Here is a 72,089-nt window from a genome sequence, read left to right as displayed (position 1 = left end):
TGTCATGGTCCGGATCGGGGTCCCTTTAAATTTAGCTTGTTTATGTTACGATCCGGACCGTTGATTCCCTGTTTTCCCGTGTCCCTGGACTTTGGATATTAGAGGCAATTAACGCTCGGCTGAACCGGTAGTTTATAGTCTCCGGCTTTCAGCCGTTTGGCGCGGGAGCGTTTGCAAAGTCACCAAGGTACGGCGTGCCAATGTCATCTGGCCAGCGCAAGCCTCGTCTCCGCCCGAAGCGAGTGCCGGTAATTCACCTCCCCTCACCGGAGCAATCCTGTCAAGTTACCCCGCTAAAGCGAGCCTGCAAAGTTTCCTCACCGAGGTGGGTCCTCATTTAATTCACCGGAGGGAATCAAGAACCACTGTCTACTGTTCCCGGGCCGAGTTGAGAGCTCGCCTCTACCCGGAGGCTCCAAGTCAAGTCCTGGCTCCGGCAGCATTCTAACACCAAGTCAAGTCCTGTCCCTGGTGGCATTCAAGCACCAAGTCAAGTCCTGGCCCTGGCGGCTTCCCAGTTCTGAGTCAAGTCCTGACCCTGGTGGTCTGTGATTCCTGTCCTACCCCCTTGTCTGAATCCCTTCTCTGCCCCCTCGCCTCTAGCCCTCGTCTGCAGCCCCCGCCTGCACCCGGTTTAGTTCCATCACCGGAGTTAGATAGGTACTGTCTGGTGTTCATTCGTGTTGGTCTTGTCTTGTCTTGTCCTCGCCTCCGTGAGGTAAGTCAGGCCGTCTTGTCGTTGCTCTGTGGGGGGGTCATGTCTTGTCTTGTCTGGTCCTCGCCTCCGTGGGGGTAAGTCTGGCTGTCTTGCCGTTGCCCCACGGGGGGTCATGTCTTGTCATGTCTTGTCCTCGCCTCCGTGGGGTAAGTCAGGCCATCTTGCCATTGCCCTGCGGGGGGTCATGTTCTGTCTTGTCTTGTCCTCGCCTTCGTGGGGTAAGTCAGGCCGTCTTGCCGTTGCCCCACGGAGGGTCATGAGTCCCGGCCCTATGTCCTGTACCCAAGGAGGGGTCCCGGCTCTCTGTTCTGTGTGCGACCATGGTTCCACGTACCTACTCTCCCGAGACCGAGGCTCTGTGTTCCCATGTTCCTCCTCTCCCTAGCCCATGTCATGTCCATGCCTGGTTCTGGGGTCCAAGCCCGAGGCAAGACCCAGGTACTGGGTCCTTGCCCAATCTCTGGCTCGGAGTCCATACCCTAGCCTCTTCATGTCTCCTCTAGTTCTGGGATCCAATTCCGAGTCCTAGCCTAGTCGTAGTCCTGAGTCCTTGTCCAGTTCGCTACTCCTGCTCCTGCCTTGCTCTCCTGGTATCGAACAATAAACTAAATCTAAGTAACCTCACAAGATGTGTCTTGCATTTGATCCACCCTTGCTCCCAATGCCCCCGCCATTGTGACACGCATGTATCTACTCTACCTACATACCTCTATAAGATCCAGGATGGGTTATGTGAGCCACACAGGGAGGACATTAATAAAATGACTGATTGTATCACAGACTATATCAAGTTCTATGAAAACGCCATCTTGCCAGCCAGGACTGTACGCTGCTTCCCCAACAACAAGCCCTGGATCACCAGAGACCTGAAAGAACTTTTGAATAAGAAGAAGAAAGCCTTCAGGTTTGGAGATAGACAAATACTGAGGTGAGTACAGAGTGAGCAGAGGGTGAGGCTGAGGGAGTGCAAACAATCCCACAAGAGGAAGCTGAATAGCATAAGGGGCACACACAAAATGCTAGAGGAACTTAGCAGGCCAGGCAGCATCTATGGAAAAGAGTATAGTCACCATTTCAGGCCGAAACCCTTCAGCAGGACTGGAGAAAAATAGAGATGCATAAGGGACAGGTGGTTGGGCATGAAGCAGATCACTGGCTTTAAGGTTAAGGAAAGGAAGATCGATGGCTGCCTGGATAGGGCCAACAAATTGAACTTGTTTTTCAACAGGTTCAGCACAAGACCTCCTGCTGTCCTCTCTCCCACTTGCCCAGACCACATAGCCTCCCTGTCCCTGAAGCCGTCTCCCTCCCCTCTGCTGAGTGTTTGTGTTCTAAACCCCTCAAACTTGGAGGATCCCGGCTCCATGGGGAGGACCACCCTCCCCTGCTTGACTGTGACTGCAGATCAGGTTAGGAGACAGCTGGAGTGACTACATCAAGGCAGGGCCACTGACCCAGGTAGTATCATCCCCAGGGTACTGAAGCTTGTGTGAGCCAGCTGTCTGGTATTTTGCAGCACCTTTACGATCTGAGTCTGAGTTGGAAAAGATACCGGTGCTATGGAAGACTTCCTGCTTGGTTCCTGTATCTAAGAAGGCAATTCCATCGACACTTAATGACTACAGACCAATTGCCCTCACATGTCATGTGATGAAGGTGCCAGAGAGGCAGGTTTACCTTGGACCACAGGTGAGATTTTCATTGGACCCTCTACAGTTTGCCTACCAACCTCATGTGGCAGTGGATGATGCCATCATCTACCTGTTGCAGAGAGCTCTCTCCCACCTGGATGATGCTGGTGGCATCGTGAGAATCACATTTTTTGACTGCTCTGTAGCCTTTAATACAATCCAGCCACTTCTTCTGAGCGAGAAGCTGCAATGGTTGGACGTAGACAAATCCACTGTCTCCTGGATTACTGACTAACTGACTGATAGGCCCCTGTTTGTACGGCTGGGTAGTTCTCTGACTGAGGTGGTGGTGAGTGGCACTGGAGCCCCACAAGGTACTGTCCTGTCCTGTCTCCATATCTGTTCACACTGTACACCTCAGACTTTCAGTACAACTCTGAGTCTTGCCATTTGCAGAAGTTCTCTGATGACTCTGCAGTGGTTGTGTATATCAGAGATGAGCAGGAAGCGGTGAACAGAGGACTGGGGGACAAGTTTGTGGAGTGGTGCAGGGGGAATCAGCTGCTCCTGAATGTGGCCAAACCAAGGAGATGGTGACTGATTTTAGGAGGAAGAGGACTGTGACAGGTCCTGTATATATTCCAGGAGAAGAGGTTGCAGTGGTGGAGGAGTACAAATACTTGGGTATCCACCTCGACAACAAACGACTGGAAAACCAACACCAAGGCTGTTTACAAGAAGGGGATGAGCAGACTCTATTTTCTAAGGAAGCTGAAATCCTTCAATGCGTGCAGCAGGATGTTGGAGATCTTTTACCAGTCTATTGTAGCGAGTGCAGTCTTCTTCGCTGCTTTATGTTGGGGGAGCAGCATCAGTGCTGATGATGCAAAAAGACTAAATAAACTCATCAGAAAGGCTGGATCTGTCCTTGGCTACAGTCCAGGTTCTTCTGAGTTAATGGTGGAGAGGAGGTCATTAGACAAACTATTATTCTTTATGGACAATTTGGCACATCCTCTCCATGACCTACTGAATACACGTCGGAGTACCCCTTTGAACACACTCATTCAGTGGAGCTGTCACAAGGATTGTTACAGAAAATCTTTTCTACCAAATGCAATAAGCATATACAACAGTTCATCTCTGTGCAACCGGAGGACACACATCTAGTCTCTGCTTTATTATTTCAAACATTATTATTGCACATTGATTGAATTGACTTGAATTGACTTTATTTCTTACATCCTTCACATACATGAGGAGTAAAAATCTTTATGTTACATCTCTGTCTAAATTTGCAATTTGCAATTTATAGTAATTTATAATAAATAAATAGTATGTACAACAGGACAGTTGATATAACATAGGAATACAATCGCATCAGCATGAACCAATCAGTCTGATGGCCTGGTGGAAGAAGCTGTCCCCAGAGCTTGCTGGTCCTGTCTTTAATACTGTGGAACCATTTCCCAGATGGTAGCAGCTGGAACAGATGGTAGTTGGGGTGACTCAGGTCCCCAATGATCTTTCGGGCTCTTTTTACACACCTGTCTTTGTACGTGTCCTGAATAGTGGGAAGTTCACATCTACAGATGTGCTGGGCTGTCTGTACCACTCTCTGCAGAGTCCTGTGATTGAGGGAAGTACAGTTCCCATACCAGGCAGTGATGCAGTCAGTCAGGATGCTCTCAGTTGTGCCCCTGTACATTATTGTGTATATTATTATTCTGTATTACTACTTAAATCTACACACTGCTAACAGTGTTTTAAATGTTGCTGCTGTAACAAAAGAATTTTGCACTCGGGATCAATAAAGTACTTACTATTATTATTATTATCAACTCCTTCATTCTCCTGTACTCTGGCGAATATAATCCTACCTATCAACATTTCCCCAGAACTCAAGTCCTCAAAAGCAGGAAATGCAAATGGAACAGAGGGATTGAAACCAGTTCTGGCACACAGGAAAAGAGAATGATATACTTGAAGAATTTAGTATTGAGTCCTACAAGCTGTGAGCTGTCTAGACAAACAATGAGGCAGGATGAAGTTAGCTGTGCGTAGGCTTGGCTGAAAGGTCTGTTTTATATGCTGTATGGTTCCATTATGAATAAGGGATGTGATGTTGAGGCTCTATAAGGCACTGGTAAGACCTCACTTGGAGTACTGTGGGCAGCTTTGGGCTCCTTATTTAAGAAAGGATGTGCTGACGTTGGAGAGGGTACAGAGAAGATTCACTAGAATGATTCTGGGAATGAGAGGGTTAACATATGAGGAACGTTTGTCCGCTCTTGGACTGTATTCCTTGGAGTTTAGAAGAATAAAGGGGGACCGCATAGAAACATTTCGAATAGTGAAAGGCATGATGTGGCAAAATTGGTTCCCATGGTGGGGGAGTCTAGTACGAGAGCACATGACTTAAGGATTGAAGGGCACCCATTCAGAACAGAGATGCAAAGAAATTTTTAGCCAGAGGGTGGTGAATCTATGGAATTTGTTGCCACGGGTGGCAGTGGAGGCCAAGTCATTGAGTGTATTTAAGGCAGAGATTGATAGGTATCTGAGTAGCCAGGGCATCAAAGGTTATGGTGAGAAGGCTGGGGAGTGGGACTAAATGGGAGAATGGATCAGCTCATGATAAAATGGCGGAGCAGACTCGATGGGCCGAATGGCTGACTTCTGCTCCTTTGTCTTATGATCTTATGGTCTTATAATTCTGTTTATGCAAAGTTGCATGCTCACCCTTTCAAAAGCCAATTAATTGGAAGTCTATTTTCTATGGTAGCATTTCTGTTAGTATAACAATTTACAGTGCCAGTGATTGAGATTCAATTCATGCCACAGCCTGTGAGGGATTTGTATATTCTGCCTGTCTGCATGTGCGTTTTCTCCAGGTGCTCCAGTTTCCCCCCACATTCCAAAGATGTATCAGTTAAGGTTAGTAATTGTGGGCGTGCGGTGTTGGTACCAAAAGCATCGTGACACTTGTGGGTTTTGCTAGCTCCACCCTTGGACTGCATTAGTCAAGATGCAAATTACATATGTTTTGACATAATTTGTGACAAGTAAAGCTAATCTAAATTTTTAATCTAATCTCTCCTATAGTAGATTGCTTTGATAACTATTGAATGATGACATCCTTTGATTACATTCTCCTTTGCATGTGGCAATATACTCTGCCTATCCACGCAATCAGACTGTGTCAGCATTTCACAGAGCCACATCGGATCACCTCTCAGACATTCTGATCCAGAGAAATGCAGACCAGTCTGTTCAGATGTTACTTACTGGATACACATGACTACAAGTGCTAAAATCTGGATGAATTTGACTTGGAATTGGTTTATTGCTGTCACATATGCTGAGATATAGTGAATTTTGCATACTGTTCATACATATCAATTTATCACACAATGCATCAACTTAGAATAAGGTAAAGCAATAACAATGTAGAATAAATTGTAACAGCTACAGAGAAAGTGCAGTGCAGGAAGACAATGAAGAACAAAATCATAACAAGGTAGATTCTGAGCTCAAGAGCCAATATACCTTACTTGGAAACTATTTAAGTCTTACAGCAGTAGGATAGAAGCTGTACTTGAACCTCTATCCCTGTTATGTTTTCTAAGGCTGCCACATGTGCTATCCTCTGCCACATGGGAAGCTGCAGAAGAGAGAACATTTGCGGTGAGTGAGCCTCTTTGATTATACTGGCCGGCTTTACTGAGGCACAAGAAGTATATACAGAGATCATAGAGAACAGGCTATTTTCAATGATGTTCTAGGCTTCGTTCATAATTCTGTGGTTTCTTGTGGTCACATGCAGAGCAGGGTCTGGCAGCATTTGTAGAGGGAAGTGGACAGTTGATGCTTAGGGTTGAGACACTTCATCTATACTGAAAGAATAGAAGATAGTAGCAGTATTAAGAGGTGAGGGGAAAAGGTGGAGTAAGAGGCCATACTCCATGTTCTACCAGAATTTGACTTCCCAAAGATCATTATACCATAAGACCATAAGATATAGGAGCAGAATTAGGCCATCTGGCCCATCGAGTCTGCTCCGCCATTCAATCATGGCTGATCCTTTGTTTCCCTCCTTCTCAATCCCATCTCCCCCTAACCTTTGATACCATGTGCAATCAAGAACCTATAAACCTCTACCTTAAATACTCCCAACGACCTGTCCTCCACAGCTGCATGTGGCAACAAACTCACCACCTTTTGGCTAAAGAATTTTCTCCGTGTCTCTGTTTTGAAAGGACGCCCCTCTATCCTGAGGCTGTTGCCTCTTGTCCTAGACTCTCCCACCATGGGAAACATCCTTTCCTCATCTACTCTATCTAGGCCTTTCAACTTCCAAAAGGTTTCAATGAAATCCCCCCTCATCCTTCCGTGTTCCAGCTGTCACGTGACCAGCAACAATGAATATATAATTGTCAAATTTTATAAACAAACATAAACATTTATTAAACTCTGCTTAACAATAGCGAAAAGTATTCAAACGACTAACTTAACTGGAAGTTAACTGCTATACGGCAACTCTGGAACAGTTCTTAAAATGGTAAATTCAAAAACAGTCCTTAAAGTGGTAAATTCGAATGTCCAAGTGATTTACACAGTCAATTAGGAGAGACTTCTCTGGAAACGGATTTCTTCGAAGACGTGACGTTATTTCTGATTCTCTAAAGGATTCACGATGAAGGAAATAAAACAGCTTAAAGGAACTGACCTTTTTCTGGCGAGTGAACACTGCACAAACTTCCCTGATCTTGCAGCAGTTATCTCAGATGCAGGTCACTATTTCTGAATGAAGATTCCATAAGGTGGATCCGCCGAATGATGTAAACTTTACTCGATCCTTCGGGTTCCCATACTTTAGTAAGGTCTTCACTCTCTAATACCAGACTCACAATAGAAAGTAAAACTCCACTTTAAAACGAAACTGTGTCTTGAGATGAATACGCAGCATAATGGAGTAACTGTCGAATTAACTGACGAACTAAACTGAAACTGCGTAACAACAGGGGTTTTCCGTTAGATACCTGTTGAGAGCATGTCATCACGTGACCTCACACTGGCGGGAAAATTACATCACCCCACCATCAGAAGACCAGTACATCAGGCTCACAAGATACTCAATTACATCATGGTCATAGGACAGTCACAAGATACCCACGAAGTATGTAACACAGTGACTACAGACCCAGAGCCATCAAAAGTTCCTCGTATGATAACCCTTTCATTCCCAGAATCATCCTTGTGAACCTCCTCTGGAATCTCTCCAATGCCAGCACATCTTTTCTAAGGTGAGGGGCCTAAAACTGTTCACAATACTCAAGGTGAGGCCTCACTAGTGCCTTACAAAACCTCGGCATCACATCCCTGCTCATGTATTCTACGCCTCTTGAAATGAATGTTAACATGGCATTTGCCTTTCTCACCACCAGCTCAACTTGCAAGTTAATCTCCAGGGTGTTCTTCACGAGGACTCCCAGGACCCTCTGCATCTCAGATTCCTGGATCTTTTCCCCATTTAGAAAATAGTCCACACATTTATTTCTACTACCAAAGTGCATGACCATGCATTTTCCAACATTGTATTTCATTTGCCACTTTCTTGCTTATTCTCTTAATCTGTCTAAATCCTTCTGCATTCTATGTGTTTCCTCAAAACTGTCTGCCCCTCCACTACTCTTTGTATCATCTGCAAACTTGGCAACAAAGCCACCTATTCCATCAGCTGAATCCTTTATATATAGCATAAAAAAGTGGTCCCACCACTGACCTGCGGAACACCAGCCAACTAGAAAAGGATCTTTTTATTCCCACTCGCTGCCTCCTACCAATCAGCCAATACTCTAACCATGTTAGTAACTTTCCTGTAATACCATGGGCTCTTAACCTGGTAAGCAGCCTCATGTGTGTCACCTTGTCAAAGTCCTTCTGAAAGTCTAAATATACAACATCAACTGCATCCCCTTTATCTATCCTACTTGTAATCTCCTCAAAGAATTCCAACAGGTTTGTCAGGAAGGATTTTCCCTGAAGGAAAGCATACTGACTTTGTAGTCCTGTGTCACCAAGTACTCCATCACCTCATCCTTAACAATTGTCTCTAACATCTTTCCAACCACTTAGGTCAGACTAACTGGTCTATAATTTTGTTTCTGCTGTCTTCCTTCTTTCTTAAAGAGTGGAGTGACATTTGCAATTTTCCAGTCCTCTGACACCATGCCAGAGTCGAATGATTTTTGAAAGATCATTTCTAATGCCACCACAATCTCTACCGCTACCTCTTTCAGAACCATAGGTTGCAGTTCCTCTGGTCCGGGTGATTTATGTACCTTCAGGTCTTTCAGTTTCTTGAGCACCTTCTCTCTTGTATTAGTAACTGCACACATTTCTCTTCCTTCACACACAACAGCATCTGGCACACTGCTGTTACCCCACACATGTCTGGATTAAAATCCATCTCCTGTCCTTTCCATGCTATCAACAAAATTATTGATTAGATCGCCTATATTCTCACCTATCCGTTATATAAATTATAAGCAATAAAGGTCCCAGCATCAATTCCTGTGGTATACTACTTGCTACAGATTTCCTTTCAAATAAGCACCATAACCTTTGGCCTCTAAGTTAATTTTGGATCCACACACAAAGCACTGGAGGAACGCAGTGGGTCAGGCAGCATCTGTAGAGGGAAATGGCCAGCTAATATTTCAGGCTGAGTTCCTTTATATAGACTGAAAAACAGAAGGGTGATAGCCAGTATAAAGAGGGAGAGAGAAAGGGTCAAACACAGCAATATTACTAGTCAATGAGCAAATGTGATCAAGCCATACAGTATGGAAACATGCCCTTCGGCACATTGAGTTCACATCCCCAACCAGCCACTATCCCATTTTATTCTCCCCACATTCTCACCAAACCCACCCCCTCTCCCCACACCAGATTCCACCACGCGCTCATACACTAACGGCAAATCACAGTGGCCAATTATGCTACCAATTCGCATGCCTTTGAAATGTGGAAAGAAATCAAACCACACAGAGGAAATCCATGTGATCACAAGGAGAATCTGCAAACTCCACACAAACTTTGTCCGAGGCTAGGTCTTTAGCGCTGTGGGGCAGAAGCTCTGTGAGCTGTGCTGTAGGAATCTGAACTAAAGCCTCTGGTTTTGACACCAGGCAGGCAGGAATGAAAGCTGAGCATGCAAGTTTATTGATCACGCCATGTTACTGGAAATGGGACAAGGAGATGGGCAAAGGGGATTGAAAGACAAAGTGAGTAGGCTAAACTGTGGCAATCATTCAAGTATTTTCAAAATACTGATGGACTGGAAACTGGAAGCAGGGGAATTAAGCCTTCATGTACTTAGTTTTTTCTTATTGTTGGTATTGCTATTTGTATTAGTTAGCTATTGTCATATGTACCAAGATACATTGAAAAACCTGTCTCGCATACTGTTAATACAGATCAAATTATACATTGTGATAAAACAATAATAATGAAGAATAAAGTGTAAAAGGTGCAGTGCAGGTAACTGATACGGTGCAAGATCATAACGCAGTAGACTGTGAGGCCAAGAGTCTATCTTATCATAGAAGAGAACCAAAAAAGGGTCTGATAACAGTGAGATCAAAGCTGCCCTGAGCCTGGAGTCAGCTTCTATCCCACTGTTATCTAAAATACAGTGAAAACCTTGTCTTGCATACCGTAATACAAGCTAAAACAATAACAACCTGCAGAGACAGTGCAGTGCAGGTAGAAAATAAAGGTGCATGCAATCCAAGCCATGCAGTTTGGTGAGTTAATTAGCCACTGTATGTTGCTAGTCTGTGGGTAAACATAGAACATTACAGTACCGTCCAGGCCCTTCAACCCATAGTGTTGAGCCAACCTCTTAGCTACTCTAAGACCAATTCTAACACTTCACTCCCAAACAGCCCTCCATTTTTCTTTCAACTAGGTGCCTATCTAAGGGTCTCTTAAATGACCCTAATGCATCTGTCTCCACCACCACACCCAGCAGTGTGTTTCGCATGCTTACCACTCTCTATGTAAAAATCTATGTCTGACATCCCTCTTATACTTTTCTCCAATCACTTTAAAGTTATAACCTCTCATATTAGCAGTTTCCACCCTGTTGAAAAGGTGCTGGCTGTTCACTCAATCCATACCTCCTATCATTTAATACACCTCTAAATCTCTTTTGTTCCAAAGAGAAAATCTGTAGCTCACTCAACTCTTTCTCATAAGGCGTGCTCTCTAATACAGGCAGCATCCTGGTAAACCTCCTCTGCACCCTCTTAACTGTTCCACATCCTTCCTATAATGAGGCAACCAGAACAGAACATAATATTCCAAGTGTGGTCTAACCAGAGTTTTACAGAGCTGCAACTTTACCTCATGGCTCTTGAACTCATCTCCTGTACAATAAAGTCCAACACATTGAGGGATCTAGGATATGGACCCCACCATGCCTCTGTTCCTCTTCATTGCTAAGGATCATGCCATTAACCCTGTATTCTGCCTTCAAGTCCAAACTTCCAAGCTGTATCACTTCACACTTTCCCAGATTGAACTCCATCTGCCACTTCTCAGCTCAGCTCTGCATTCCGCTAATGTCCTGTTGTAATTTGCAACAACCTTCTACATGATCACAAGTGAGTGGTGGAAACTGGGAGAAGATGATTGGAGTGTGCGGAAAATGAAATGGGATTAGTGTCAATGGGTGCCTAATGTTTGTATAATTGATTCATTATTGTCTAATGTACAGTGAAAAAAAATTATTTTGCATGCCATCTATGCAGATCATTTCAAAAAAGTATTTATCAAGGTACTAAAAGAAGTAAAAACAATAACAAAATGCAGAATCAAAGTGTTACAGTTAGAAAGTACAGCGCAGAAAGACAGTAAGGTGCGAGGTCATAACAAGGTAGATAGCGAGGTCCAAAGTTAGTCGTGGTTTGCGATGACTGACATGAAATTGATGGGCCGGTCCCAATAAATGACAATCATGGGTTAAAAGTTAGTTTTAAACCAGAAATTACTATAGTTTTATGCAGGTTCATTTGTTAATTGTAAGTATTTGTATTGTTCTGTACTGCTGCAGCTGCTGCTAAATGCTAATTTTATTGCATTTACCTGTGTAAATAAGAATAAACATCCCATAGGCACACATATTTACATACACACAGTGGCCATCTTATTAGGTACACCTGGTCATTAATGCAAATATCTGATCAGACAATCCTGTGACAGCAACTCAATGCATAAAAGCATGCAGACCTGGTCAAGATGTTCAGTTGTGCAGACCAAATATCAGAATGGGGAAGAAATATAATCTAAGTGACTTTGACCATGGAATGATTGTTGGTGTCAGACAGGGTGGCTGGAGTATCTCAGAAATGGCTTATCTCTTGGGATTTTCAAGCACAAAAGTCTCTGGACTTTACAGAGAATGGTGCAAAAACCAAAAACTATATAGTGAATGGCAGCTGTGTGAGCAAAATGCCTTGTTAATGGGAGAAATCAAAGGAGAATGGCCAGACTCGTTCAAGCTGACAGGAAGGAGACAGTAACTCAAATAACTATGCATTACAATGGTACCTAATAAAGTGGCTACTGAGTGTGTGTGTGGGTGCCCAAGCAGGAACATAAAAGATTTTAATCGATATGGAGTTGCACTGCTGGTCAGCCATTCAGGTACTTTTCCCTGGCTCGGTTAAGCAGCCAGGACAATCGAAGACCCCCCTCACCCTGAACGTTATCTCTTCTCCCTCTCCCATCAGACAGAAGGTACAAAAGACTGAAAGCACGAATCACCAGATCTACCTCACTGTTAAAAGACCTAGTACATTAATATGAAGTCTTGGCCTTGTCATGACCATACACCTTGCCTGTACTGATTTTCTCTGTAACTGTAAAAATTTATTCTGCATTCAGTTACTCTATTCCCATATATAGCCTTGTTGTACTGATGTGATGAAATGATCTGTGTGGGTGGCAAGAGGAGAAGATGGTGGCGCGATGCAGCTCACAGCGGCCACTCTGGTGGTGATGTCTGTTATTTGTCAAGTAGGATGCCGTGCACAATCCTGTTTTGATGGAGATGGACGTGAGAGCACGGAGGAACATCTGGTGAAACTTCTGAAATGCCTGCCTTTGCTGTTGCTGCTACTGTGTGGTCCAGAATCTCCGGAGGGGAAGGCCCCGAGTCCTCGGCTTTGCTTATTGCTCGGCTGCTGGGGTGGCGTCGAAGTGCTCGGCAGAGAAAGGTGCTCAGTGCTCGGTGTCGGACGGCTAGTCGGAGGCTCGAAGTTTTCGCACGGACTCAGAGTCCGCTGCAGTGGGGTGCTTCCAATGGTGCTGCATCAGCAAGCTTGCGGCGCTTGGAGGTTCATGGCAGGGACAGTTTCTCCCTTCTACCGTCTGCGTGAGATGATGAGGCTATCGGGACTTTGAGACTTTTTTTTACCATGCCCATGGTCTGCTCTTTATCAAATTACGGTATTACTTTGCACTGTTGTAACCATATGTTATAATTATGTGGTTTTGTCAGTTTTAGTCTTGGTTTCTCCTGTGTTTTCTTGTGATATCATTCTGGAGGAACGTTGTATCATTTTTTTAATGCATGCATTTCTAAATGACAATAAACGAGGACTGGGTGTCCTCATAATCTAATCTAATCTAATCTAATGTAAAATACAGTTTTTCACTGTACTTCAGTACATATGACACTAATAAACCATTTGATGTATATTTGGAGTGCAAGAGGTTGTGGCCTTTATTTGATTACCTGAAAAGGCTGCTCCTGGGGCTCTGGCTGCAGTTCAATCTCCTGCCCCAATCTCCTGATCTTCAATCACCCAGTGTGGAACAGGGGTGAGTCACTTGGGTGATCACCTGATGAGCTTGCAACTGAGCCTGGCCAAGGTGGCAATTCACAAGTCCAGGTGGTGGGCAGTCAAGGGTTCTTCTCTTCTTGCGTTACATCTGTGGGAGAAGGAGTACACAATATCTATGGGTGCAGCTAGGGATCTCCAGGACCAGTGGGCACTACAGGGGCTGGTGTGTGTTCTGGATAGAAAGGTCTGTTTTATAAGTTGAAATGGTAAATAATGTGGATTGAGGAATATTGGGGCGTAGCAACTCACAGAACATAACACAGGGCCAGGCCCTTCAGCCCATAATGTTGTACCGAACCAAGTAAGTTAGTCATCAAGTGGCCAACTAAACTAATGCCCTCTGCCTACACAATGTCCATATCCTCCCATATTTCTCACATTTATGTGTATCTAAATGTCTCTTAAAAGTCTCTAATGCTTCCTCCTCTGCCATCCACCACTATCTGGGCAAAAAGCTTGCCTCTCACACCTCCTTTGAACTTACCCCCTCTCACCTTAACCCTGAGAAAAAGATACTGTCTACTCAATCAATGCCTCTAATAATCTAATAAACACCTGTCAGATCTCCCCTCAGCCTCCGACAGTACAGAGAAAACAACCCAAGATTGCTTAACCTCTCGTTATACAACATGCCTCCTAATCCAGGCAGTAAAGATTCTCTGCACCCTCTCCAAAGCCTTGACATCCTTCCTATTATGGCATAACCAGAACTATATGCAATAATCCAGATGCAGCCTAACTAGAGTTTTATTAAGCTGCGATATACCTTGCAGACTTTTAAACTCAATGCCTCACCTAAGCATTGCCACATGCCTTCTTATCCACACTATCAGCTTATGTAGCCACTCTTAGGGAGCTATGAACTTGGACCCCAAGATCCCTCTGCTCTTCAATGCTATTAAAGGTCTTACCCTTAACAGTGCATTGTCTCTTCAAATTTGACCTACCAAGGTACAAGACTTTTCACTTGGCTGGGTTAAACCAAGGAGGAGGAGAAGATGGCGGCGCGACGCAGATTGCATGGCCACTCCGGTGAATGATATCTGTAATCTGTCAAGTAGGGTGCCATGCACAATCCTGATTTGATGGAGACAGACATGAGAGAATGGAGGAACATCTGGAGAAACTTCTGAAATGCCTTTTTCGCTGCCGCTGTTACTGTGTGATCCAGAATCTCTGGAGGGGAAGGCCCCGAATCCTCGACTTTGCTTGTTGCTTGGCGACCGGGATGGGGTCGAGGCACTCGGCAGAGATGGTGCTTGGTGCTCGGTGTAGGGGGGCTGGTCGGAGGCTCGAAGCTTTCGGACAGACTCAGGGTCAGCTGTGGTCGGGTGCTTCCAATGCATCAACAGTTGTCGGTGCCTGGAGGTTTATGGCAGACAGAGTTTCTCCCTTCTGCCGCCTGCTATCAGGGACCATCGGAAGTCGATCAGAACTTTGAGACATTTTTTTTGTCGTTCCCATGGTCTGCTCTTTGTCAAATTATGGTATTGCTTTGCACTGCTGTAACTATATGTTATAATTATGTGGTCTTGTAGGTGTTAGTCTTTGGTTTGTCCTTTTTTTTGTGATATCACCCTGTAGGAACATTGTATCATTTCTTAATGCATGCATTTCTAAATGACAATAAACAAGGACTGAGAGTTCTCATGATTTAATCTAATCTAGTCTAAACTACATCTGCCATTTCTCCACTCATGTTTGCAACTGATCAATATCCTGTTGTATACTTTGCCAGTTATCTACACTATCCACAACACCACCAATCGTTGTACCATCTGCAAACTTACTAACCCAATCATCTATATATTCATCATTTATGTACGTCACAAACAGCAGAGGTCCCAGTACAGACCCCTGCAGAGCACCACTAAACACAAACCTCCAGCCAGAATAAGCCCCTTCAACCATTATCCTCCGTCTTCTGTGGGCAAGCCATTTCTGAGTCCAAACAGCCAAATTCACTATGCGTATGCATCTGATTTCCCATTCATCTTAATCTTCTGGATAAGCGTTCCTCATCAAATGCCTTACTAATACCTACGTAGACAGCATACACAGTTCTATCTTCAACAATCACTCTCGTTATCTCATCAAAAAACTCAATCAAGTTAATAAGACACAATTTGCCCTGCATAAACCTATGCTGGCTCTCCCTAATTAGATGTTGCAAGAATGGAACATGAGGAGCTGAAACTGAAGTTAACCATAATACTTAAGAATAGGAATTCAATTAGTTTTCTAATGAAATGTGATAAATAGAAAGGCAATTGTTTGTAGACCTTTAAATAGGGCCTAACACTAGATCTAATTAGTTAGAGAAAGTGGAGTAATAAAAGTTATTCTATGATTCTAACTAAAAAGGATTTTAGTTTTCGTTTGATATTTGAGATTTGAAATTTAAACAGAATGTAGGAATTTTGAATTGTTCTTACTCATGTAAATATTTCATATATATTTCTATTTTTTTTAAACAAACTTATTTCCAGAAGTGTTTTCTATTCGCTGCCTCCTTCCGCTATCTAGAGGTTCTGATGGCCCACTAGCATCTAGTGTAGGACTATATAATTTGATTTTCTCATGAAGAGTATGGTGACCAATCACATGAGATAAGACAAGCACCACACAGGTGTTACATGTGTTCTAGTGCCTATGACTCTTGTCGCACAAGTTCCATCCGGCTAGACAGAATTCATTCAACCTACCAGAGAAATTCAACCCATTATCCTCCCCCTCCTTCTCTGCCACAAACACCAACTTGCCTTCTCCCCTTCTCATTTCTGATGAATAATCCCAAGCCTGAATCATTAACTGTGTCTGACTTGGAGTTTTTCTGGCATTTTCTGTTTTTTTTAAGTTTGAGATTCACACCAACCATGATACTTACAAGCTGGTCCCATTTGCTTGATTTGGCCCCTATCTCTCTAATCCCTTCCTATCCCTGTAGGTGTCGAAATGTCCTTTAGATGTTGTTATTTTTCCTGTTACAATCACTTCCTCTGTTGTGTTGCTGAACATTAAAAAGGAAACAAATACAAAAAAAAGGAAATGAACAAAATTGCTGTTCAGCAGCACCAGGACAGTGCCATACATATAAATTACAATAAGAAATAGATTTAAAAAAACAAATAAATAGTGCCAAAAGAGAATAAAATCGTGAGGTAGTGTTCATTGGTTTATGGATCATTCGGAAATCTGATGGCAGAGGGGAAGAGCTGTTTCTAAAACATTGAGTGGGGGTTCTTAAGGCTCCTGTACCTCCATCTTTTTGGTAATATTGACAGGGTGGCCAAATCTCAACATGTACCCCAAGTGCAGCCTCAACAATGACTTGTACAACTGCAACATCCTGTCCCATCTCCAATACATTTATGCTCTAATGAAAACCAACATGCTAAGTGCTTTTTTCACCTCCCTGTCCATTGGCGTGCTGCTTCAATGAGCAATGCACTTGTGCTCCCCAGGTCCCTAGAGTGGTCTCAAATCATGTTTGAGATTAAATGAAAGCACTGGGAATGTTATGTTTAGAGCTAATGTGACAAGTCCTTTTGGTCCTGAGCCAGGACAGTTTTAGGTGTGTAGCATATAGAACAAAACACTCTTTTATGTGCAGGTTAGGTGATATCATCACATTATTGCTGACAAAGAAAAGCAGACTCAGGCACTCCCCAATACGAAGCGCCTTCAGGACATGCCTTGGTAACAATAAGGGATTCTTCCAAATGCAGAATTCTGCACTTAAAAGGACTTGGCAGGCTGGATTTGGGGAGGTTGTTTCTCACGACTGGGGGCTAGTCATGAAGAGTATCGGGATTGGGGAAAAGGAGTAAACTATGCAGCACTGAATTGTGGAGATATTTCTTCCCTCAACGTCCAATGACACCAAATTGCTGAATACATTCAAGGTCAGACAGTTTTCTAGAACCAAAAGACAGCAAGGACTACATGTAGAGGTCAGGAATGTGCTAATACACTCGAAGATTAGTCATGCACATATTGAACAGCTTGTTAATGCACCTATAGCATTTTCTGTTATTAAACAGAAGAGGTTCTGCAGATGCTGCAAATCCTGAGCAACACACACACACACAAAATGCTGGAGAGATTTGGCAAGTCAGGCAATATCTACGAAGATGATAAACAGTCGCCATTTCAGGCCAAGGCATCAACTGTTTATTCTTCCCTATACATGCTGCCTAATTTGCTGAGTGCCTCAAACATCTTCTGCTTCTGTATTTTTACGTTGCAATGTGACTTATGACCCGACTCAGCTGAATGGCACAGCAGATACAGAATTGGTAACAAGGATGACATATTGGTGTTGCTGGTCGGACTGCTCCCACATAGTACCAGTGAACCGGGTTCAAACCTACCCACCTCCAGTATGGCGTTTGCAGATATGGCACTCCAAGTGTGTGAGAATAAAAGGGTGGTTAATGGTCAGTGTGGAATGAATAACCTGTCTCTGTGTTGTATCTCTTTATGAAAAGACTATTCTTTCTCTCCTCATAACTGGAACATTCTACCCCAGGATATCTACTGGTAAATTTCCTCTGCATTCTGTCCAGTCATACCCTTCCTATAGTGTGGTGACCAGAACTAAGCCAGCTGTGGTCTAACCAACATTTTATAAAGTTGTAACTTGACCTCTGTCTGTCCATGGCCTCCTCTTCTGCCATAATGAGGCCAAACTCAGGTTGGTGGATATTCTGGCTGGATAGCCTCCAACTTGATTACCATCCATTTCTCTAACCTCTGGTAATTACTCCCTTCACCTGGTTCTCTTTTTCTATTTCCCATCCTAGTTACCCTCTCACCCCTTTCTCTTCTCCTCACCTGCCCATCACCTCCCTTTTGTTCCCTTCCTCTTTCCTTTTATTCCATGGTTCACTATCCTCTCCTTTTAGGTTCCTTCTTCTTCAGCCCTTTAAGTCTTCCGTCTCTTACCAACCAGCTTCTTAATTCACTACCCCCCCTTCCTCACATACTCACCTTCTCCCTCAGCTGGTTTTACCAATCATCCAGCAACTTGTATCCTTCCTCTCCCCCACCTTCTTATTCTGGCTTCTGCTCCGTTCCTTTCCAGTCTTGATGGTCTTAGCCAGGAACGTTGGCTGTTTATTCCCATCCATAGATGCTGCCCGTCTTGACTCAATCCTTCATGAGGACGGAGTCTCAACCCAAAATATTGACTGTACATTTCCCTCCACAGATGCTATCTAACTCACTGCAGTTTTTTGTGGTGATGTGCAGAATAGCTGCCATCCCAGCTGTGATGCATCCAGCTAGAATGGTTTCTATGGTGCACTGATAAAAAAAAACTGCTAAGAGTCTACAAGGACATGTCAAATTTCTTTACCTTCCTGAGAAAGTAGGGGCCTTGGTGAGCTTTCTTAGCATTCTCATCTATGTCCAGAATCAATTTCCTTCCAAATCCTTATTCTGTGGAACTGAGTGCAGCCACTGTCAATCATTGTTCCTTCTCATGAATGTTTCCATGGTTGTGTTGTGATTCATACCATGCGAGTCATTCCTAAGGCTTGCCCAGTCAGCAAATGCAATGTCATCTAACCACACCAGACTCTGCTTGACGGGGGGCTATGGCTGAATGGGTGCCATGTCATAGTCATAGGGTGTCACTAAATAAATATTAATTTTAACAGTGGGAAAGTTAAGATAGAGAAAATTATGATTAGTTTAATTTGTCATATGTATGTTGAAACATGCAATGAAAAAGCGTCACCATCAATAACACAGTCTGATTATGCACTGGAGGCAGCCTACAAAGTGTCACCAAACTTCCGTCTTCAACATAGCATGCCCACAACTCACTCACCCTTACCAATCAATGTGACTTTGGAACCTGGGAAGAAGCCAGAGCATACAGAAGAAATCCACATAAAACATCATACAGATAGTGCATGGTGCAATTAAGCATGGGTCTCCAGCACTGTAAAGCATTATACAAGCTGCTACACCGCTGTACTGCCCATTAGTAGATACAATTTAAAAAACATCAGCTACTAAACCTCGCTTGCAAGAACGGTGTTGAGCTCTTTTAAAGGGCAGAACTGCACAGCATAAAGTGTGTCATAATGCCTATGCTAAGCAATTTGCCTGCTCAAAGCCCATTACTCTACATATTGTGTCTGTTCATGTGTCTGCTTCAAATGCCTTTTAAACCTTGCTTTCATGCATTTCCATCTCTTTCCCCGACAGCACATTCTGGGCACCTACCATTGTAAAAAAAATACACACACACTTGCCTCATAAAATCTTCTTTAAACATTACCCATCTCATATTAAAGTCATGTCGACTAACATATGATAACAACACACTGGGGAAATAAGACCCTAACCATCTACTCAATCTATGCCTAATAATTTCATGTATGCGCTAGGTTTCCCCTGTACCTCCAACACCCAGAGAAAACAATCCAAGTTTATCAATCCTCCCCTCATCCCCTGAATATACAACTGGACAGGTGTGGCCAAACCTATGGCACTCATGCCCAAGATACATACAGAGAAAAATTGTTAGCACGCGACATGCAGTACTACCCAATGATTATCAAAACCTCACCCATAATAAACAAATGCACTGTTTATCTTTAGTACCTAATGAAGCGGTGAATGACTTTTTACAGCCTGGGAGCAGTGAGATGTTGTCACAGGAAACATCTCTCGCCAGCTTGGCGCCAGCAGGATGGTTGCAAGAGCATGGTACGCTGGATAGTACGTTTTGAAATCCTCACAGGCCTAGTGTACACATAAGTATTTGGATAGTTACCAGACGGTATTGCCTTTGCTCTGCTTATATTTTTTCCCTTCTGTCATTTGCAAGTGAACCCTGGATTATTCAGTGATAATAACAGTGAATACTGTATGTATGCTGAAGTTTAAACCTTCTCTTCAGCAGTTCAGTCAGTCCTTCTCTCACTGCTCTCCGTCATCTTTGATTACTCCTTCCATTCACCCCACTTTTTTTATTCTAGCTTCTTCCTCCTTCCTTTCCAATTTTGATGAAGGATCTTAGCCTGAAACATCAACTCTTTAAAACCTTTCCCAAGATGCTGCCTGACCTGTGAATGCCTCTGGCATTTTGTGTGTCTGGTTCTCCGGATTTCCAGCATCTGCAAGATCACACAAGTATGTGGTTCAAATTCTCTGTTATACCTTTATTAATAGTGAAAAATGAATAGATGAGTGTTATATAACAGAACTCATCCGTTATCCTTAAAAATCCATAACTATCATTACTAATTCATTAATTAATGATAACCTCTGCTCAAAATTTCCATGACATGCAAGTATTAAAAAAACACATTATCAGCAATTTGGGCAAACTCTCAAAAAGTTCACCAGACCTGCAGTCTAGAACATATACAACAGAAATTCTGCAGATGCTGGAAATTCAAGCAACATACATCAAAGTTGCTGGTGAACGCAACAGGCCAAGTAGCATCTCCAGGAAGAGGTGCAGTCAACGTTTCAGGCCGAGACCCTTCGTCAGGACTAACTGAAGGAAGAGTGAGTAAGGGATTTGAAAGTTGGAGGGGGAGGGGGAGATCCAGTCCTTATATACTTCCATCCCCCATCAGGAAGGTCTCAAAGCTCTATGCTTCTTTTTGGCTTCCAGACCTAATCAGTTCCCCTCTACCACCACTCTGCTCCGTCTAGCGAAATTAGTCCTTACTCTTAATAATTTCTCCTTTGGCTCCTCCCACTTCCTCCAAACTAAAGGTGTAGCTATGGGCACCCGTATGGGTCCTAGCTATGCCTGCCTTTTTGTTAGGTTTGTGGAACAATCTATGTTCCGTGCCTATTCTGATCTGTCCCCCACTTTTCCTTCGCTACATCGACGACTGCATTGGCGCTGCTTCCTGCACGCATGCAGAACTCGTTGACTTTATTAACTTTGCCTCCAACTTTCACCCTGCCCTCAAGTTTACCTGGTCCATTTCCGACACCTCCCTCCCCTTTCTAGATCTTTCTGTCTCTGTCTCTGGAGACAGCTTATCCACTGATGTCTACTATAAGCCTACTGACTCTCACAGCTATCTGGACTATTCCTCTTCTCACCCTGTCTCTTGCAAAAACGCCATCCCCTTCTCGCAATTCCTCTGTCTCCGCTGCATCTGCTCTCAGGATGAGGCTTTTCATTCTGGGACAAGGGAGATGTCTTCCTTTTTTAAAGAAAGGGGCTTCCCTTCCTCCACGATCAACTCTGCTCTTAAACGCATCTCCCCCATTTCACGTACATCTGCTCTCACTCCATCCTCCCACCACCCCACTAAGAATAGGGTTCCCCCGGTCCTCACCTACCACCCCACCAGCCTCCGGGTCCAACATATTATTCTCCGTAACTTCCGCCACCTCCAACGGGATCCCACCACTAAGCACATCTTTCCCTTCCCCCCCTCTCTGTATTCCGCAGGGATCGCTCCCTACACAACTCCCTTGTCCATTCGTCCCCCCCATCCCTCCCCACTGATCTCCCTCCTGGCACTTATCCGTGTAAGCTGAACAAGTGCTACACATGCCCTTACACTTCCTCCCTTACCACCATTCAGGGCCCCAAACAGTCCTTCCAGGTGAGGCATCACTTCACCTGTGAGTCGACTGGGGTGATATACTGCGTCCGGTGCTCCCGATGTGGCCTTTTATGTATTGGCGAGACCCGACGCAGACTAGGAGACCGCTTTGCTGAACATCTACGCTCTGTCCGCCAGAGAAAGCAGGATCTCCCAGTGGCCACACATTTTAATTCCACATCCCATTCCCATTCTGACATGTCTATCCACGGCCTCCTCTACTGTAAAGATGAAGCCACACTCAGGTTGGAGGAACAACACCTTATATTCCATCTGGGTAGCCTCCAACCTGATGGCATGAACATCGACTTCTCTAACTTCCGCTAAGGCCCCACCTCCCCCTCGTACCCCATCTGTTACTCATTTTTATGCACACATTCTTTCTCTCACTCTCCTTTTTCTCCCTCTGTCCCTCTGAATATACCTCTTGCCCATCCTCTGGGTCCCCCCCCACCTCCTTGTCTTTCTTCCCGGACCTCCTGTCCCATGATCCTCTCGTATCCCCTTTTGCCTATCACCTGTCCAGCTCTCGGCTCTATCCCTCCCCCTCCTGTCTTCTCCTATCATTTTGGATCTCCCCCTCCCCCTCCAACTTTCAAATCCCTTACTCACTCTTCCTTCAGTTAGTCCTGACGAGGGGTCTCGGCCTGAAACATTGACTGCACCTCTTCCTACAGATGCTGCTTGGCCTGCTGCGTTCACCAGCAACTTTGACGTATGTTGTCTAGAACATATAGCAGTCTCTTCTCACCACCTTTCCATCTGCCCCTCCTTTTCTAGGCACCACTTTCTCTGTTTTAATGAACAGAAGAAATAGCATTGAAGTCCCTTCCAAATTATTAAATATTAACTCACTGAATTATGAGTTTAACATGCACTCTTTGTGAAATGATAGCTCCTTCAATTTCAATAGTTCAGTCAATCCCAAAAGTTCTGTCCACCTTCAAGGTCAATAAATTCACACACACATTAATGTTTAAAAAAAACATTGCCTGCTGCAAAGAGTTCCAATTTTTTATGTACAAGAGTAATTTTATTTTACAAGAATACGAAAAATATCTATTACATCAAGAATGGCACCATTGTGAACCAACATAGCATTGGCACGAATCACTTTAATAGCTAAAACTCCCGTAGAAAGTTTGCAGAAAGATTATTTGGTAATATCTTGAGGCCATTCAGCCCATTGTCCATAACTCACTGAAATGCAGTCCACTCATTCTATTCACCCCCCCAAAATTGTTCACTGTAGCCCTGTAAATTTTCCAATTGCCATTTGAATCCTTTAAATAGTACACTTCATCACATTATTCATACCACATTATGTCTAAGAAAAAAGTTTCTCATATCGAGTTAAAAGTTGTCTGTTAGCATTTATAGCAAAGAAAACCATGGAAGCCCCAATTGTATTTCAAGAACTCAGAGTGAAAAAAACACTTTTAATGTTACAATCAGAAACACAAGAGACTACACTCATTGTCTGTGCTTACATTAGGTAACTTATTTTTTAAGCACTGTACAGGTAAATTACATATTGAAGGACAAAACCAAGGGAAATGTTGGGAACCAATAGTGAGGGAATTGCTGCTAAAAATGCAGTGTCATACAGTAAAGAAACAGGCTCTTTGGCCCAATTGGCTTTCGCTAAGCAAGATTCCTACCTAAATTAGAGACACAAGAGACTGGAGATGCTAGTTCTGAAGTAACAGACAATCTGCTGAAATGACAGTGAGCAAAGCAGAACCTGTAGAGGGAAATGAACCATTGACATTGGGTCCTGATGCAGGGTTTCAACCCAAAATTCGCTGTCAGTTCCTTTCGTCTCATAGATGCTGCTCAATCCAATGAATACCTCCGGCAGCTTGATTGTTGCTTCCATCTGCACTGGATCCATTTGCCCACATTTGGGCCCACATCCCTAAGCAGTGGCACAAGTTCAAACGTCTGCTGAGATGTCAATAAATTCAGAAATCTCATCTCAGCATCATTGACCTCTGTCCTTAAAATTATTATGCCACCAACCTTCAAGAAGAACAATCTCCCTGACTCCATGCAACTGCAGACTCTCAGCAATGCGATGGATGCCTTAACTGCCTGCAAGAATGGCTCAGGGCAATAACTGCCAGTCCTGCCTGGTTCTCTGCTGTAATGCCTGCCTTGGGTAGAATCTGGAAATGCACCATTGCGACCAAAATTTAATAGTGAAATACATTTTGTTTTTTGAAAAGGGAAGATAACATTTAACTCTTTGGAGTATTAAGTTTCTTGACCAATAAAACAGATAATACTTTAAGACCAATGAAGTATGCAATTATGTTTTTAAATTATTGAAGTGATTTAATGAAACTACTCCCTGATCTATGGATGTTTGTAGAACTGTACTGCTGTATGTTCTCATATTTACAACACTGTTCTAATCTCAACTCTTACATTTATACAACACTGTTAATGTGGTAAAAGGTTACCAGGTACTTCACTGGACTGAAGTCATACAGAATGAGCCATACTGGAGAAATAAACCTTGGACAGTTTTTTTTTTAAAAAAAGGTATCTTAAAATCAAGAAGCTTGTGTAATGATTTAGTTACACCTCTGTTAGGAACTTAGCTATCAGAGCTCGCATTTTAAAAAAAACATTCCCAGAGCCCCTGAAACTAATACAAATAATCCTGGTCTTGGATCACAGCACAGCAACTCATTCCAACCTTCTTAGGAAGAAATATTAAGCTTGGTTGCAGCACCCACAATGAGAATTGGTAGGTGACAGACAAGTTGTGCATTCAAGTGTAAAAACTAAGTACCAATTGACAATCATAAACTTTCCCCTGAACTCTGCTACATTGTAGATAGGAGTGGTCCCTCATTTCAATGCTCAGTGTGAGTGCAGGGCAGGGGTACATCAATGGATCAAACAGATTTCCCATTCAATGGCAAAGCACTGAGTTCCAAGTAAGTAGCAACAGATGCCAGTGAGGAGACTCAGAGACTACAGGTGCGGGAATCTGAAGCAACAACCAAAATGCCGGAGGAAGTCAGAATCTATTGGGGGGGGGGGGGGGGAGGAAGCGAATGCATGGTCAACATTTCTGTTGACCCAAAACATCAACTCTTCATTTCCTGCTAAGGATTCTGCCTGACCTGCTGAATTCCTCCAACAAAAACCAACAGGAATTCTGCAGATGCTGGAAATTCAAGCAACACACATCAAAGTTGCTGGTGAACACAGCAGGCCAGGCAGCATCTGTAGGAAGAGGTGCAGTCGACGTTTCAGGCCGAGACCCTTCATCAGGACCCTGACGAAAGGTCTCGGCCTGAAACGTCGACTGTACCTCTTCCTACAGATGCTGCCTGACCTGCTGAATTCCTCCAACATTTTGCTTTTAAGCAATCAGAAGGAATTGCTCAGCCCCCACCCTTCACAGAACCTGGAATCCAGTCACCAGATCAACCCACTGAAAGCATCACCATACTGTAAACAACAATGAAGGTTAATTTAGTGACACTTGGCCATTTTGAAACATTGATAAATCCATTTGAAACATTTGAGATTGTAAAAGAACTGAACAGGATGAATGCTGACAAGCATGTCTCCCTGTGATGAAACTGGAACCAGATCCAGAGCTTCAGATGAAGACAATAATAAGAAGAATTTCTTTGAGGGTGCTAGATCCACAGAATGCTTGAAGCTGAAGATCTGTGGAAATACAGTTGTTGAATATTCAAGGTTTAGATGAACAGATTTTTTGGGGGAGTAAACAGCAAGGTGAAGATTGACATAAGGCTCCAATCAGTATGATCTTACTCAGTGGGGAAAGAGGAGCTCAAGGCCTCTCGGGATCTTGATTCTAATAACTGGATTCAAAGCACAAGAACAGGCCGAACATGTCTATACTAGCCATTGATCACCTATCAACACATCCTATTTACCTGTTCCTAGTCTGTAGCCTTCTACCACCTGGTGATTCAAGATGCTCTTCAAATGCTGTGAGAGTCTCTGCCTCCACCAGCCCAACAGGCCGTGCTGTGATCCAAGACCAGTGTTCCAGCTTCAAGTCATCCTCTGGGTGAAAAAATACCCTTCCTTACATCACTGACTAACTTTGTCATTAAACCAACACTCTCTGCTTTTAGACATCTCTACAATAGAGTAAAGTGACTTCCTATTAACTTTATCTACGCCCCTAAATTTTGTACATCCTAAAGAGGTCTCACCTCAGCATCCAACATTCCAAGACAGAAAAACAACCAACCAAATAAGTATTTCCTTGCATCTAATATAAAATTCCTTCTATAAGAATGATATTTTACAATAGCTTTACATTTAAGATATACATTATAAATTCAAATTAAAATGTACCATGCCTCCTCCTTTGCTGGTTATGAATAAAACTGAAGGATACATCTTTATTGCAGATTTTTTTTTGTTACATACTACAGGTAGTCATGAAATTTGACAGACTGATCAACTGCAGTGAATGTATCAAAGGAATGAGAGACAGCAACCAGGCTTGTAAATCTTCTGAAAGAAGCATCCACCTGCACAAAACTTCCCAAATAACATTCGCAAGAGTTTATAAAAATGAAGAGGTTCGAGTTGGCTAAAGATCTAAAATATCCATTATTTCTTTACTGAGAAGCTGTTTAAGGGCCCATACTTGGGTCCCAAACTGTTCATGTATTCCAGTCCTCTGGCGTCGACCACATCACTGGCAATGGACCCATGAATGGAATTGACCCTTTCATGACTAAATTCAGGTACATAATCATACGGTACCCCAATATCTTCCTGCTCCTCTTCATACACCTTGAAACAGGAATTAAACATCAGTTAAAATTCTGTAAACACAGGAACACATTCACCCATCCCTTTCCCAACCCCTTCTGCTACTTAAAAACAAACTTGTTTTCTCACTTTCCAGTTCTGAAACGTTAACAGTTATCTCTACACAGAAACAGCCTGACCTGTGGAATTTCCTGTTTGCGTTTCAAATTGTGTACCTGCAGTTGTTTTGATATTAATTCAAATAAACTAAATTAATATGCAAACATCACTGTCAAAGTTGATAAGACCTCTTGATCTTTCAATCTACCTCCTCATGGAAGTTGTTAACCATCTCCAACTCAGTACCACTAAATGCACAGGGGGCACGTACCCTGCCCTACTTCCCGAAGTCTCTGGCTGTGGGCATTAAGGAAATCAGAAAATTGAGGGTCAGGCCAGGGAGCAGGAAAAAGCCACAGACACAGCTAAGAAATAGTAGGGCAGGCTCGAGTACTACTTCATTAATATCCTTGATTAGATTAACATTTCAATGAGCCAGCACAGACCCAGATTGACCAAATGTCCACTGCCTTCCCAGTATCACATTATTTATTGTAAATCACTTCAAACTATTCCCCTTGTCTTACCAAAATAAAGGGGGGGGGGTGGGAGACAAGGTTTCTTCAGAGGTATCCAGGAGTTTCTCCCTTAACAGTCACAAACTCCCTGAAAGTGGCATTGCAGGCAGACCAGGTGATGAAGCCAGCTTTTGGCTTGCTGGCCTTTGTAAGTCAGGGCCTTGTGTCTAGAAGTTGGGACACTATGCTGCGATTGTACAAGACGTTGCTGAGGTTGTGTTTGGAGTATGGTATTCAGTGTTGGTAATATTGCTATCGGAAAGATAACATTAAGCTGGAACGAGTGCAGAGATCTGCGAGGAAGTTGCCAGGACTCAAGGGACTATGAGGGAGGTAGAGTTTGTTGGGACTTTTTCTCCACCTCCACTGCCCCCCCCCCACAACTGGAGTGTGGGAAAATAAAGGGATGATCCTAAAGAGATGTACAAGATAAAGAGAGCTATAGATAGGGTGGCTGTGCAGCCTTTTCCCCCAGGGTTGGGAAATAAAGAACCAGAGGGTACAGGTTTAAGAGAAGAGAGATTTATTAGAAACCCAAGCAGCAACTTTTTCCATCCACGTTTGGAGCTGCCAGAAGCTCAAAGCAAATTACATACATGTCACCATATAACCCTGAGATTGATTTTCTTGTGGGCATATTCAATATATCCATAACAGGATAACAACCATAATAGAACTGATGAAGGACCATTTGTCTTTTGTTCAACTAGTGTGCAAAAGACAACAAACTGTGCAAATACAAAGGGAAAGAAATAAATAAAGCAGCAATAAATATTGAAAACATGAGATCAAGAGTTCCTTGAAAGTGAGTCGATTGATTGTGAGAACATTTCAATGATGGGGCAAGTGAAGTTGAGTTAAGTTATCCACTTTGGTTCAAGAAAATGATGGTTGAAGGGTAGTAACTGTTTCTGAACCTAATGAATGTGAGGCTCTTGTACCTTCTTCCTGATGGCAGCAGTGAGAAGAGAGCATGTCCTAGGTGGTGGAGGTCCCCGATGATGGATGCTGCTTTCCTGTAACAATCCTTGCAAGTGTGCTCAATGGTGGACAGGGTCTTGTCCACTACTTTTTTTAGGATTTTCCATTCAAGGGCATTGGCGTGTCCATACCAGGCTATAATGCAGCCAGTCAATATACTCTCCAATACACAATTATAGAAGTCCATCAAAGTTTTACATGTCATGTGAATGGTTGAGGCAGGTACATTAATGTCATTTAAAAGCTATTGGACAAGTACATGGATAGGAAAAGTTTACAGGGATATGGTCCAATGCAGGAAAATGAGACCAGATTAGACGTGTATCAGAATGGACCAGTTGGCTTGTTTCGGTGCTGACTGATTCTATGATTCTCAGCACAACATTTAACACATTAACATTCACCTGGTCAACTTGAGATCGAAGGAGCTCTATCAAGCCATGACTCTTCCTTCGTCCAAAAGTTCCTGTCCCACCATCCACACAACTTCCCGAGTTCGTAATCATCACGCCATTCTGGTCATAGAATATTTCATTTGTAGTGCTGGTTATATTTTGTATCACTATCTGTGAACCAGGGCTGACGTGTGACATGTCAACATCTGCGCTGTCGCTGTTCCCCATGTTTCGGTCATACTCCACATTTATCCTGTCAACGTATCCAATATTTTTACTATCATTCCTGGGGATTTCCAATACTTTAAGATTCTGTAAAACACAAGTAAACAAATTGTACCTTTGTGTCCATGTTTAAAAACATTATGGCTACAAGGCTATCCCAGAAATTGATTTTGTTTTCTTTTTATTCTAATTGTGTTCAATGTCTGTTCGCCTTGTGAATGCTGCTCATCTCAAGCTCTATGCTTGTGATGATGCTGCATTTCACTGCAGCTGTGCATATGTGTGAATGTGCACATGACAATAAACTTGACTGACTTTTCAATGGACATTTTACTCTATACCTTTTCCGGCATGAAAAGTTTGTTACATTTTTAAGAAGGAAATTTAAAAAGTTGGGCCAGTGTAATTGTAGTTCAGTTTAGATTTAATCTGCAGTTCGTCAATGCTAAGGATACTGGAGAGCTCACATCTCAAATGAACTATCAAATGGAAGTTCCACAGCTCTTTCAGGTGGATGGAAACAACCCACGTATTACTACATTGGAGGCTATTCAGAACATCTTGTCCACATTTAATAATCCCCCTTTTGATTCTCATCATTTAATTTACTTTCTTAAGTTAATCAATGCTCCTTAGAACATAGGAGACCGAGGAGAGAACTTATAGAGATATCAAAATTATGAGTGGCACAGATGGGATGAGGGGTCTTTTTTCCAGCAATGGAGAATCAAAAACCAAGACATAGTTTTCATGTGAGAAGTGAAAGGTTTAATAAGAACCTGATGGGTAACTTCATTTTATACAATGGGAAGTAGACATATGGAACCAGCTGCCAGACGAAGTAGTTGAGGCAGGTATATAGGATGCATTTAAGAAATGTGTACAGATATAGGGATAATGAAAGAATTTAGAGGGAGATGGGCCAAGGGCTGAGAAATGGGATTAGCCTGAACATACATCTTGGTCAGCATGGACATGGATGAGCTAAGAGGCCTTTCCTTGTGATGTCCGACTCTATTGCTCCTCTGTGATTCTTGTCATTTGCCTACATGATGAGTAATAAAACTAGAAAATAATAGAAACACTTAGTAGATCAGTCAACATCTGCAGAATGAGAAACAGCTGTATTTCAAGTCCAAGACATTTCCTCCAATGGTTTTTGATGTCAACTCTCCTCCTTTACAACAGATGCCAGTAGTTGCCTCTGGTGCCCTGGACAGTTTTGGTAGGGACAGTTTTACTTCAAGGAAGACTTGGTTCAGATTAGAATGAGATGGAGACCAAAAGGAGGAATGGAGCCATGATTTGGGTGAAGAAAGGTGCAGGGGAGGGAGCATCGTTCTTTGCTCCAGTTTCAGTACAAACTCATTGTAGAATGGAGGTGGAAAATGTTATAGAAATATTTTAAATTTTGAGAAACATAAATGTTAACAGCCTTTATCCCAGGGTAGGAGGAGTCCAAAACTAGGGAACATAGATTTGAGGTGAGAGGAGAAAGTTTTAAAGGGACCCGAAGGGAAACTTCACACAGGAGATGGTAAGTATATGGAAGGGGCTGCCAGCGAAGTGGTTGAGGCAGGTACAACAGTAACACTTGGGTACATTGAGGGGTGGAGTGTGGAGAGATAAGAGCTGAATGCAACAAATTAGGTCTGGATGGCTGAGCACAGGGACTGAAGGACTGCATCCATGTTGTATTGCTTACAACTCGGTGACGTGGGAACAGAGTGATGGGAAGAAATGAACAGAGAATAACCAATTTTTTTTATTCCCAAGCTTATGAGCCAAACTAATTCCACCCTTCACCCTGAATGGGTGAAGTCTGTGCGTGGATTGACACAATGCTGCTGTGACAGTTTATTATCCATTTCCCATTTCAGACAAGTACTGAGGTACATTACAGTGCAATTGACTGGGAAGTACAATCAATAGCATTTGAAAACCGAAAGCATAAAAAATCTTTCGGTGGACTTGAACCAAGATTTTCTAGCTCAGAGACAAGATTGCTATCATGAGCCAAGGTTATAAGATGTCTAGTACAATGCACAGACTTGGAGAGAAACCCACCATATCTTGCTGACCACCACCTTCTTCATTGGAGACAATGAGGCTCTGCTGATATTGACCAGGGGGAATGAATGGAGGCTTTTTCTTTCTATCATTCCCACAGTACATCGCGAAAGCTGCCAGGAGTAAGCCTATTACGAATGATAGCAAAGGATTACTGGCATTTTCATTAACACATAAAGCATGCAACCCAACTAATTTAGTATAAGATTTTTGATCATCTCTGGGGTATGATCTCTTGACTTGGGGACATATGACATACAATCAAGCTTCTTGATATTATTAAATTCACAAATTTGATGTATGTTCATACATGTTAATAACTGTGAAGGGGGCGGGGGGGGGAAACTAGTTTCTTCTCTCTCCACTGTTAGTATTCTTTTTTCTTATCAGCCTTTGTGCAGTAACAGAGATCTGGGTTCGATCCCGACCTCAGATGCTGTCTTGTGTGGAATTTGCACACAATCCCTGTGACTGCACAGGTTTCCTCTCACATTTTAAAGACATTCCTGGTCAGTGGGTTAATTGGCTGCTCTAAATTGCCCCTAGTGTATGGGTGAGTGGTAGAAACTGGGGAAGTTGGTGGGAAAGTGAGTAGAATAAAAAGAAAATTATTATGAAACAGTACCGCACCAGAACAGGCCCTTCAGCCCATGATTGGTGCAGGCCTGAAGGGCCCACTTCTTTACTGCATTTCCCCTGCACCCTGGTTCAATCACATTGAAGGGTCTGAAATCATACTAGCCTGGAAGATTGTGGTTACCATAATGACAATAACAAATTAGCGGATATTAGAATCTGGAGTAACACAAACTACTGCAGCATCTCAGCAGATCATGCTTCGTCTATGGAGAAAAATGAACGGTCGACGTTTCTGGCCGAGACCCTTCATCTCAACCTGAAAATGTTGACTGTCCATTTTCCTCCACAAATGCTGCCTGATCTGCTGAGCTCCTCCAGCAGTTTGTCCTGTTTTAATAGCCAACATGATACAAATTATGATTTTTTTTCTTAAATTAGGATTTAATTAATTGGTAATTAAATTCCCCAATCTGCCTTAATAGGGTTTCGCCTTGCATCCACTAACCAGAGTGCAAAACATTTTAAAGATTAAACAATCGTGATTTAAAACTTACATAGCAGTAACAAAGCAGCCACAAACATAGTAAGGATTCCCAGACCACCAAGAACTGCGTTCTTCGATGCAAGTCTGGCAGAGCATTGCATTTGGTTAAGGCATTCACATACAGTGATCCGCAATGTTTCCGTGCTCTCACGGTGTTGCTGATCCTGAATAATGATGGGAACCTGAAAGTATCCAGGGACAACATCATCTGTTGGCTTCAAATAGGCAAAGGATCCTAGAAGACAATGGATAAGGAATTAGAGCTGGTCAATCAAAATTAGCGCACAGGGCATTGACATACTCCAAGTCCTCCTACAATCTGAGTCAAGGTAATAAAGCACTAGGTCCATGTCAGAAATGTTGTTGCTAGTGTGGTAAAGCATAATCAAAACTACACCCACCCCAGGCATTCTATTCTCTCTTCTCCTCTCTCCTATTGGACAGAAGATACAAATGCCTAAAAGCATGTACCACCAGGTTCATGGACTGCTGCTATCCCACTACTTTAAGACTATTGAACAGCTCCCTAGCATAATTTGGACACTTGACCTGACAGTCTACCTTGTTGTACACCTTATCTGCTTGCACGGTAATACTTCCTTCTGCATTCTGTTATTGTTTCTCCTTGTCCAACCTCAGTGACCCATTGCATGAATTGATCTACATAGACAGCTTGCAAAACAAAGTTTCACTGGACCTCAGTACAAGTGACAATAATAAAACAACTTCACCATCAAATTTCAGTTTCTGTTGGTATATGAACAAAAGCTTTTCACCATATCTCAGTACCTGTGATAACAATAAACTAATAGCACTATTACTGAGACAAGTTTTTTTTGAATTCTACATTTACTTAATTACTAGAGTTTAAATTTCCAGCTGCCATGATGGCATTCGAGCTCCTGTCTCTGGCTGGATAGCCCAGAACTCTTACTGTTATTCCATAGATTTAACTGTCCTATCATTGTATTTTTACCACGAACACCAAACTGGCTACATGTCTCACATTTTGAATACGTTATAGATAATGAGCTTCTATGATGGTAGTCATGAAGGTTTGCATTTAGTAATGGAGAATGATCATCTACAGTCAAGTATTATCACTTACAGACAACTAGAAAGGCAATACAAGTCACAGATAGCAATATACAGACACAAATTTAACCATACCCATTTCATTGAAGATCATCCACTTATTTTTAATCTCAGGTGGATCATCTGGCAGGAGAAATGTGAATGGAGCTGTGTTGGGTGATGCATCATAATCCTCAGCTGAAATATTTACAAACTTTTCTTGTCCGTTCTCACAAATGAACAGGTCTTTATTGGAGACAAATGGACTGTTGTCGTTGATATCGATCAAATTTATCACCACGGTCCCAGTGCCTGTTCTCGATGAGACTTTTAACGCAACAAATGAAAAGACCACATTGTCGTAAAATGAAAACTTTCAACCATTTCAGACAAGTTTTCAAAGGCTCGCATAAAAAAGACAGGTGGAAGCAAGAAGTCCCATAATGCCAGGTTCAAGAGCAGCTACCTCTCTTCAACCACATGGAATATTGTGAGCAGTTTTGGACCCCTTACCCAAGAAAAGATGTGCTGGCATCAGAGAGGGTCCAGAGGAGGTTCACGAGAATGATTCCAGGAATGAAAGGATTAAAATATGAGCAGCATTTGATGGATCTGGGCCTGTACTTGCCAGAGTTTAGAAGAATAGGGGAGGAGAGGGCGATCTCATTGAAACCTGTCGAAAGGTCTAGGGAGAGTGGATGTTGGGAAGTCTAGGACCAAAGGGTGCAGCCTCAGAATCGAAGGATGTCCATTTAGAAAAGAGCTGATGAGGAATTTCTTCAGCCAGAGTATAGTGAATCTGTGGAATACATTGTGACAGACAGCTGTGAAGGCCAAGTCACTGAGTATATTTAAAATGGAGGTTGATAGGTTCTTGATTAATCAGGGAGTCAAAGGTTACAGGGAGAAGGCAAGAGAATAGGATTGAGGGGGATAATAGATCAGCCATGGTGGAATGGTGGAGCAGACTCGATGGGTTGAATGGTCTGATTAGCCTCCCATGTTTTATGGTCTAACCATTCAATTTTTAGGACCAATTGGCACTACCCTAATTATTACAGTTTAGGAACACCATTACCACTTTGATCATTTAGCATCAAATTGAATTTGTTCTTATTCTGTTTAATTTATGTTTTATCTTACAAATGCTAATTGCCTGATGCTATGCATCTGTGATGCTACTACAAGTGAACTTTTCATTAGACCTGTGACCTTGAATGTGCTCATTTTAATTTCCCTTCTTTTAAAATTGATTTAGTTTGCCCTGTTGATTCTATAACAATTATCGATATGAAATTTTATGGAATCAAAGAAACAAACAGCTTGGAGATGGGTCATTTTGTCTTACTACGTCCATGCCTATCTATGTTCATCCCATTTACCTGCATTAGGCAAATTTCATCCCTTCCTATTCAGGGCCCTATCCAAATGCCTCTCAAACCTCAGGTTTTGACACTTTTCATGGTTCTTCCCATCTCAACATTTTTTCTCTCATGCTACATGTCAGAGGAAGAAGGAGAGGACGATGGAGGATTTCCACTCCCATTTTGCATAGGACCAAAGGAGGCTGCAGAATGTTGTGTAGGCTCAGCCAACCTCATCACAGTCACAACCTCCCTATCATCAAGGACTTCAAGAGGCACAGCCTCAAGAAGATGGCATCTGTCGCTAAGGACCCTCACTGGCAAGGACATACTCTTCTCATTTTGCTATTATTAGGGAGATAGAAGTGGAGCCTGAAGACCCACATTCAATGTTTCAGGGACAGCTTCATGCAACTTCCTCTTAACAAAGGACTACATAATTAAATATATGGATAGATACATTATTTATCCCAAAGGAAATTACAGTGTCACAGTACAAGTGCACAGAGATACAAATATATAAATATTAGGTGAGAAGCAAGAAAGAATAAAAGTTACCTCAAATAGTCTAACAGCAGGGGGTCATCACTTCCTTAGCTATAGGGTGACTCATGATAGAATCCAATGGCAGAGGGCAAGAATGACCTCATGTAGTGCTCTTTGGAGCAGTGCAGTTGCCTTAAAATATTACTAAAAGTGCTCCTCTGTTCAGCCAAGGTGGCATGCAGAGGGCGAGGAATATTGGCCAGAATTGCCAAGATTTTCTGTAGGGTCCTTTGTTCTACCAGAGCCTCCAGGGTGTCCAGTTTGACTCCTATAACAGAACCATCGTTTCTAATCAGTTTATTGAGCTTGTTAGCATCACCTGTGTTGATGCCATTGACCCAGCACACTACTGCATAGGAGATCAATGATCTTCAGATCTCATAATAGCTGCTGCCATCAGGTAGACGGTGCAAGTGCACCAGGACTCGCAACACTAAGTTCAAGGTCAGTTACTACCCCTCAACCATCAGGCTCCTGAGCAAGCTCTATCTTGTTATTTCATGTTCTTGTTGTTTATTGCTATTTATTTATATTTTCATTTGCAGTTTGTTGTCCATTGATCTGCTTACAGTTACTGTTCTATAGATTTGCTTAGTATGCCTGCAGGGAAAAAAAAAAGAATCTCAGGTTTGTATGTGGTGACGTGTATGCACGCTGATAATAAATTTTTACTTTGAATTTTTTCCCCCAGATTTCTCAATGGTCTACAGACCCATGAACTTTACTTCATTATTTCTGGGTTTTTTTTAATATACACTATTTTTGTAATTTATAGTAATGTCTTTGTGCTGTAGCTGCAAGACAAGTTTCACATTATTATCACTGCAAGACAGTGATAATAACTGTAATTCTGAGTGAGTGCTTTCTAACACCCCTGAAATGGTCAGAGGAGAGGTTAAACAGAATAGGACAATATTCCACTATGTTTGGAAGATGTACAAGTACAAGTCACTAGTTCCCTGAAAGTGGGGATACAGGTAGACGGGGTGGTGAAGGCAACATAGGGTGTACTTGACTTCAACAACTTTTAAACTGAGTACAGGAATTGGGACATTATGCTGCAGCTATACTGGTCATTGGTTAGGCTACACTATTTATTGTGTGCAGTTCTGGTCATCACACTGTGGGAGGGATATGATTAAGCTAGGGTGGGTGCGGAGTCAGAAGGAGATACTGGATAGGCTGGGACTGTTTTCCCTGAACAGGAATCCGAGGGGTGACCTATAGAGGTTTATAAAAGTATGAGAGGCAAAGGAAGGATAAACAGGAGACACAAGGCTGCAGATGCTGAAAATCTGGAGCAACACACAAAGGAGCTGGAGGAACTCAGCAGGCCAGGCAGCGTCCACAGAGGAAAATGGACAGTCGATGTTTTGTCAAGAGCCTTTATCTGGACTTCATTTGCATAGACAAGGTGCACGGTCACAGTACATCTCTCAGGGTTGTGAAGTCTGAAGCTGGAGGATGTAGATAGATTTAAGGCAAGATGGGATAGATTTAAAGGGGCTCTGTGCTGCAAGTTTTCCCCACAAAGGGTGGTGAGTATATGGAATGAACTGTCAGAGGAAACTGTAGAGGCAGGTTCACCTACACAAGTTTAGGGTGAAAGGTGAAATATTTCAGGGGAATGTAAGGGGGAACTACTTCACTAAGATGGTAGTGCAAATGTGGTATGAGCTGCCAGCAGAAGGGGCAGATGTATTCAGCCCCTATGCCTCCAAGCCCCCACCCTTCCATGTACCTATCCAAGTGCTTCTCCAAATGGTACTGCTGCATTTGCCTCAACCCTGTGTGTGATAAAGTTGGCCCTCAGGTCCTTTTTAAAATTTCCCCTCACACTCCAAATCTGTACCCCCTAGTTTTGGACTCCCTCAACCCTGGAGAAAAGACTGTTAACATCTTCCTTCTACAAGGTCACCCCTCATTCTCCTGCATTTCAAAGAATGAAAACTTAACCTGGCCAACCTCTTCATATAATTCAGGCTTTCTAGCCCTGGCAACATCCTCATGAATACCCTCTGATCTCTCTGGTTTAACCACACCTTTTTGACCATAACTGTACATTCTCGCAGATGTTTGGAGTTCTCTACCCAAGAAGGCTGTGGAGGTTCAGTCACCCAATAAAATGAAGCTATGAAGGGAATCAGGAGATATGGTATCAGCATTGGAAAGTGGCGCTGTAGTAAAGGACCAAGGGGCTCATCTCTTCCTTGGGTACTGATTGAGTAAAACCAGACCCAGTTGGTGCAATGCCCACACTAGACAAGAAATACAAGTAGTAAATCTCTGCTTTGGTCAGGGTCAGGGCTAAAAAGGGCCAATGTTTTGCACTATTTTTCCCCATGCAATTGCCCAAATTAATTTAGCATTGAGTTGGAGATGCAAAGCAGATAATCTGGCTTTAATTTGCCTTTTATTTGCCATAAAATAAATAAGTCTACAGATATAGGTCCTTCAGGTGACTGAGCCACATTGATATTACTAATCCTACCATCAACCCAATCCATCCTTTCCATGAGCTCCAATCAGATTCTACCACCCACACTCTGCCAATTTACAACAGCCAATTAACCTTATAACGTGCTTATCTTTGGGATGTAGGAGGAAATTGCAGCTTGAGGTGGGGGTGGGACAGAGGTGGGAGGAGGAGATGACCATGCAGTCGCAGGGAGAAATCTGCCAATTCCACATAGACAGCACCCAAGGTCAGGACTGAACCTTACCACAATATCTCAATCCCAGAGCATGTCTATCCCACATTACATTTCCTTCCTGGTTCCAGAGATGTATTACAATTGCCGGTACACTAAGAATATCCTTTGAAGTTTTACTTACTATCTTCAATAGCCAGCACTGTCACATTGTACTCGTTGTGTTTTACGTATGTGGACTCCCTGTCCAGTATGGCTGTTGTCTGGATCTCCCCAGTTTTGGAATTGATGGAGACCCAGTCTGCTGGGTCACTTAACTCACGATACCTGAATACAAACCAGATTGACAGCATTTCAATCCAGGGTCATTAGAAGTTTAGCTGAACAATTACTGTTTAAGTGAACATCTATGAATCCAATAACTTGACCTTCTTGATGCATACACAGCTAAAGACCAACCCCAAATATATTTTTCTTTTTTTAAATGGTTTTTTAAAGCTTGGATTATCTCTTCTGGAAGCATCCTCCTGACAGGCCCAGCTAGAATCAGCTTTACCAGCTTCTTCATAAACAAGCTTCACTGGAAGTGTTGGAGCCAGAAACTTTGGCTGAGTATTCATCAACACTTTGTTCAGTCAGTGCAGCTTATCTGCCTACAAAGTGAGTCAAGGTGACTGACTTTAATGATTAACAGAAACAGGCCACTGGGCTCATTTACTTCATGTTATTGGTTCCTCACAGCCCCCAACCCTTTACATTGGCAAGTTGTGAGATCACCCAATTTGCAAGTAATAATATAAAAGCAAACCATTATTTAAATGTGGTGAGCCTATCAAATGTTGTCGCACAAAGATCCAGGGGTTCAGAACACAAACAGTGGAGTACAGGAGCAGGTTACTTGGTCCAACATGTCTGTGCTGACCAGGGTACCACTTTACACTAACTCCATACCCAGGCACATGGTCCATATCCTTCACTTCCCTACTTGCTCATCTGCCTGTTGAAATGTTTCTGAAACGGCACTACTGTATCTACTTCCTCAAGGAAGTACATACCCCTGGAAGCCCATTCCAGGCAGCTACCATTTTTGCATCGTTATTAGTTTACCTTGTTCTACCTCAATGTGTCATGTAATAACCCAATCCGTATGAATGGTACAGAAGACAAGTTTTTCCACTGCACCCTGGCACGTGACAATAATAATCCAATTCCAATTTACACTTTACCCCACCTTTAAACTCTAAACTTAAAGATCATGTCCACTGATCTTTTAACATTTTTACCTGGGGAGCGGGGGTTAAAAAGATTCTGACTGTCTACTCAATCTGTGCCTCTTTTAATTCTAAAAACCCTTGTCAGGCATCTCCTCAGTCCCCAGTGCTCCAGGGAAAAAACAACCCAAGTTTGTCCAACCTTTCCATATAACTCATACCCTCTGATCCCGGCACCATCCTGGTAAACCTATTCTGCACCCTCTCCACATCTTTCTTGCAACACGGTAACCAGAACTGCACATAATACTCCACATGGAGTCTAATCAAAGTGACCATGAAACACAAAATTGGCCTGCAGCAACATATTAGGGTGACTGAGGGAGTTTCCATTAACACGAAGGATGTGGAAAATAAAAAAAGTTTTGATGCAACTTACAAGAAACTAATGAGATCTCACCCAGAGTTCTCTGCAGAGTATTATTCCTTATACTTAAGTATTTATTTGCATTGTGCAGTGCAGAAAAGTTTCTGGAATGAATGCACTGATGTGCAAAGAAATGGCAAGCATTAGAGTTTAGAATATTTAGTTTGGATCTGACAGGGTACTAAAAGTGGATGCCTAGAAGACCTTTCCTCAAATGGAGTATCTGGAACTGGGGGATGCATTCAGAATATTGAGACTTCATTTCAGAAGGAAATTGGTTTATTATTGTCACATATACTGACAAACAGTGAAAAAGCTTTGTTTTGTGTGTCATGCAGACAGATTATTCCAGACACGAGCACAATGAGGTAGTACAAAAGGAAAGCAATAATGGAGTGCAGAATAATGTATTACATTTACAGAGAAGATGCAGTGCAGGTAGACAAAGTGCAGGACCACAAGAAAGTATATGTATCGTGTAACAGTTCCATTCAAGCATCACATAGAAGCTGCCCTCTGGTCTAGTGGTGACCAGGTGAGAGGTCTTTATGCTTTTATGTTGGCTGACTTCCCAAGGCAGAAAGAAGTGTAGATGAATTCTATGATGTGCTGAGCTGTGCCCACAACCCTGCGATTCCTTGCTGTCTTGGGCAGAGCAATTGCCATACCAAGCCATGATGCATCCAGACAGAATGCTTTCTATGATGCAGCTGCAGTAAGTGGTGAAAGTCATCAGGGCCATGCTACATTTCCTTAAACTTTGAGGAAGTAGAGGAGCTGGGGTGTGAGCAGGATCTCTACCACCAACCCCGCCCCCCCCCCCCGCATCAGTGGGCTGTGAATCTCCCCAGTGCATCTGAACAACTGGCACCCATCTCACACTCTGAATAACCGACCTCTGGTATCACACCCTACACTCTACTTCAATCACCTTAAAATTATGCCTTCTCATATTAGCCACGGGGAAAAGGAGCTGGCGGTTCACTCAATCAATGCCGCTTATCACTTTATACACTTCTATCAAGTCACCTCACCCGCTCTCACTCCAAAAAGTTAAATCCTGGCTCACTCAACCTTTCCTCATAAGAACTACTCTCTAATCCAGGCAGCATCCTGATAGATGTCCTCTGCAATCTCGCTAAAGGTTCTGTAATAAGCGTACAGGGAACTTTCTCCATGGCTACATCAGTTACAAGCAGAGAACGGATAGGCTGGACTTGGTTTTCCATGGAGTAAAGGAAGCTGAGGGGGTGAGCTGACAGGTATATAACATTATAACAAGCATAGATCTTTTTCTGATAGAAGCAGTATGAAGATTAAGAGGGTTCAGGATTAAGATGAGGGGGAGAGGAATAAAAGGGAATTTGAGGGCATAGTAGTGCACTGGGTGGGGCCACTGCATTGGAGAGCCAGAGGCCTGAACTCAATCCTGAACTTATGCGCTCTCTGTGTGAATCTTGCACGTTGACCATGACCTCACGGGTTTCCTCCCACCATCCAAAAATATGCAGATTGGTAGACCAGATGATCACTGTACATTGCCCCCAGTGTGGCAAAGTAGCAGAAACTGTGGGGCAAGTTGATGGGAGTGTCGGGAGAAAAAACCAATAGTACTAATGTAGAACATACGTAAACTGATGCATTCAGCATGACCTGACATGCCAAAAGGCCTACTTCTTTGCTGCCTTTCTCCGTGATTCCAGTTTTATCCATGCACCCCTCCCCCCACTCAGTGTGGTGTGAACGTGGAATGAGCTACTCGCAGAAGTGGTAGATGTGGATTCATTTGTAATGTTTAAGAGGAGTTTGGATAGGTACATGCACAGGAGGGGTTTGAAGTGATTTGTTCTGGGTACAGGCAGCTGGAACTAGTTGAAGACTAGGACTGCACTGTCTGCTGGAAAGACTGGTTTCTCTGCTACAGTGCTTCATGACTTAGGGAGCAAGCTGATTGATAGCTAGAATGCACTGCAGAGATGGAGGAGGAATCAGGTACTGTCACTGTGTCTAATTGACAGACACTTAAGTACGTAACGCATAGAAGGGTTTGGTAGGCTATGTCTACACTACGCCAGATAATTTTGAAAACGCCGGTTTCGAGTAAAAACGACAGGCGTCCACACTAAGCGTTTTTCAAAATATCTCCGTCCACATTAGGTGGATATTTGGGTGAATCTCCTCCTACTAGGAATGCGCAGGACACAGAAAACAAGCGAAGAGGAAACCGTGTCCAGTTACAGGGTAGAAAAACTTTAAAGGAATTGCTCTTGGTTCTCGCTCAGGAGGACTTAAAACTAAAAAAAAAATATACTGGAGCGTATGGAGGCAACCGACAGGGAATTCACGGACAGTATGACCCAGCTGACGACAAACATTGAAAAACTGACCAACTCTGTTGGATTAATAAAGCACCTTGTTAAATGTATAAAACATGTCTGCATCAGTGTTATCTTGTATTTCCATATAATGTTACATTAAGCTGTTACACATCTATTGTCAGAAGTACTTGCATAAATAGGTGAACCACGTTCATGCAAGCAAGGACAGAAAATGGGGCAAAGTGAGTATACTTATTTATTCAGTAAGCTATGGGTCAAAGTATCTGGTGAGTACATTTCTAACTCTTCTGGCTTCAGTCTCGTTGCCGTCTGTTCTGAAATTGTTTGGTTATGTGGGGGGTTGCGTTCAAGAAAATAACGAAATGCCACGCTGCGGCCATCTGTTCCGGCACGTCGTGACAGCGTTTTTAAATAGTCAAAAAAGCTCACTTTACAATTTAATTCTCACGCCGTTCACACCGACTGTGCGTTATAACAGCCGTCCGGCAGTGCTTGCGCAGTACCAAGCAGAAGCAGAAAAAGCATTGTTGTTGTGGTGTTGTCATGACAGCGTTTTTAAATCTCTCCATTTACCCTGTACACACTACAACGGATATTAGGCGTTTTCAGATTTATTCACTCTGGAGACCGTTCCTGAAAATCTCCGTTTTCGGGGGATGAAAACGGCGTTTTAGTGCGGACGAAGGGTCAAAACGAAGAGAAAAATCTTTGTTTTCAAAATTATCCGGTGTAGTGTGGACGTAGCCTTAATGCAGGCAAATGTGATTAACTTAGACAGGCAAAGAGATCAGCACTAAAATGATGGGCTGAAGGGCATGTTACTGTGCTGTAGTAAGGTGGGAGGACCACACCTGATACCGCTGCTGCTCTTTGTCTCAGGATCCATCGCTGTGTAAGATCCCAGCACTTTCCCTATGGGGATGTTCTCCTCTGTCCACAGCTCCTTGATGTGGGGCACGAACTCTGGACCTTCATCCACATCTATAACATTGACTGTTACTATGGAAACATCCTTCTTGGTGGAGCCCCTAACTAGGGCGGCCTCATTCTCCACTTCAATTTCCAACTGGACTGAAGAGGTTGCTTCTTTATCTAGAGGCTAAACAATAAAGACAAAAGTTAGTTTTTTGTCACCTGCTCAAGGATCTGTATGTACAAGTGCAATGAAGTCCTTACTTGCAGCAGTGTCACAGGCACATAACATCAGATACCAAGTAAAACATCACTCCCCCCAACCCCCCACAAGAAATAACAATTCTAACAAAAAAATGCAATCTTTTGCAAAGTAATCAAAGTAACAAGAGCGTTGCTGAACTGTAGCAATCAGGCTTGTACTGGTTGGTTCAAGAACCAAATGTTTGAAAGGAAGTAGCTGTTCCTAAACCCTGTAGTGAGGGATTTCAGACTGGACCTCATGCCCAATAGAGCTGTGAGAAGATGGCATGGCCAGGGTGGTAGGGATCTTTGATAAAGGATATTGCCTTATGCAGAACAACCAATGTTGGAGTGAGATGTGCCAGTATTGTATCAGGCTGCACATTCAGTTTGCTTTTGAATTACTATACCAGAATAATGCCATGATGCTTTCCACAGAAAATCAGTAGAAGCTTATTAGCATGTTCAGTGCAATCCAAATCACTTTCCTATGAAAGTAAAGATGCTGGTGTGCCTTCCCTGTGATTGTATCGTGTGCTGGGCTTGGGACAAGTCACCCAACCTGTTATTGCTCAGGACTTTAAAGCTGTTAATTCACTCCACCACCAATTCTCCAATGTTGACAAGTGAGCACAGGAGATCCGTGAAATGCCCAGAGTGCACAAGTGAACACCTAATGCTTGATTAACAGTAGAATATTGAAAGCTCATAGAATGTTGGCAGAAAAGGTGTTACTGGGACGAGAGGGCTTGATTAGGTTACCATGCTGTAGAAAGGTTGATTAAGCTGCAAAGGGTGCAGAAAAGATTCACATGGATGTTGCCAGGACTAGAGGAATTGAGTTAAAAGGAGAAAATGGATAGACTGGGACTGTTTTCCCCAGAGCAAAGGAGGGTTGACCTTCAAGGTTTCTAAATTTATGAGAGCCATAAAGTGTATGGTCACAGACTTTTTACCCCGGTGTAGGGGACTCTAAAATTAGAGACCACAGGTTTAATATAGAACATAGAACACTACAGCACATTATAGGCCTTTCAGCCCATGATGTTGTACTAACCTTTTAACTCACTCTAACATTAAACTAACCCTTCTCCACTGCATAGCTCTCCAATTTTCCATCATCCTATGTGCCCAAGAGTTTCTTAAATGCCCCAAATGTATCGGCTTGAATCACCACCCCGGCAGAGTGATCCATGCACTCATTATTCTGTCTAAAAATCTTACCTCCAATGTCCTCCCTGTACTTTCCTTTGATCATCTTACAATTACACCCCCAGTATTAGTCATTTCCATTCAACCTACTCCTCTTATCACCTTCCTTTGCTTCAAAGAGAAAAGCCCTAGCTTGTTCAGCATACAGCATCTTCATAAAGTAGGCTCTCTAATCCAGGCAGCATCCCAGCAAATCTCCTCTGCATTGTCTCTAAAGCTTCTACATCCTTCCTGTAATGAGACAAGCAGAACTGAACACAATATTCTATGTGTGGTCTAATTAGAGATTTATAGAGCTGCAGCACTGCCTCATGGTTCTGAGGTAAGATTTGCAATGAGCAAGATGAGAGATGAAAAATTTTAAAAAGGGACCCAAGGAACAATATTTTCACATGGAAGGTGGAGGGGACATTGAGTGAGCTGTCAGACGAATTGGTAGAGGTGGGTACAAATACTATTATCTGGACAGCACATGGATAGGAAAGATTTAGAGTGATATGGGCGAAACATGGGCAAATGGGACTAGCTCAGGTGAGCAACTTGGTCGGCATCTCCAAAGCTATGTTCTGTTGTATGGATGCTGCTGCCATCTTGCCTCCATTATATATCAGCAATGGAAAGGACGAGCAGTTTCAAATTCCTGGGTGTCAACATCTCAGAAGAACTACCCTAAGCCTAATATATTGTTGCAATTACCAAGGTAGCACAAGAGCGGTTATATTTCATTAGGGTTTTAAAGAGACTTGGTATATCACAAAAGACTCTCATAAATTTCTACAGATGTACCATACAGAGCATTCTAACTTTAGGACAGTGGTGAATATTGGTAGGTTGGGTTGAGGCGTTTGATGGTGCAGTGTTTGCCAAACTTGGCAAATAGCTAGCAGCTATTTCATCACCAGTCAAGGTGACATCCTCAGTGCACGGTTGTTGGTGTTTCTCTGTGCTTATATAGCCCCACCCCTCACCATTCGCATGCCTCAGTCTTGATCAGCTACCCGTTCAGTTGGCCTTTGAATTCTATTGGCTCGTATCTCTTTGGCTCTTAGTGGTTCGTAGATGGCATCTATTTCAATATGTTTGCTTACAGAGTTATAAGAGAACCACACTTCTAAAAATTCTCGTGCTTGCTTCGTGTTTGCCTGCACCAGAACATCCATGGTATCCCAGTTAACGTAATGTCTTCCTAGGTGTTCACATACTGAGATCAGTGACAATGGACCATATCTCCGTACTGCCGGTTTGTGTTCCCATAAATGAGTTGAGAGTCTACGTCCTGGCTGGCCTATGTAGTTCTTGTTGCAGTCTTCCTGTACACCACATTGTGATATGGAGACACGACCTACTGTGCTGAACTATGTTCTGCATACTGTCTATACAGATCATTTCACCATTGAGGTAGTACAAGGAAAAAGCAATAACTGTATACAGTGTTACAGCTACAGTGAAGGTGCACAATAAAGTCCAAGCAACCTGGAGTAGTAGATTATAATGTTAAGTTAACATTTCAAGTCAAGACCCTTCATGTGGACGGAGAGAGGGGAGGCAGACAATATAAGAGAGAGACGGAGAGGTGACAGGAAGAGTTGGGGAATGAGCTGAGAATGGCCATGATGAGGTAGCATACAAGATCAAGAACACAAGAGATTCTGCAGATGCTGGTAATTTTGAGCAACACATACAAAGTGCCGAAGGATCTCAACATGCGTCAGGCAGATTTCAAGGAAGGAATAAATAACAGATGCTTCGGGCCACGATCCCTCATCTGACTGTAAAGGAAGGGGTCAGAAGCCAAAAGCAAGAGATCAAGAGTGCATGTTATTACACAAGGATAATCTGCAGCAAAATAAAACAAATCAAATAAAATACTTTGCTTTGCTTACCTTGGCGACGTACAAAAGGCCATCATTGGTTTTGCGATCAGTTGATACGTTAAAATTCTTATTTTCATTCCCCTTGATGATTGTGAACACAGCTCTACTTGCACTTGTGTTTTGTACATCTTCGTCCTCAATGGGCATTCGGAGGACCATCATATTACTTTCACCCTCTTTTACTTCAATGGTATACTGAAAGCAGCAAAGGAAATGTTCATGCTCAGAGGGAAACATTCATAGAACTTAGAACAGAACAAAAATAGCCCTTCGGCCCTCGATATATGTGTGTGTCACACACACACACACACACACACACACACACGCGCGCGTACGTCTTTGGAATCTAGAGCAACAAAATGTTTGAGAGACAACAGGTCAGGTAGTATCTGTGGAGGAAAATAAACAGTCAATATTTTTGTTCAAGGCCCTCCATCTGGACTGAAAGATAGAAGGAAGATAGCAAATATAAAACGGTGCAGGGAAAGGGTGGAGCTTGAGCTGGCAGTGATAGTTGGGTCCAGGTGAAGAGGGATGATAGGCAGATAGAGGAGGGAAGAAATACGAGAGGACTGGAGATCATTGGTCAAGGGAGCAAAGGGCCACAGATAGTGAAATCTGATAGGAGAGGAAGATGGAGCATGGAACCAAATAAGGAGGTGGGGGGAGCAGATGGGAGAGTATTGAGAAAGATGCAATAGAAATTCATGTTTCCTTAATCCAACAAAGAAGAAAATGTAATGAGTGTAGATAATGGAAGTCAGTTGCACAGTGGCAATTTTAAGATAGAATAAACTTTTAACTGGGATTATTTGCTGTAGTTTGTCTCAAAATTATGTTTCTGCTGCTATTTGATATTTTTCAGTAATCTACAAACATTTGTACTTCTATAGATGTACCTTGAGGGAAGTTTGAATGAGCTAGGGCTTCTCTCTTTTTGAGTGAAGGAAGATGAGAGGTGACTTGATAGAGGTGTACGTGATGAGACATAGATCAAGTGGACAGCCACTGAATTTTTCCCAGGGCAGCAATGGCCAATACTAGAATACCTTATCTTAAGGTGAGTAGAGGAAAGTTTAGGACAAATGTTGGAGTTATTATTTTTTTCCCCAAATATAAACACACGAGTGGGAGGTGCCTGGAATGCACTGTCAGTGTTGGTAGAGGCCGATATAGTAGGGGCATTTACGAGACTCTTAGATAGTTACATGGATATAAGAAAAATGGAGTGTAGGAAGGAAGGAATAAATTGATCATGGGGTATGTTCATACAGATTGGCAAATTATGGAATTTAGGGCTCATACTGTGATGTACTGCTCTGTGTACAATATAAAAATGCCACATTAAATCACATTTCACCAAGTACTTGGGTAAGAGGATTTAGTGGGCAATGGGATTAGTTGGTCCGCACTATGGTCAGCATGGACAAGTTGAGCCAAACAGCCTGGCTCAATGCTGTATTAGTGTATGACTCTAGATAGATTGAAGCTATGTAGTTAAAGAAAGGAGGCAGAGAACTTTATCTTTAAGCACAATGAATTTTGTTTGACGTGAGGTTCACTTCCTGAAGGAGTTGCGGAGGTAAACAGCAAAAAGTTTCAGGACAGAATTGGATCGGAAATGAAAAGGGACAATTGGTGGTGGGGAAAGAAGCCAAGGTTTATGTACAGAAGAGCTCTCACAGAGAAAGCGTGAAGCTACAATGGGCAGAATTGTACCCTCCTCCAATGAACTGATCCACGATCTGTGCCAAATACAGACAACTATTTCCTATTTAACTAAGCTTTGATGACACTGCAGAGATAGACTTACTTCGGACTTTTTGAATGTTGGTGCATGATCATTCATATCGGTGACTGTGATAACTACGGTCCCAGTTGAGCGTAATCCATAAGATGCCCCATCCATATCTCTGACTTCAACTGTGAGCTTGTACGTTTCGTGTTCCTGAATGGATTAAACATTACGTATTTAAAAAGTGCTCATTAGTGTATAGTCCACATTCTTATTACCAAACATCTGGCCACATCAATTCTATGCAGGGTCCAAGTAGAGAAATCCCAGCTCATCAGACCCATTTCTTGTCATCTACACCAGGGTTTAATGAAGTTCAGTGCATGTGAGAGCTCATGAAGTACACGGAACATTAATAAAAAAAACGATGAGTACAAAACAATAGAATGGTTCAAAATCAGCTTTACATATTATTCTCAATCCCCCTCTCCCATCTAAACACTCTTCCCTCTTCACCTGGATCCACCCATTACCTTGCAGCTTTTGATCCACCCCTTTCCCAACCAATTTATGCCAGCTATCTCCTTTCCTTTCCCTCCACCCCCCCACCCCCATTTCTGAGGAAGGATCTCAGCCAGAAATGTTGACTGTTCACATCCTTCCAGGTGCTCCCTGACCTGCTGAATTCTTCCAGTGTTTTGTGTGCTAACCCTAGCTACAAAACCACCATGCTACAGTGCTGCTTTGACTGACAAAACAATTGATAGAGAAAGCCATCCTGAGTAACAGTAATAACAGAGGCTAAACTTTCAACAGCTTGGTGGAGTAAGCCAAGTTTTCCTTTCCCAGGCTGTTCAGCCTGTAATTCATACACTCTTGTTCCACAATCACAAAATACAAGGTAGAATGGAAGAAAACTTACCTCTCGATTTAACTTATCACTGTAGGTTTTGATTTCACCTGTCTTTTCGTTGACAGAGAAGAGTTGACCAAATCTGGAGAGGGGTACCTGGCTCAGAATGTTATACTTTAGCATTGTATTTAGAGTTTGGGGTTCATCCAAGTCTGTGGCAGTAAGGTTCAGCACTGAAGTACCTAAAATTTCAAGAGCACGGTTTTCACAGAGCCTTGCAGCACATTGTCTTTTAAATGTTACCAGCACTCATCTCATCAGGAAGCTTATTTAATATAGATACTATTTGTGTAAGGAAAAAAAAGATTTTCCTCAAACTCCTATGAACCTTTCTCCGCCCCTCCCCCCCCCATTCACCTTAAACCTACATCCCCTTGATTTTGATTCCTCAACTCTAGGGAAAAGACTATGCACATTTACCCTATCTACACCCTTCAAGAGGTTATACAATTCTACAAAATCATCTCTCTGTCCCTCCCACTGTCAGATTTCTGAACAGTCCATAAACCCTTGAACTGTGTTATTACTCCTCTCATTCAAAACTGGTTATAATTTATAGTAACCTTATGTCTTTGCATTGTACTGCTGCCACAAAACAAATTTCATGTCATTTAAATCAATGATAATAAATCTGATTCTGATTCCTATGCTCCAAGGAATAAAGTCTTAACCTGTCAATCTCTCCCTATAACACAGTCCCTCAAGTCCTGACAATATCCATGCAAATCTTTCCTACACTCTTACCAGCTTAATAACATCTTGCTCAGACAGGAGGGAGCCATTAAGTGGTGACAGTCCAATCCATACAGTCCAATGGGAATCATCCAATATTCCCGTTTAGGACACCACAGCTGAAATCCACGGTCAAAGCCAAGGGTAAGCAGGGTTGTTTTAAAAAAAATCTATCAATCCATAAAATCTGAGGACCCCAGACTGCATACTTGGTCACGAATTCAGATCCCCTTTAAGAAAAAGGAAGCATGGGAAGCCCGTTGGGCTATAGGAACAATTGAAATGTAAAGGATTTGGACCCCACCTCCACTCCCAACTATCCTGCTGGCGAACATATAGTCTCCAGAAAAGAAAACGGAAGGCTTCAGAGTAAGATTGTTGTAACAAAGGGACATCAAGGATTGCTGTGTACTTTGCTCAATGGAAATTTGAATCACCTCTGCCATTTTGGATGCAGCATTGGCTGCAGCCGAAAAGTTTCACCATTCACTGCAAAGACAGAACACTTTTTTTATAAAAAAGGTAGAAGAGGAAAAGGTAGAAGAGGTAGGGTATGCCTTATGATCAACTCATCATGATGCACAGATGTGGCAGTTCTGTCTCAATCCTGTTCACCCGACCTGGAACATCTAGTGGTTAATTGTCTCCATATTATCTGCCCAGGGAGTTTTTTTGCTGCCATCGGAGTAGTGGTGTACATTCCACCTCTTGTCAATGTCAGGCAGGCACTGAAGGAGTTTAGCACCATGATTAGCAGTTCATAAAAGAGCGCACTCTGATGCCTTCCTGATCATTGCGGCGGATCTCAACTAGGCCACCTGGAAGAAGTCCCAGAACAGCTACAATACGAAATCTATCATGAATGGCTGTGATGCCCCATTCCAAGATAAGCTCAATGCCTCTTATTGATGTTTGAAAGGGAGAATAAAACTACAGCTATGAGGATCCCTGCAGCATCTGGTGAACCTGTGAACTTTGAATTGGAGGCTGACGTCAGAAAATCTTTACACCTTTCAAGGAGTGAACCCTGACAAGGCTTCGGGCCCTGATGGTGTACCTGGTAGGGCACTAAAACCCTGTGCCAACCAACTAGTGGGAATGTTCAAGGACATCTTCAATTCCTCTCTCTCACTGATGCAATCGAAGTTTCCCCATCCGCTTCAAGAGGGCAATGATCATCCCAGTGCCCAAGAGCAGGGTGAGCTGCCTCAATGACCGTCACCTATTTGCACTCATCTACTGGGATGAAATACCTTGACAAGTTAACCATGGCCAGAATCTGCTCCTGCCTGAGCAAGGATACAACTATTGTTGGCACAATTTCAGCTGGTGACAAGAAGGAATACAGGAATGAGACAGATCAGCTGGTTGAGTGGTGTCACAATAGCCAGCTTACACTCAATGTCAGTAAGATCAAAGAGCTCATTGTGGGCTTCAGGAAGAGGTACCACTCTGTTGGCAGCTTATTCCAAACTCACATCATCCCCAGAGTGTAGAAGTTTCTCCTTAGGTGTTCCTTAATATTTCATCTTAAACATATGACTTCACCCAACTTGAGGGCAAGAAGCCTGCATGCATTTACCCTATCTATACCCCTTAATTCTGTACATCTCTGTAAAATCACCCCTCATAACCCTGTACTCCAATTCATCACCTATTCAATACACCCCTATAACTCTGGTCCTCAAATCCCAACAGCATCCTTGTAAATTTTCTCTGCACCTCCCCCCCCCCCACAAAGTCAATTGATTTTTCCTGAGACTGATGCATTATGGAGGGATAAAGGGACAGAGTGAGAATGTAGACACGGCACAGAATTAACCAGGTGATTACAAAATCGATTTTTTTTTTGCAATGAACTATAGAAGCTCTAAGTCAATGTATCCTTACCATTTGCTGAACACTCAGGTACTTCTGCTTGGAACACCTCTTGAGTAAATTTAGGCACATTATCATTCACATCAAGAATTTTGATAGTTAGATCAAGGTAGAGCTCAGGGGAATTCCTTGCATATCCATTCAGCTGAGTAATTGAAAAGAGAAGCTAGATGATACTGCATTGGGTATATTTACATTGAACACTACCACAAGAAAGCAGCATCCATCAAAGACCCCACCACCCAGGCCATGCCTCTTTTCACTATTACCATCAGGTTGGAGATAGGCAAGCCTTAGGTCCCACACCACCCAAGGAACAATTCAGGGACAATTACAGCCATCAGGCTCCCAAATCACCATTGCTCTGAACTGATTCTATGACCTCACTTTCTTTTTTCCCCCCCTTTTTCAATGTCTTTTTATTAATTTCTACATAGAAGAATACAGAGTACAAGATATACAAGTCAAAAAAAGAGAAAATACCAAATACATTATATTTGAATCACACTTGCGATCTCAATACCCTATATTCATGTAAAGTAAATTAAGTCGCAATATTGAAATATGATAATTTATTATACAAAAAAATCTAAACCCACTACCAAGATCAAAGCTGTTTGGTAAAGAAAGAAAAAAGGAAAAAAAACCTTATCATATAGTGAAATATGTTACCTCACTTATACGACCTCACTTTCAAGGACTCCTTACAACTTACGTTTTCAGTATTACTTTTATTTTACCCAGTTAGTCTTCTTCTGCATATTGGTTGTTTGTCAGTTTTGTCAGACTTTGTGCACAAGTCCTTCTATGTGCACAAAACACCTGTGGAACTCAGCAGGTCAGGCAGCATCTATGAAGGGGAATAGTCTGTTTATTCCCCCCTATACAGGCTGCCTGGTCTGCCAAGTTCCTCCAGTGCTCTGCAGGTGCTGTTCTGGATTTCCAGTGTTTTTATCTGTTTATGAATAATTATTCATAAGTCTATTGTATTTATTTTTTCCTGTACATGTCTACAAGAAACTGAATCTTAAGGTAGTATATGGTAACATACGTGCTTTGACAATTCATTTACTTTGAACTTAGTAGCACATTCTGAACTTTCACATCTGTGCATGATTGAATGTAACAACATACTACGAGTGCTGAACCAGTTGGCTGGTTTTGTAAACAGATCCATGCTGCTGATGTAGAGGTTCTGATTAACAAGTTTGCAGATGATATGAGAATTGGTGGAGCTGTGGAAGGATGTCAAAGGATACAGCAGGAGGCACACAAGTTAGTACTTTGGGCGAAGAAAAGGGCAGATGAATTTTAATCCTAGAGGTGCGGCATTTAGGCAGCTCAAATGCAAGACTAAGTATACCGTAAATGGCAGGATCCTTCAGAGCACTGATGTACAAAGAAACAAAGACATACAGTGCAGGTTCACAATAAGGTACAAGGTCATATTGGAAACTTTACATTTCTCTATGGAGTCATTAAAATGTGTCACTCCCTGGCTAACTGGTTCTTTTCCAGAACAAGATAAAAAGTCCTCTAAGGATACTTACTTTCAAAACTGGATATTGCTCTCGATCCACACTCCTCAATGCCTTAATTTCACCAGTTTTGGGGTCTATAGATAACAGGCCAATTGGAGGACGTTCAACCCCTTCACCTGATAATCCATAGATAATATTGGGATAGTCTTTCTCAAATTCCGATCTTATCTGAAAAAATGTAAAGAGTTTGAGATAGTTTGCTCTGAAGCACTTGTTAAAAACTATAATACATGCTGGAAGTTGGAAATAAGAATAATGGAAATGTTCAGAAGGTCAGGCAGCAACTGTGGGGCATAGAGTAGTTAACATTTTCATTTTATGTTGCAGAGAGAAGCGTACATGGGGTTACAGACTAGGAGGGAATGGAAAGGAACGCCTCCAAGAGATGAGAGCAGAAGCAAACTGAATGATACAATTAAGTGTGGTGGTGAAAAACCACACTGGACTAAGTGTGACTAGGGAGGGATGAATGAAATCAGAAGTCACCAGAGGAGAGAAAATGAATGTTGGTAATTTGAAATACATGACTGAAATTACTGATTATTTGAAGTTGATAAACTCAAAGCTAAGGATAGAGGCACATAATGCACCACTCAGAGATGCATGAAGGTTCTTTGAGTCTATGACATGCTGCATTGAAACAGCATAACAAATCAAAGGAAGCAGTCAGAGTAGGACAGGGATTGAGAATTAAACAGGGCTACTGAGAGCCCTTGTGGCTGTTCTGCAAAATGGTCACCCAATCACTTTTCTGATGCAAAGCAGACCACATCATTAACAAAGACTGCAGTATACAAAAACAAAACAACTTGCAAAAGAGTGTGCAGTATAAAAGTAGGAAGGTTCAGCACAGAACATCTCCATCAGGTTTGCAAGGTATTCGTATAGGTTTATTTTTGTGATACTGTGAAAAATTTTTTCTGTGTGTCCCATCCAGACAGATCATTTCATACATAATTCTATTGAGGTAGTATAAAGAAAGCAAAATACAGAATATAGTATTAGTTTCAGAGAAAGGACAGTGTAGGTAGACAAATAAGGTGCAAGGGCATAGACAACGTGTACTGGAACATCAAGCGGTCATCTTCAGCACACAAGACATCAATTTAGTATTCATAACACTAGGGTAGAAGCTGTCCTCGAGTCTGGTGGTAAGTGCTCTCAGGCCTTGGCATCTTCTGTCTGATGGGAGTGGGGAGGAGAGCGAATGATTGGGGTGGGCAGGATCTTTAATTCTGCTGGCTGCTTTACTTAGGCAGTGAGAGGTGTTGACAAGTGTCCACGAACAGTTAGGTGGCTTCCATGATATACTGAGTGGTGGCCTATGACTTCAGAACATATTCACAAAAATCTCAGTGTTAACAAGGCCCCAGGGAAGGTGACCTTTAGAAACCACAGGCATGTTGCACTAAGAAAATTGTCACATTACAGGAGGCTATTCATACCATCCTGTCTACATCTGCTCATGCCTGGTCTCCAATCACTCATCTGGGCACTGAACTATTGCTTTACCCAAAATGTTGGGTTACGATCATTAAATGCAGCTTCAAGTCTCACCCAATTGGTAGTACTTCAACTTCTGCAGACACGACTGTAGAGTTTGCATATTCTTCCTGTGACTACGTGGATCCCATTTCCCCTACAACACCACCCCCAGGCTTGTTTTCTCCTGTGTACTATGACTAGGCTGGTTGGTGGTTAAATGCTGCCGTAGATTGTTTCTAGGTGCAAGTGGGTGGCAGGAGACCCAAGGGCATAATTGATGGGCAAATAAAGAGCAAAGGCCACAACAAGGTAAACTGAGAGATAAATAGTTCATCTCTGGTGTCTGACGGGTCCGCCCAAGAATTTTAGAACAGCAGGATGAAGTGGAAGTGGTGAAAATGTTTTCAGGTGTGAGAGGGCACAGCTTCAGAATACAAGGATGTCCCTTTAGGACAGAGCTGAGGAGGAACTTCTTCCGCCAGCAGTTGCTGAATCTGTGGAATTTATTGCCGTAGATGACAGTTGGATATATTTAAAGCGGAAGTTGATAGGTTCTTGATTAGTAAGGGGGTCAAACGTTATGTGGAGAAGGCAGGAGAATGGGGTTTAAGAGGGAAAGTAAACCACCATGATCGAATGGTGAAGGGAGTCGATGGGCTGAATGACCAAATGCTGTTCCAATGTGTTATGGCATACTTGAACATTTTTGTATATTCAACTCAACACTAAACTTTCAAGTCCAATTTTCTCTCATTTACATATAGATTTATTCACACAAAAATAAACATTGCAACTTACAAACTGAATATGCTTGGGGAAAGGACCAATGTCGTTCTCAGTGATGGTGAAGGGACGAGGTCTCCAACGTCTTTTCTGACGGCGCAGTGGAACAGCCTGCCGCTTCTGCCTTTGAAGAACAGACTGAAACAGAACGGATTACTGGTAAACTTCTGGTGACAAAAGAAACAGTAGATGCTAGTACCCAGTGATAAACAGAAGAACTCAGCGGGTTTATGAAGGGAAATGAGTTGAAACTCTTCATCCGGACTGAAACAGAAGGGAGATGGCTAGTATAAAGAGGAAAGGGCAATGAGCGAGGCAGGAACTGGTAGGTAATAGGTGGATCCAGGTGAGGAGAGGTAGTAGGTAGATGGAGATGAGGAACTTAGTGGGAATAGTAACAAGAGGCTGGGAGGTGAGAGGTGGGGGTGACAGAAGACTGCAGATGGTGGGACCTGATAGAAGAGCAAGGTGGAGCATGGAGCCAAATAGGAAAGGTATGGAGCACAGATCAGGAATGGTGATGTAGAAAACATTGATCTAGCCGCACTTGCAGCTATATCTCCAGGTCTGCTTTCTCCATAATAAGAATGCGGAGCCTTTGGAAAGGTGCAGAAGAGGTTCAGCAGAATATTGCCTGGATTAGAGGACATCAACTATAAGGAGAGGCTGGACAAACTTAGGTTGTTTCCTCTGGGTGGGGGAAGAGAGAGAAGAGATATTAAATATCAGAGGGAATAGCTTTCAGGTGGGGGGGGGGGGAAGGAATGAAACGGGCAAGTGTTTTTTAATTTGGCGTTATGTTTGGCACAGACATCCAGAGCTGAAGTGTCTGTTGCTATGCTATACATACCTGGATAACCCTGCTAGAATGCAGCCATCAGATTACTGGCTTCTTCACATGCACAGGATGAACTATTACAGTACAGTCCGCCAGAGGCTAAGGCAATGCCAGAAGTCATTGCACGTGGACAAGTGGGGAAATAGCAGGATGTAGACATCTCCTCTAAAATCTCAATCAGCACAGGTACACCACAGAATTGTGTGCTTATCCCCTGCTCTGTTCACCTTACACTGATGACTGTGAGGCTCCAATGTCATATATAAGTTTGAAGATAACACCACTGTCACTGGTCAAACCAAAGCTGGTGATGAATCAGCATATAGGAGGGAGACTGAAAATCTGGCTGAATGGTACCACAACAACTACCTCTCAATCAATGTCAGCAAGACCAAGGTGTTGATTAGCGACTTGAGGAGGAAGAAACCAGAGATTCATGAGGCAATGCTCATGAGAGGATCAGAGGTGGAGAGGGTCAGCAACTTTAAAATGCTATGTGTTATCATTTCAGAGGTCCTGTTCTGGGTCCAGCATGCAAGTGCAATAACGAAGAAACCACAGCAGCGCCTCTAAAATTTCCTTAGAAATTTGCAAAGATTCAGCATGACATCTAAAACTTTTACAGATGCGTGATGGAGAGTTAGAGAGTATGCAGACTGGCTGCACCACTGGAGACACCATTTCCCTTGAACAGAAACAGCTACAAAATGTAATGAACACAGGCCAATCCATCAGGGGTAACGTCCTCCTCACTATTGAGCACATCTCCACACAGAACAGTTGCAGGAAGGTAGCATTCTCACCACTCAGGCCATGCTCATTCTCACTGCTACCACTAGGAAGGTTGTAGAGGTGCCTCTGGACCCACACAAGCAGGTTCACAAGTAATTATTACCCCTCAACCATCAGTCTGAAGCTAGAGCAGATTTCTTCTCTGACACCATCGCTGAACTGTTCCCACAACCTACGGACTCACTTTCAAGGACTCTTCATCTCATGATCTTAATATTTATTGTTTATATTATTAGTTTCTCTTTTGTAAGTGTACACTTCGTCTTTTGCTTGTTCATCCTGTTGTGTGCAATCTTCATTGATCCTATTGTGTTTCTTAGATTTATTGTGCATGTCCGCAAGAAAACAAATCTCAGGGTTTTTCCTCTCAGCTCCAATCTCCTGCCACCCCCCCCCCCACCCCCATATCCCTTCATGCCCTGACCAGTCAAGAATCTATCAACCTCTGCCTTAAATATACATAAAGACTTGGCTTCCACAGCTGCCTGTGGCAACAAATTCCACAGATTCACCACTCTCTGACTAAATAAATTCCTCATCTCCATTCGAAAAGCACACCCTTTGTGTCCTTTGGTCTTAGACACTCCCACCATAGGAAACATTCTCTCTATCAAGGCCTTTCACCATTCGACAGGCTTCAGTGAGGTCACCCCTCATCCTTTTGAGTTCTGGTGAACACAGGGCCAGAGCCATCAAATGCTCTTCATATGACAAGCCATTCAATCCTGGAATCATTTTTGTGAATCTCCTTTGCAACCTCTCCAGCTGAAGCACAGCCTTTCTAAGAGGCTAAAAACTGCTCACAGGTACTCCAAGTGAGGCCTCACCAGTGCTTTATAAAGTCTCAACATTACATCCTTGCTTTTATATTCTAGTCCTCTTGAAATAAATGCCAACATCACATTTGCCTACCCCACCATAGACTCAACCTGCAAACTAACCTTTAGAGAATCCTGCACAAGGATTCGAAGTCCCTTTGCACCTCAGATTTTTGTATTTTCTCTGCATTTACAAAAAGGTCAACCCTTTCATTTCTTCTACCAAGGTGCATGACCATACACTTCCCAACACTGTATTCCATCTGCCACTTCTTTACCCATTCTCCTAACCAAGTCCTTCTGCAGCCTCTCTGCTTCCTCAAAACTACCTGCCCCTCCACCTACCTTCACTTCATCCGCAAACTTTTCAATAAAGCCATCAATTCCATCATCCAAATCACTGAAATACAAAGTGATTAAGGCCAACATCGCAAAAGCCTTTGTCTCCACTGTCTAGCTGTGATCTAACACTGGGCCAGGATTAAGAGTTGCCACTCACCTGTAAATGCCAAAGATGTAGCTGGACTTGTACAGGCCAAGTGATCCGAGTCACTGAATCTTGCAGCTCAATGTTAAAGGTCTTTTGACCAGAAGTAACATTGAAGTCACGAACAGCATACAAAGAGCCATCAAACTCCACACTGACATCAGGATCATTGGTGCCGATCAGCAAAGTTTCATGTTGGCAATTATCCAGATCCACTAGATACATAGATAAATGAGCTGGTCAGTAAAACTGAACACTTACAAAAATACTGATACTGTGCCAAACTGTGTTACAAGGAGAGGATGGACAAACTTGGGCTATTTTCTCTAGAATGGCAGAGGATGAGTTGAGACCCAATAGAAGCTTATAAGATTATGATAGGTGTAGTTACATTTGACAGCCAGTATCCACTTCCTCGGACTGAAATGTTAATATTAGAGGAGAATGAATTTAAGGTGAGAGGTGATGAGTTCAAAGAAGATATGCAAGACAAGTATTTTTATACAATGGATTTTGGCTAATTGGGACACATTGGACCAGTATATATTGGCCCAATTAAGCAGCTGCCGCAATTACCTGAAGTTTCATGGAAATACATAAAGACAAACTACTGTTTACATGAGTAACAAATTAAGTATTTAAATGAAACAGAACAAATTAGAACACTAACAATACTACTACAGTAGTATAAAACTGTAGTTCCTCATAGTTATCGGAGGAAATCAGTGTACATTGCCATGTTCTTTTCATTGACTGGAAAGGAACAAAATGAGCAGAGACACCTCATGCATATAATGGACTACCTTCCCACAACTTCATCCTCTAAACCTTCATTTTCATTGTAGCATTTAAGATGGTTGCTTGAAGGTTACCGATACCTTCAAATTTTTCATAGTTCCTAATTTGTTAAAGTAGTGAAATTGTTTCATTTTGACTCCTGGCCATTTGGGCATCTCCAAGCCTGAAAGCTGGAAACTGCAGTGAGCAAAACAGTTCCAATTTGTCTTGCTGCTCACTTCTTGCCAGCTAAGAGTGACAAAAATCAATGCTTTTTGAACACAAACACGCACTGACATTATTTAAAAATGTTTCGCTCCAAGCATTGTGTAGTGTTTAACAGCTACACAAATGCATGCAACAGACATTAATTAGAAACTTCAGCAACAGTCTCCTGCCCCAATTAAGTGGCATAGTCTCCCAAATAAACAAAGGGAATCCCAGTGATTTTCTCAATTTGCTTTTGTTCTTTTAAGAGTTATCCCAAATAAGTGGCTGACTCGATTAACCAATGGCTCAATTAACCAGAATCCACTGTATATACACACACAAAGTGGTAGGTGACTGGAATGTGCTGCGAAGGATGATGGTGGAGAACGATATGACAGAGGGGTTTAAGATAAATGTGCAGATATGGAAATTGAAATTATGTTGGCAGAAGGATTTAGTTTAATTTAAATAGTTAATTGAATAATTAATATTCTTTACGTTCTATATTGACCATGCCAAACAAGATGTGTTTTTTCTTATTCCAGATTTACTTAATTTCTTGAATTTAACTTCCCCAAAATGCCATAGCAAGATTTGAACTTCCATCTCTTGATCAGGATTTACAACATCTGTGCTGGTCTGGTATCTTAATCAAATGCTAGGAAACCATTAAATAGGCTTAATTTTAAATATGTTTTATTTATTTAGTACTGAATAAAAAAAGTCTTCAAATGTTAACTTTATGTTTACTGATTTGCCCTCTGTGCTGTTGCTGCAAAAAAAAATAACCATCATGGCATTTATATTCTGTGCCTATGACAATAAAAACTTGAACCTGATCTTGAAATTAGAGGTTGGGACTTCCAAGAAAAAGGATACCTGTCCAACATTAAACTGTTTATTCATAAAACATTTTTCTCAATTAATTTGATACAAAAATGCTGGTGTTAGTACAAAAAGCTTATATTGTTAAAGTGCCCTTACAATCCCTTTCATGACACCCAAAGAACTTTGTAAGTCAATGAGGTATGTGGGGAATTATGCTATTAAGTGTGTAAACATTATGAATAAGCAATTCCCACAAAGATAATGATCTGGTTATCTACTTTTGTGGTACTAATTATTGTATAAATATTGGCCTTAAGAAACAAAAGTGCCCAGTGGTTTCTTTACGTTCCCTCTTACTCAGTGTGATCCAGAGTCACACAGATTAAAAAAAAAACAGGCCCACCCATCCACGAAGTCTTACTGATCATTAACCACACACACCACACCTAAATCAATCTTATTTCATTCTCCTCACATTCCCATTAACTTGCCCAGATCCCACCACTCAGGGAGAAAAATGGATACATTTCCAGTACCTACATACAGTACATGCAGGTGGGTTTCCTGTCTTCAGCCACTGCCAAAAATCACACTCGTACAAACAAACAATCAGAACTTTGTTTAACAGTTTCAGAAGGATAGGGGTATGATTAACTAAAAATAAAAATAATTCTCCAAGTTCTCTAGTGATTTAAAAAGTTGGCAGTACAGACAAAAAAAATGAACAGGAACCAATGTCTGATCTGGAGGGATGAATTAAGATAGCCATACTCATCCCAAACACTTTTGAGTGCCTTTGAGATCACCTCTGATCAGATATTCTTTATTAACTGAAACAGGCATACCCAGTCTTCCTTAGAATGTGCCCAGAGGATGGAATTAAGCAAGATTTTTCATTTTGGCTCAAGTTTACTTTCAAAAATGCTTAGATTGAGATTGATTTATTTATCATACGTACATGGAAACACAAAGAAATGTGTCATTTCCATGAACAACCAACACAACTCAAGGATGTGCTGGGCGCAGCCCACAAATGCCATCATATATTCTGGTACCTACGTAGCCTGCTCACAATGTTCAGTGGAACAACACAACAGCAAAATAAGCCACTCACCCTCCCACTCATTTAACAGACCTCCACACCCAGGCTAGCCGACCTCACAAAAAAAATTCCAACCTAATCTGCTTTCCTTTTCCATATCAAAACCTGATGTGCTCAAACTCACAGAAAATTAGATCTGAGATTGCATGAGCTACAATACTTCTTTTTAATCCAGATCAGTTAGTTTTCTAGAGTTTAGGATTCCGCTGTCAATAATGAAGCAATTCCAAGACATAGGTGTGAAAGATAAACAACTCTATTGTTGAATACTGGTACAAGTTACCTTTTGAAATTAGATCTCCTGCTTTAATTGTACTCTGTCGTACAACCACAACCATAGAATCTTTGACACATGCCTCTTCAAGTCGAGCAACCACCTAAAATGTTAACATACAATTTTAGTACCGTAAACAAACTCATTTATGGTGCAGAGTATATAAACAATGTAGAAATCTGGCATACTCTTCTGCAGTATACACCTGCAATCATATTTTCAAAAGTTTATTATCTTGTTCATTTTTTAAAGTGGTATAAACAAAGGAGGGTCGGAGAGGCTGGATAGTCAGAGATATGTACTGACAATCAACCAACTGTTTACAGTAATTCTACATTAGCCCAAATTTTACCTTCCCCATATTCCCACAACTTCCCCCAGATTATACACTGCACCTACACATTAGGGGCAATTTATTGGTCAATTAACCAACCAAATTGCCCTTCTTTGAAACGTAGGAGGAAACTAGAGCACCAGCAGGCAACTCACAGAGTTATCACACAGTTATTATGCAAACTCCACACAGACAGCACCTGAGCTCAGGATTGAATCTTGGTCTATGGCACACAGAGGGAGTGGCTCTCTTTCCAAAGAATTCTGAAAATCTGGCTGACTAGTGCCATAACAACAACAACCTCTTCTCAACCGTCAACAAGACCAAGGATTTGATTATTGATGTCAGGAGCAGGAAATTAGAGGTCCAAGAGCCAGCCCCCATTGGGAGGGGGGGGGGGAGGTGTGTTGGAAACCAGAGGTGGAGAAGGTCAGCAACCTTAAATTCCTCTGCGCTATTATTTTGGAGGACCTGTCCTGGGCCCAGCACATAAGTGCAATTACGAAGGAAGAACGGCAGGGCTACTACTTCCTTTGGAGTTTGCAAAACTTTGGCATGAGATATACAAGTTTGACAAACTTCTATAGATGTGCAGCAGAGAGTATATTGACTGGCTGCATCACAGCCTAGTATGGAAACACCAATGCCCTTGCATGGAAAATCCTATGAAGGGTAGTAGATACAGCCCAGTCCATCACAGATAAATTACTCCCCACCACTGAGCACATCTACATGAAACATTGTTGCAGGAAACCAGCATCCATCATCAGGGACCTTCACCACCTAGGACATGGTCCCTTCTCACTACTGAGATCAGGAAGATGGTACAGTAACCCATCAGGTTCAGGAACACTTATTACCCCTCAAACATCAGGCTCTTGATCCAAAGTGGATAACTTCACTCACTCCATCACTGAAATACTCCCACAACCTAAGGACTCACTTTCAAGGACTCTATCTTATATTGCTTTATTATTAAATATTTATTTTTGTATTTGCAGAGATCATCTTCTGCACACTGAATGCACACCCAGTTGATGTGGTCTTCCAAAGGTTCTATTATGGCTATTGGATTTACTGAGTATGCCTGAAAGAAAATGAACCTCTGGGTTTTATTTGATGACATACATGTACTTTAATACATTCACTTTGAAAGTTGAAATTACCTGGACATAATTGAGTGTTGTTTTTACGGGCTTGCTGTGTGTCAGTGGGTGCCACATTCCCCAAATTACATCTTTCCCCTGGTCTGTTTCTACTCAAATCCCTTGAAGCATGATGGATCTTATGGGGTAGTGAGAAAGACTCAAGAGCAGTCATCAAAAAGGGAGTTTGACAGGTGGATAAATGTAGGAATATGAAACAGACAGGATTCCTCTTGTAGAAAGCTGCCTGACTCAACAAGCTAGATGGCCTCCTCCCCTAGTAAACCTTGTGAAACAATAATGTGGATGATGTACTTAAAGGTTTGTGGTTTGTTTTAACATTATGGACTCTAGTGAGATTGCGTCATGGGCTTTCAGTACCAAGTATGGCCAGATCAATAGCAGAGGACATTTATTTTCACCAGTATTTATTGTGCAGCAGAAAAACAGGGCATTAAATCTTTGGTGAGGTACAAAAGACGTAAAGAAGTCAATTCAATTTATTTTTCTTTCTAATCTCAAGGGTGGGTATATAGAAATATTACATTAAATCATTCAAATCAGACTTCATTGATATAACAAAATCTGTTTGTTATGTTAATATGAAAATTTCATAAGTGTAATTTTGCCAAGAAGCAAAATTTATTCCAGCAGAAACCCATAAAGGTGTGAATCAGAGAGTCACACAGCCAGGAAAGAGGCTATTCAGCACCCCAAGTCTGCAAGAACACCAACTACCCATATGCACCAATCCCATGTAATTCTCCCATACCCCACCCCGACCAATTTTAACACTCATCTACACACTAGGGCCAAGCCACGGCAGTCGATTTACTTACTGACTCGTATATCTTTGAGATGTGAGAGGGAAAGATCACCCCGGGGAACCCCACACAACCACAGTGAGAACACACCAACTACATAGTCAATGTTTGAAGTTAGGGTTGAACCCAGGTCTCTGAGGCAGCAGCCACTATTTCTGTACCTCTAAATGAAACCTACATACACATCTATCCCCAAGCTAAATCGTGAGTCCTGAAGAAATAAACATTCATGACCCCTACAAAATTATGAACTTGCACACATTAAGAGATTGTGCATAAGCTTTTCCTGCCACTGGAATCAAGATTCACCTTACAGGTAATCAAATGCCTCAGAGGTGCAGTGTTGCTTGTAACACTGGAGCCAAGCATTGGAATCTTAGTGGGCCATGGTGTAATACAGCACAGAAACAGTCCCTTCAGCCCAACACATCCATGATACCTATCTAAGCTAGTCCTATTTGCACACGTTTGGCCCATATCCCTCCAAAACTTTCCTATCTATACACCTGCCCAACTATCTTTTAATTGCCATTATTGTACCTGCCTCAACCACTTCCTCGGACAGATCATTCCATATACCTGCTGGGTGAAGATGTTGCCTCCTGGGTTTCTTTTAAATCTTTCTGCTCTCATCTTAAACCTATTCCCTTCATTTTTCTTATTCCTTTTTTCTGTAAACAAGACTGAGTGCATTCATGCTATCTACCCCCCCCCCCCATGACTATACATGTCTCCATAAAGTGCCCTATAAATTCCTTTCCTGCCCTTCCTCTGGAGTCACAGCAACATTCTGGTAAGTCTCCTTGGCAGGTGACCATTGTAACACTTCTGAAATCCAGGACAAGTTCAATTATGAAAGCGTCTGACTTGAGTCACCTCCTCACTGGCTAACTGAATCCAGGCAACAGAAATATGGAAAGAACAGGAATTCTGCAGATGCTGGAAATTCAAGCAACATACATCAAAGTTGCTGGTGAACGCAGCAGGCCAAGCAGCATCTGTAGGAAGAGGTGCAGTCGACGTTTCAGGCCGAGACCCTTCGTCAGGACTAACTGAAGGAAGAGTGAGTAAGGGATTTGAAAGGAGGAGGGGGAGGGGGAGGGGGAGATCCAAAATGATAGGAGAAGACAGGAGGGGGAGGGATGGAGCCGAGAGCTGGACAGGTGATAGGCAAAAGGGGATACAAGAGGATCATGGGACAGGAGGTCCGGGAAGAAAGACAAGGAGTGGGGGGTGACCCAGAGGATGGGCAAGAGGTATATTCAGAGGGACAGAGGGAGAAAAAGGAGAGTGAGAGAAAGAATGTGTGCATAAAAATGAGTAACAGATGGGGTACGAGGGGGAGGTGGGGCCTTAGCGGAAGTTAGAGAAGTCGATGTTCATGCCATCAGGTTGGAGGTTACCCAGACGGAATATAAGGTGTTGTTCCTCCAACCTGAGTGTGGCTTCATCTTTACAGTAGAGGAGGCCGTGGATAGACATGTCAGAATGGGAATGGGATGTGGAATTAAAATGTGTGGCCACTGGGAGATCCTGCTTTCTCTGGCGGACAGAGCGTAGATGTTCAGCAAAGCGGTCTCCCAGTCTGCGTCGGGTCTCGCCAATATATAAAAGGCCACATCGGGAGCACCGGACGCAGTATATCACCCCAGTCGACTCACAGGTGAAGTGATGCCTCACCTGGAAGGACTGTTTGGGGCCCTGAATGGTGGTAAGGGAGGAAGCGTAAGGGCATGTGTAGCACTTGTTCCGCTTACACGGATAAGTGCCAGGAGGGAGATCAGTGGGGAGGGATGGGGGGAAGAATGGACAAGGGAGTTGTGTAGGGAGCAATCCCTGCGGAATGCGGGGGGGGGGGGAGGGAAAGATGTGCTTGGTGGTGGGATCCCGTTGGAGGTGGCGGAAGTTACGGAGAATAATATGTTGGACCCGGAGGCTGGTGGGGTGGTAGGTGAGGACCAGGGGAGCCCTATTCCTAGCGGGGTGGCGGGAGGATGGAGTGAGAGCAGATGTACGTGAAATGGGGGAGATGCGTTTAAGAGCAGAGTTGATAGTGGAGGAAGGGAAGCCCCTTTCTTTAAAAAAGGAAGACATCTCCCTCGTCCTAGAATGAAAAGCCTCATCCTGAGAGCAGATGCGGCGGAGACAGAGGAATTGCGAGAAGGGGATGGCGTTTTTGCAAGAGACAGGGGATGGCATTTTTGCAACAGAAATATGGGGCTGTTATGAACCAAGCTCTGTACTGTAAATGGTTCTGTACACACCCAGGATTAAGTTAATATCTCCATATTATTAACCAAGTGCTTTATCCGTTAAATATTAACGACTTTAAAACAGTGGAAAATAGCTAGAAGAACTCAAAGCATTTTGGGAGACCCTTCATCAGGGCAGTAGTTCCCCTGACGTTTGTCTATCTTTACTCCAAATTTTAGCATTGGTTTGTGTCTCCATTTAACGACTTTAATTATTGTTTGGAAACTAAATGTACCCACCTTCAAACTTCAAATCAGTTTTTAAAGAGAAATAGCTACCCAAAGAGTGTATTTAGTAGTTGAACAAAAATACTTTTAATTAAAATATTAAATAATATGAATAGCTAAGACAAACGTGAATTAAAATGGACGCAGATTACGAAATATCAAACACTTACTGATAATAGGATAACCGGAACTTAATCAAAATCGTGTATTTGAATCGTAAAATATCTTAATTCCACAATCTACAGTGAAATGAAGTTCTCCAATCTATATCAAATTTTCTATTTCAATTTTCCTCAATTTCCGTAAAGGCAATAGACTATTGAGAGTCTAACGCATTTTTATATCCTGGATCAGGTCACATTTGAAATGCAGAATTACTTGAAGAGCAAAAGTTATAAATTTATGACTGTTTTACATGTTGTAGAATTAAATTTAAAACTTCACACACGGTGTAAATCAAATACCAATCACGGGGGGGGGGGGGGGGCGGCTATCGCATATCATTCCAAACCACGGGGAACGTAAGCACAACTAAAAAAAAACATAAAAATTCTATACGTGAGAATTGAAACCAGAATTAAGAAATAAAAGTAAACTAATTTAGTTTCTCTTTCTTGGAGCCACACTAACAAAATATGGATGTTACGTGGTATTTCCAGAACAAACTCTACCCAACACAAATACAAAAAAAATGTACCGGTGTTAACAAGGTTCGAAACTCTGCAGGCGTTAACTGTAAACCTACGTTTTAAGCGTATTGACCAACAACTCATGCAAACACATCCGACGAAACTGCTTTGTTTATACAAATAGAAAAACTTAAATCAATAATCATAATAATTGAACGTTCAATGCAGAGACTCTTTAACGCAGCAACAGAAGATAATCGCCTTAAAAAATATTTAGAATTTAATACAATTATTAAGTGCTCAGGCAGTCTTGAGTGTTAAAGGTTCCTCTCGGGAGAGGGAACAACCTCTTCAATTCCGAGGACACGATCAAATTGTAATAATTTAGTCTCCGGTCTTACCAGAAGTACCGAGGCAAAAAGTGCAGTAGCCCGATAGTCACAGCCACGCATGGTTTCTTTATCCCGTAGACGCCGAACGACTTCGTATCTTCCTCAGGCCTGTCTGGGAAGAATTTGTGAAACGTAACCCCCTCGATCGTGGGGGAGAAGCTCAGTTTAAAATTTCTCGGTGTGTGGTTTCTGTGTGAAGCGGGAAAAAGAAGCTTGCGGGTCCCAAGAGTCACTTGTTGTCTATAAATACGCCAAAGCTTTGCGTGGAAAAGTTGAAAAGAGATCCTAAGTACGTTGTACGTGTGTCTCAGAGTGCGTCCTACCTGCCCTGCTTACGCTACCAGCTGGTCTTTAAGGAGCCGGTTTCATGCTGCTGCCGCACTAACCGCTCCCACCAGAAGTCTTTGAATTGCAGAGGGTGCTCCGCCCAGCCCAACCCAACATACTCACCTCGTCTTCATACCACACCCTGAACTCTCTCTCTCTCTGGCCTTCAAACCACCCCTCTAACATTTACTTGGGTAGACACCACACCCTGAATCTTCACCGTCATTTAACTGCATAGTAAGCAAAACCCTGCTGGTGCCTCTAGGCTTTTGTCAGCTGCTAGGTGGAGCTCTGCAATGTTGAAACGAAACATCTCCATGGTATCAGTATGGAAGGTAGGTTGGTCCGGTGCTAAAAACTTAACTCAATGACGTAAAACTCGGCTTATACGTTTCAGGAAGTGTCTGAATGAAACCAAGAGAGGGGATACGATGATATTTGAGCTAATCTTATCTATTTACAACAAGGACAAAATTGGCAAACGCTCAGCAGGTCAGGCAACATGGGTGGGTGGTGGGGGAGAAACAGGGTCAACATTTCAGAGATGCTTCCTCAGAAATAAGAAGGAATAGGATATGGAGTCATATTTATTGTTACTGACTTAAATTACATGAAATTGAATTTAATTTACATGAAAGGATGAGGCTTTTCATTCAAGGACAAATGAGATGTCTTCCTTTCTTAAAGAAAGGGGCTTCCCTTCCTCCACCACCAATTCTGCTCTCAAACGCATCTCCCCCATTTCACACACATCTGCTCTCACCCCATCCTCCCGCCACCCCACTAGGAGTAGAGTTCCCCTGGTCCTCACCTACCACCCCACCATTCTCTGGGTCCAACATATAATTCTCCGTAAGTTCCACCACCTCCAACAGGATCTCACCACCAAGCACATCTTTCCCTCCCCTCCTCTCTCTGCTTTCCGCAGGGATCGTGCCCTATATGACTCCCTTGTCCATCCGTCCCTTCCCACCAATCTCCCTCCCTGCACTTATCCTTGTAAGCGGAACAAGTGCTACACATGCCCTTACACTTCCTCCCTTACCACCATTCAGGGCCCCAGACAGTCCTTGCAGGTGAGGCGACACTTCACCTGTGAGTCGGCTGGGGTGATATACTGCATCCAGTGCTCCCAGTGCGGCCTTCTATATATTGGTGAAGCCCGACGCAGACTGGGAGACCGTTTTTCTGAACACCTACGCTCTGTCCACCAGAGAAAGCAGGATCTCCCAGTGGCCACACATTTTAATTCCACATCCCATTCCCATTCTGACATGTCTATCCACAGCATCCTCTACTGTAAAGATGAAGCCACACTCAGGTTGGAGGAACAACACCTTATATTCCGTCTGGGTAGCCTCCAACCTGATGGCATGAAAATTGATTTATTTAACTTCCGTTAATGCCCCTCCTCCCGTTCTTACCCCATCCCTTATTTATTTATTTACGTTCCCCTTTTTTCCCCTCTCTCTCTTTTTTCTCTCTCTGTCCCTCTCACAATAACTCCTTGCCTGCTCTCCATCTTCCTCTGGCGCTCCCCTCCCCCTTTCTTTCTCCCCAGGCTTCCTGTTCCATGATCTTCTCCCTTCTCCAGTTTTATATCCCTTTTACCAATCAACTTTACAGCTCTTGGCTCCATCCCTCCACCTCCTGTCTTCTCCTATCATTATGGATCTCCCCCTCCCCATCCCACTTTCAAATCTCTTCCTATCTCTTCTTTCAGTTAGTCCTGACAAAGGGTCTCGGCCCAAAACATCGACCGTGCTTCTTCCTATGGGTGCTGTCTGGCCTGCTGCGTTCCACCAGCATTTTGTGTGCGTTGCTTATATGAAATTTGTTGTTTTATGGCAGCAGTAGTGTGCAAGGCCATAAAATCACTAAAACTTACAATGACTCAATGACTACAGACCGGTGGCATTAACCTCCCACATCATGAAGACCCTGGAGAGACTTGTTCTGGAGCTGCTCCAGCCTATGGTTAGGCCACACTTAGATCCCATCCAGTTCGCCTACCAGCCCCGACTAGGAGTTGAGGATGCCATTGTCTACCTGCTGAACCATGTCTACGCCCACCTGGACAAGCCAGCGAGCACTGTAAGGGTCATGTTTTTTGACTTCTCCAATGCGTTCAACACCATCCGCCCTGCTCTGCTGGGGGAGAAGCTGACAGCGATGCAGGTGGTTGCTTTTCTGGTGTCATGGATTATTGATTACCTGACTGGCAGACCAGAGTATATGTGCTTGCAACACTGTGTGTCCGACAGAGTGATCAGCAGCACTGGGGCTCCACAGGGGCCTGTATTGTCTCCCTTTCTCTTCACCATTTACACATCGGACTTCAACTACTGCACAGTTTTCTGAAGGTGGCATATTTGGATGCATCAGCGAGGGAGATGAGGCTGAGTACAGGGCTACGGTAGGGTCACATGGTGTAAGCAGAATTATCTGCAGCTTAATGTGAAAAAGACTAAGAAGCTGGTGGTGGACCTGAGGAGAGCTAAGGCACTAGTGACCCCTGTTTCCATCCAGGGAGTCAGTGTGGCCATGGTGGAGGATTACAAATACCTGGGGATACGATTTGACAATAAACTGGACTGGTCAAAGAACACTGAGGCTGTCTACAAGAAGGGTCAGAGCTGTCTCTATTTCCTGAGGAGACTGAGGTCCTTTAATGTCTGCCGGACAATGCTGAGGATATTCTACGAGTCTGTGGTGGCCAGTGCTATCATGTTTCCTGTTGTGAGCTGGGGCAGCAGGCTGACGGTAGCAGACACCAACAGAATCAACAAACTCATTCGTAAGGCCAGTGATGTTGTGGGGATGGAACTGGACTCTCTGACGGTGGTGTCTGAAAAGAAGATGCTGTCCAAGTTGCATGCCATCTTGGACAATGTCTCCCATCCACTACATAATGTACTGGTTGGGTACAGGAGTACATTCAGCCAGTGACTCATTCCACCGAGATGGAACACGGAGCGTCATAGGAAGTCATTCCTGCCTGTGGCCATCAAACTTTACAACTCCTCCCTTGGAGGGTCAGACACCCTGAGCCAATAAGCTGGTCCTGGACTTATTTCCTGGCATAATTTACATATTACTATTTAATTATTTATGGTTTTATATCGCTATATTTATACTCTATTCTTGGTTGGTGCAACTGTAACGAAAACCAATTTCCCTCGGGATCAATAAAGTATGACTATGACTACGACTACTAATAAATAAATAGTTCAAAAGCATTAACAGCGCAATGTTTGTGGATCCATGGACCATTCCAGACTTTGATGGTGGATTGAAAGAGGCTGATACTGTTGAGTGAGGGTCTTCGGGCCCCTGTATCTCCTCTCCAACAGTAGGAAAGGGAGGAGGGCGTGTCTCGGGAGGTGCAGGTCTTTCGTGATGGATGCCACCTTATTGAGGCACTGCCTCGAAGTCCTTGATGGTGGGGAGGGTTGTGCCCACGATGGACCTGACTGAGCCTACAGCCCTCTGCAGCCTCTTACAGTCCTGGGTACTGGAGCCTCCATACCAGTCAGTGACAGAACCAGTCAGAACACTCCACTGTATAGGAGAAGCTCGTTAAACTGAAGGGGAGGAGAGGGGAAGAAGGAATGTTTCTTACAGGATTTAGGTTTAGATTTAGATTAATTTATTAATCACATGTACATCAAAGCATACAGTGAAATGTGTTTGTGTTAACAATCAATACAAATTGAGGATGTGTGAGGGGCAGCCCGTTGGTGAGGAGACTTATCGACCTCAGGGATCACCAGTTCTTGTTCTTGAGGCCTGCAGACCTCAGACTTCGGATTTCATCTTTCGGTGATCATTGGCCCCTGACATTGAAGTGCTGTGATTGAATTCCACCTCACATTCTGGTGCCAACGTAGCATGCCCATGATATTCAGTAGAACAACACACAGCCAAGATACAAACAAGCAACAAGAAACCCCTCTCCCACACCACCACCCACACAGAGACAGACCTCTAATCCTCAGATAGGCCACCTCCATTTCTGCAAACTCTAAACTGTGGCCCCAGACTTGCAGACATCGGGCATCCAGGAGACTTCAACCTACGGGCTTCAGCCTTTGGACTTTGACTTCTGAACTTTGATCTTCAGGCTCACTGGCCTCTGGGATTTGACCCCAGGACTTGCTGTGATGAGAGTCCTTAACAAGGATGGCTTTGACCCAAATGCTGGAGTACCTGAGGCTGGGATCGAGACATTGTCTCAAACAGGATCAAGAAACTGAGTGCAAAACAAACACTAGATGAAATCACTGGTAGGCTTACGATTGAGCACTGAACCTATATTCAGATGTTCCTTAAATACTCAATTATCAGTGCTGAAAATATTGCTATCAATTAATGGGAATGTCCTAAGCCCTTAAAGAGGCTGTGCCAGCTATCTGTACTCCGGAGAATGAAAGCATTTAAATCTCGGAAGCTGACGTGTATGTGAGCATCTCGTAACACTTGCCAATCACAGACTTCCAAGCTTAGGATCTGCTAACTGACTTCAGTCCTCCAATCCAAGGACTAACTGACCTCAGACTTCTGACCACAAGATTCATCAACTTTAAGGAGCACAGGTGTTATGGTTGGTAACTCCAGAAACTAATTAAAAGAAAAACACAGGAGCCGGAATATTTGCAGTTTTTATATTAATTAGTGAGTGCTCACATATAATGTGGTGGTTTAATGGCATATGCCCCCATCCTGGACTAAAGATTTAATGGCTTTGGAGGATTTCTTACCCTTGTGGAATAGGGTCTTTGCTGACAAGGGCGGGGGAAGGGCGTCACTCTGCTTGACAGGTGAGACTTGTGGCTCTGGAAGAATCTCCACTGTGGCAGT

At 42.8% G+C, this 72,089-nt stretch overlaps 1 protein-coding gene across 1 annotated transcript; it reads right to left on the bottom strand.

Annotated features, from left to right (window-relative positions):
* Positions 1-24,250: 24,250 nt before the first annotated feature.
* On the bottom strand, positions 24,251-67,404 carry LOC134352771 (desmocollin-1-like). The gene is made up of 16 exons (XM_063060211.1): positions 66,912-67,404; positions 61,108-61,201; positions 57,920-58,122; positions 54,988-55,110; positions 52,714-52,872; positions 51,176-51,308; positions 48,563-48,735; positions 47,719-47,853; positions 45,915-46,100; positions 42,516-42,763; positions 37,872-38,014; positions 33,223-33,453; positions 32,063-32,287; positions 30,927-31,057; positions 28,644-28,946; positions 24,251-26,662 (listed from the first exon to the last, which is right to left on the bottom strand). Exons 1-16 carry the CDS (start codon positions 66,960-66,962, stop codon positions 26,477-26,479), a joined length of 2,724 nt encoding a protein of 907 aa, XP_062916281.1. The 5' UTR covers positions 66,963-67,404; the 3' UTR covers positions 24,251-26,476.
* Positions 67,405-72,089: the final 4,685 nt, after the last annotated feature.

Source organism: Mobula hypostoma, chromosome 1, assembly GCF_963921235.1.
Source record: "Mobula hypostoma chromosome 1, sMobHyp1.1, whole genome shotgun sequence".
Taxonomy (NCBI): Eukaryota; Metazoa; Chordata; class Chondrichthyes; order Myliobatiformes; family Myliobatidae; genus Mobula; species Mobula hypostoma.
The sequence above is the reverse complement of the archived record's forward strand: the minus strand, read 5'-3'. Positions and strand labels throughout refer to the sequence as shown.

Excerpts from the sequence above, each read along its gene's own strand:
- LOC134352771 (XM_063060211.1), bottom strand. The coding sequence starts at position 66,962 with ATGCGTGGCTGTGACTATCGGGCTACTGCACTTTTTGCCTCGGTACTT. Across the intron at positions 58,123-61,107 it reads AGGAGATCTAATTTCAAAAG|TGGATCTGGATAATTGCCAA; the intron begins GTAACTTGTACC and ends CTATGTATCTAG. Across the intron at positions 46,101-47,718 it reads CAACATTCAAAAAGTCCGAA|TATACCATTGAAGTAAAAGA; the intron begins GTAAGTCTATCT and ends TGCTGCTTTCAG.